Source organism: Tetrao urogallus, assembly GCF_951394365.1.
Source record: "Tetrao urogallus genome assembly, chromosome: 8".
NCBI lineage: Eukaryota > Metazoa > Chordata > Aves > Galliformes > Phasianidae > Tetrao > Tetrao urogallus.
Genome location: NC_136821.1, coordinates 21283089 through 21355177, shown reverse-complemented (window position 1 = coordinate 21355177; position 72089 = coordinate 21283089).

Below are 72089 nucleotides of genomic sequence, written 5' to 3'. Positions count from 1 at the left end.
TTTCCTTAACTATCACCCAGAGGATACTGGTGGTAAATAATAGTGCGTAAAAATAGAATCAGAGAAGTAGCTCAAAAACAAATGAGGGTCTGTATTTGCAGTACTTTCACAGGAGATCTGCATCCCGCTTAGCTTTCATCTGCGTGCAGATTAGATGTGTCAAATCACATTCGTGTCTAAACAAATTGTTGTTAAAGTCACAAGCATGGGTCATTAGGATATCCCACATAATAGCCAGCCTAATCTGGAGCATAAATGAGAGATTTTTGCTGCTCATGTACTCCAATGGTTGCATCGATGTCAGTGTTGTAGAACAAGGTTTTTGAACCTTTTGGAAGTGTTTATCACTGCCCATCTTTTGATATTGAATCAACTCTGATTCAGCAAAGAGACTCCAACTACAAGAGTTTTTATGTATGAATAATTTTAGATGTCCTATTGAACTGTAGAGAATTGCAACCTCAACAGCGAAAGCTGAGCTAACGATGACTTGGCCTCAGAGAGCTCCAGTGAAATTTAATTAAAATGAATGCTTCATCTGGATGGCAGTGTAGAGTTGCAAGGATTTCTTATCAGTGGTGAGAATTCGGAATTTATACTTGAGCATGAAACCCATTTGATAGGGCATCATCATTTTAATAAATAAGATTATCTAAATGTCTATGATCAATATGGAATTTTCAGTCGTCAGTATATCCTATTTGCTGTTAATAGACTTTCTGCTGGGGTTGTGATTGTGACTCTGGTACTTCTGAAGAAAAGACCAATCTTTCATTTTAGAAATAATGTGTAAATAATGAGATATTCATACATCTTGTAATATTTTAATAAGTGACAGTTAGATTGCAAGAAATACAGCAGGTTTAATGAATTAGATTTCCAGTTAAGGGAAGTTAACAGTATTTAATGGAATTGATCCAGTAAGTTACCATTGACAACTGCTAGTGTGTAGCATTTCAATACATGCTGTTATCAAGAGAGAATAAAAATGTTATATCTGCTTTTAGTGTTTTGCCTTCTCATACTTTGAGGATATACCTTTTTTTACTCATTTTATTCATCATAAAAGATCATATATTTCCAATACTAGATCTTCTAAAAAAAGCCTTTTCTTAAAAAGTTCATAATTTTAATAGTAGGAGCCCTCAAAATTCTTGTGGTTGAGGAATATTTGATAAAGCAGTAAAAAGCTTACAAAAGGAAGAGAACAATCATACATGCAATAAATACCAAGAAGGAATGCTGTTGGTTAGAAGCTCTCAAGCAGTGAAGGAAAAGTTTTACAGTGATGATCACAGGCTGTCATTTTGCTATTTCTGTCATTGTTGGAGATAATTAGATTTAAATCAATGTCTTAAATGCAATAGGCAATTGACAATGATTATTTTAAAGAATATTTAAATCATCAGAATATTTTAGAAAATCTTATTTGAGTTTTAAATAGAAGTCTAAATCTCTTCTGCAGAATTTAACATTTTGAAAAAAAAAAAACAAAAAAACAAAAACTTGTGTCCTTCTGAAACCAACAGACTTACCAGTGTGTGTCTCATTTGACCACAGGCATCCATTACTTATGATTCTGTGCAGCACACTTAGTCCAGTGTCACTCTCCTGTTCATCATCATCACTTTGTAAGGCAGTTTTTTTCTTATACGACTGGGTTTCTAACCTTGAGGGGAAAATTACATTTTAGAAGAAAACATTTCTAGCATTTAAAAAAAAAAATCTGACCATATTTCAGCTATTTCTGTTTAGTTTTTTGTTTAATTGTTGAAAACTGCCTCCAGTGCTGTGTTCTTACGCTAGATGCTATTATGCTAAAGTTTGCACTGAGACAGAGGTCTTTGCCTTGAAGAATTTGGGGATAGACTTTCAAAATCACTAGTTGCATGTTGCACGTCAACAAGTGCAGCCATCATGCTCTATGGCTTCACTCACACATCGTGCTGAGTAACCAGCTTATGTCAATGGGAAAACATAACTGAAGGTTATTCAGAAGTCCCACTGACACAATGATGGTCCAAGTCCAGTCATTCTCGTATGCTTACTCTTGTTTGTGACATGATAATTTCTAGTAGTCTTTTCCCCAGCAGTTGAGTTGTGTAGTGCGGTACTTCAGGTGCAGGTAGTGTTTTTTAGTGTATGCTCTTCTGTTATTTGGTGTCTGTTTCCATTTTGGGTTTTGAGTCGCATACTAAGGAGTTTCAGCAGCTGAGATTTATTCATTGAAAACTAAGTTTTGTCTTATGTCTGTTGCTGTTAAGGAAGTGTGAGAGACTGAGAAATGTGAGGGAAACAATGCAGGAATATTCAGTAGTCAGGTGTTTTTTCTTCTGCTGTCCTTACCAAGTTTTCTTAATAGAAAACTGAAGAGTTTAATCTGCATTATGTGTATTTTCAGTTTAGTTAGTGTGTGTCAGTTACCCAAACGTGCTACCTCTCCCTGCCCCCTTAAATGCTACGTGAGTTCTTTAAGTGGAGAGGAAACCCTAAGAATTCAAGGCTGCTAGTAGTTTGCAATGTACAACTTTTCACACTTTTCAAAGGTCTTCTGGTAAGCTATCTTGCTGTGTCTTATCCCAGCAGTCATGTAGACAGCAACACATTTTGTATTTATGCTGTTTGTTTTACTATGCTAGCACTGTTACTGCAATACAGGAATTTGCTGATTCATGCAGTGATGTTTTGCAACATCCATTTTCACACTGTACTTGGTTAAGAAAACCATGTGGCTTTGCAACCCTGGGAAGCTCTACTCGTAGCCCCAAAATCAACAGCTATGAAATGGCTAGGATTGTCTACAGACTGTTTAGTCACTGGAGGCAAGATTTAATGAAACTGTTGACTGTTGTGTTTGTAGAAGCCGTTGTAAGCGATGCTACACATTATTTCCTGTACTAATGTCTAGGCTTTAGAAGTAGTTTTAAGTGTTTTTTGAGTTATGTTTGCCCACATGCATGTATAATGTGTAGATAAAAATATGTATAAATTACAATACAAACATCTCTATATAAATGTGTTTCACTCTGAAAGTAATGCCTCCTATTTCCGTTGAAACTAAAACAAATACAAGGAGCACAATAACACTCTGATAGAGCAAATTCTAGCTACAAAGCGCTATTTCTCAACAGAGACAACTTCATTAGCTATGCCTTTTTCCAACAATGAAAGAAAAGTCACCAGTGAATGTCAGTGGGCGCAGTACTTTCTACATGGAAGAGCTCAGTGACACACCTTTGCTCCATATGCACTTCCATGTCCGACACCATTCTGTCAGACTGCCCCTCTGCTGCCATCTGTCACAGCACCAACATGGAATGGGATACTGGTGGGAAGGTTCAGCCTCTCCTGTCATACCACCCACATCTGCCTTAGACATCGTGGGCCAACATAATAAAATAGGAGGCATTACTTTCAGAGCAGCCCTCGTATAAACAATTTAAATAGTTTCTGGAAGATGTATAGGCTAATGAAAGTTGGATGCAGTCTCAATACAAAATAGAATGATTTCTAGAAATTCAAACGCATGACAAAAGCAACCCAGAGTTGTGATGTCTTGAAGAGAACAATTTTAGATGAAATGAATGATAGGACCAATGTTGATGTTGAAGAACTTTTGTGCCTGCTTTCCCACTGGGTCCTCTGCTACACGTGAGCAGGAAATGCATTGTCCTAAAGTTGTGGAAGGATTTTTATCTGATTGTTACTAAAGATTCTAACGCTTTCTTTCTGTGCAAAGCCATTACCCGTTCTGAGAAACAGGACATTTTGCCATGGACCTTCCTGGAAGGAGGAAAAAAAATCAAACAAACACAACAAGCCAACAAAACCAACTGCTCTTCTGTGATGTTTTTTTCTGTGGAGGCTTAGTTTTGAAGCTTTTGTTTTCATATATCTGAATTATCATAGCAGCTAACAATTAACATCAGCAGTTATATTTGTATACCCATATTATCACACTTCACCTGTGCTGCCGAAACAGTAAAGAGTGATCACACACCAAACAGCCTGGGGAGGCTGCTAATGCCAGGGAAACAAAGTGAGATGGCACAGGACTTAACATACCAGTTCACCACCATCAAAATGGCGATGTTGTACTCCTACACCCCTTACCAGCTGCTGCTTTCCCTGCTTTTTTTTACTGCTTGCTTTGTGGCAGCCGCAATGCTCAATCCTTGTCTGTTTGAGATTAAGGATTGTTTTTGGACAGGAACAGAGCGTTGCTGACAGTGAGTTCAAATAGTCTTGTTGAGGCACCAAGTAAGCAGCAGAGCTGTTAGGTTAGACGGTGGTGCATTCAGATGAAAGAGCTGGGGGAAGACATGGTTTCCCTTTCTGGTACTAAATGTAGTACAAGATTCTAGTTTCTCTCATAAAACCTTAAATTCACTGTCACATAAGTTATAGAAGTTAATTATTTTAGCAAGTTGATGCAAAGGGTGCTTAAATCCACGGGAGTTAGGAAGCTAAAGATTTTCTTATGTATAACATCTAATCTGAGAGACTCTATTCAGTTCTGAAGTAAATTTTCCCCCATCTTCAGTTTTTCTGGCTAGTTTTCAAGGAAAGGTAGAAATCTTATCCAAGTGTCAGATTTGGTCGGTAGCCAGTGCTTTATGGAAATATGCATGTAGAAAATGGGAAAGAGTCTACCTTGAAGAAAGCTCAGGCAATAGTTACATCTCTAAAAAGTCACCTTTTAGTAGAGAGGGTCTTGTATGCTGTTTGCTTGTTTGGAAAATCTGCTTGTGTATGCTTCTACTTCTAGCGTCTCATTTAGTTTTCACTCAGGTTTTTTATTGTCTGACTTTGAAAAGAAAAGCAGAATGATTGCGATCTGTGATCCTTACATTCCTGAGGTGTGTCCTTTTATCTTCTCAGGGGTGGTTTTGTGTTATCATGCCAGCTCCTTTCTTGGCCTTTTAACAGCCTACTCTAAGTTACAGCTCGTTTACCGAGATTTCTGTTTCTCAGCTAGTAAGCAATTTTAACTTGTTTGCAGGCGACTTCTTTACAGCACAATCATAGAGTTTGTGGTATGAAACGTGATTCCCTCTTGAGCTTTACAGAAGCAGTCTTTGCTTATCGCACCAGCGTTCTTCAAAACAATTAATTTGTTTTAACCAAACTTTTTGGAGACAAACTGCCATTGCCTCAGTTTTAGAAGTGCAAAAATTGAGGCATGTGAAAATACGAATTAAAAGAATGACTATTTCTGTGGACACTTTGTCACTGCTGTGCCTTGTTTCTTCAGTGTGTAGTGTTATCAAAACCGCTGCGTTATACAATAGCATATTCAAAAAGCAGTTTCCGTTGATTTCAATTACTCCTGTCATGCATAGAGAACACTCATTTAGTGATCACTAACAAAAATTGCTTTGAGTGGCTTGCTGTTGTATAAGAACTTTGTAGGTCAGAGATAGCATCTAATTCCTTAGGGCACGTTTCAACTGCTGTAGACAAGGCATCATCATCCATTCTGTTTCTACTAACTTTCAGTTCTTTTAACAACCTAGCTTAGCCCGTGTAATGTAACAAGTATATGTGGGTGAGGCAAAGAAGGTTAAAAAAAATAATAATAATCTGAAGTAGGAGATGCAAAACGTTACAAGAAAGATGAAAAAAGAAGCCAGTAATTATTAAAGCAAGTGCTTCATGCGTGCACATCAGGTAGGGAATCTGAAGAAGGCTTAAAAGGCCTTAAAGTTATTTCTGGAAATAGCTGGCTGAATTCTGTCACACATAGCAAAGTTGCTAAAATGAAGTATAGTGACAATCATGGCAGCTGCACTCCTAAGTGCCAACTCTGCACTGCACTTGAATTTTCACTGTCACTCGGCAGTGGGAATGCACCTGCACCCTTTTGTCTTCTGTAACAAATGAAGCCATGGAATCTAGAATGTCTTCTGTAATGATGCTAGCAAAGAGCAACTCCAAACTGTGCAGCCAGACAGGGGCTCTAAGTGATCCAACATTCTTTTTCTTTCAATCCTTATCATCCGCTCTCATTCCCACCTGCTGTTCTGATTCTCTCTGCTCATAAGGATGCTTCTATACCATGGGTTGTCTTTTGCTTTAGTTATGTTTATGGACATGTTAGAAGTTCAAAGTCTTGTTTCAGTGTTGTGGGATGAAAGTTTTCAGTGAATGAGTCAGCTATGCCTTGTGTACAAACTTTTATCACCCTAGGCTTTTATGAGAGCTGTTCATGGTTGACAAAATTGATGTTAGTGGTGGTTTAGAACAGCCTGTAGATTTTGCAGAAGCTGAACAGAAGTTTGGCTTCTGTTTAATTAGTTCTTAGCCTGCATACAAAATCTATAAAAATCAATTTATTTCAAGCAGTCACAAACAGAATGGAAGGAAATGTTTCTATCCATAACTCAATTCACAGAGGACGCTTGGATCAAACAGTTATTTTTATCTGGCTATTTATAGTGACTAACTGTTCTATTAATGTGTCTTGCAGGAGTGGTTTATAGACTAATGGCTGAATCCGGTCCTAATGGAAATGTATGGAACTCTGCTGGCCACATTCAGTTATAGCAGGTCTGGAACAGGGCCATTCAACTCAGTAGATTAGTGCAGGATGTAAATTGGTGTTGAATTTGATTCACTGTGGTTATTAGCGGTGTGAATATGAAGAAAACAGAGTCTTGTGAGGGAAAAAAAATAATCAAAAACTAAAATTCAAAAGCAGTAGTTCCATTGGGCATTTCTTCAGTAGGTGTTCTATGAAGTGTTAATAATAACCAATTAAATTCTCTGAATGCAGCACATGCGCTTTTTTTTTTTTTTTTTAAACAAGGTTCTGAGTGCTTGTGGAAATAGGCTCCTTTAAGCTCTTTACAAGACACTGAATGTTCCGTGTGGTTTCTAATGCTTGGTTGTTTTTCTTTGTTTCCCTTCCTGGGAGTGTGACGCAGGATGGACTTCTGAGTTTTCTGTGTAGTGATGATTAGGACCAGCCCTGCTGCTGATACGCATTGGGGATCTACATCATACTACTTCAACACCATATTGTAACATATAAGAGAACACTTTTGTAAGGCACAAAGTGTAGGTGTAGCAAATGTAATTCTATGTACACACATTTCTGAGGACGTGAAGCCTCACTTCTTCATTCTATCTACATCACTGAATCGCAGAATCATAGCTGTTGGAAGAAACCTCTGGAGATCATCTAGTCCAACCTCCCTGCTAAAGCAGGTTCCCCACAGAAGGTTACACAGGAAAGTGTCATATTTATAAGAAACGGTGAAATCCTTTCTCAGTCTTCTCTTCTATTGTTGCTTTTGTTTGAGCAAGGAGAGAAGATATTACTCTTATGTAACGTTTAAATGTGTGCCTATGCAGTCAGTACTCAGTATTTGGGATCGCAATCTGTCCAATGGCATTCCGGATTTTAAAAAAATGATTACTGCACCATTTTTAATGAAAGAACATAGAACATCTTTGCAGACAAGTAATAATAGTTTTTATTTTGCTGTATTTTTAAAGAAAATTGTCAACAGCTGTGATGTAAAATTGGTTATTTCCTGGCAGTTAACACTCAAATTTCCCATAGTGAGATTTGTTTTCCTAGCAAATTGATGCCTTGGTACCCTAGGATTAAACTTCTAAATCATTTTAATGAAATGCTTATGTTTCCATTTTTAATTGTTGAAGGAGAAAGAGAACAAAACTATATAACTGCAAATGAGATTGGATTTCAATTTAAAGAGAAAGCTGTTGTCTTAAATAAGTCCAATAGCTCCTGGGAGCCAAAATAATTTTCTAAAGATAATAACTTTGAACAACAAAAAAAAAAAGCCAGCAACCTCAAGTGATGTATATTTATGAACAGGAAAATCATTTCAATTGAAGAGTTGTCTTTAGAGATCATTATACTTCCATGGTAAAACAAACTTCAGCTTGAATCCAACAGTTTCATAGCTTTTGACTGTCGTAGCATTGTACCCTTATCAGTTGTGATGCTAATTGTTTTCCCTTCGACCCTATCATCTGATTCTGATGATATCAAAGCAAACTTGAGAGATTAACCATATAATTATTGAACAACTGACATCATCCCATGGCAAGGTTCACCTTTTTCCTTCTGTTCAATTCTACTGTTACTGTACAGTAAAAGTCCTTTTGTACTGTGACTTTAAATGGTATCTTTTCTGTAAATGCTGTGTATGCTTATTTCTTTCGTGAAGCAAAGAAGAAAAAACACTTCATATTATGAATGTGGCTTTTTACACTCCAACTTAACCTTTAGCAAATGAAAAATACAAGGTCAGAGGCAGTTATGCTAGAAAATATTCACCTGGATTGTTGTATTGTTTTTTTTGTTTTTAAGTGAAAGCCCGTAGCACATGCTTACAAAACGCATTCATAAGCCCTAATGGCATGCTTTAAACATGAGTGCCCTCGCAATCTTTCCCCCTCTTGCTCTCTTTTTTTACATTTACTAAAAAATAAACTGTTCCTTTTTTGTTGTCTTTTGGGAACATAAATGATAAATTTGGTCATACGTGAAGAGGTAACATTCATCTTACACTTCTGTTGCTTTTCTGAGAAAGAAACAACAACCCAGAGAATCAGAAAAAAAATGAAACAATCAGAAGCTTTTATTAACTGCTCTTATAGTGTCAGTAGATTCAGGCGTTTGAGAAACAAGCAGGACCTTTGGGAGAGAACATGGATTCACATTTCGTGTTTGTAGCCATTTAAATAATTCTGGATAGTATAAATAAATCTTAAGTAGAAAACAGTTTGCATTTGTATTCATCTTTTTAAATCTTTAGGTGATAGGGTAGAGAAGTCTGTAGATAAACCTAGTGACCATGAGTAAGTGGCTATGGGCACATAGCAGAAGTAAAATCAGAAATATGGAGAAAAATAAGTTATTTCTGATGCAACGTGGACAATAAGATGTTACATCAGTTGGAACTATTTTTGAACCTGATGTGAAGCCCTTAAAATCACTGGTGTCTTTTCTTTGATCATAGAGGTCTTTAGGTCAGTAAAAACTTCATCTCTTGTCTCATTCAAATTGCAGATTGCTGTCAGCCAAACACTTTCCTAGCATTGCTGAAACATTGCTTCAACACTGATTTGTAGGAGAAAGAAACCACTTGCTGAATCATGAGACCACTTCCTGCACATTTTAATTTTACGGGAAAAGAGAACAGTCATAGGATATTGAAAACAATAGGCTCGACAGCTTTTTGCTGGGGGAAATCTGACAATAATGGCTTTTGATTTAGAAACTGAAGTAAAAATAATGTGTCTTTCTATAGGAAATCTAAGAAGGAAAATGTTACTGAAGTTTCTTCTGCTGTTTTTTTTCTATAAAGTCAAATTTATGATGCGAGTATTCGTATCAGATACATAACTGTGAATCTGAAATGTGCAATTCCCAAATATTGCCCTAAAATATTGAATATTTTTCTTTTTCTGAGAAAAATAGTAAGTACCTGAAACAAGTTAATAGCAGGATTTCTTTCTTGCCTCATTTAGGTTATATTCTCTAGAAAATGTAAAATAAATTAATGAAGAAATGTGGAATTTATGTCTGTATCCATTTATAAAAAATGCTTGGCTAGTCTCAGATGAGACATGGATTGAGTAGCAGATTCTCAAAGACTGATTAAATGTTTTGATAATTTGTTTAGAAATCAGCTATAAATATTAAAAATTGTAGACTTTACCACTGAATGTTTTATGCATCTGTGAGAAAAAGGGAACATGGAAATGCTGTTTCTGTTGATATAAACCAATTAGGTTATGCGAAGGCATGAATTATAATATGCTGATCAGCTAAAGCAGTCAGTGACTAAAGCAGTTTCCATGGCTATTAGTGAACTGTAAAGAAGGGCTTATCCTGAGAAGTGTGATCGAGTGTTGTTTTGCTTGTTTTAAGGCTAATCTGAGGTTCCTGAATTGGTGCACTCAGAGCTTGATACCTATATCTAAGTTAGACTTAATTCATTTTCATATGCCTGATGATCTCTAAGAACATGTAAATTCTTCATGTAATGCCCCTGCATATCTATAAGTAATAGTTTATATAAGTAATAGTTATAAGTTATATAAATAATAGTTTGTTATTCTTGTTACTAAAAATGAAGGCTCTGTGCAAAAAATAACATGGTATTGAAAGAGTAGGCTATAAGTTAAGCCCTGATGAAAGTAAAGCAATGGACATGAGAAGCAAACATTTCCAGCTTCATGAATGCAGGGATGGTTTTTGAGATGATTGTCTTGATTCAGGAGAGGGAGAACTGCATCATGCATGATAGCAAGTTCTGAGAGGACGTCTGTTGAATGCTAGATAATAACCAAATGAAATGAAATGTTAGAAACTATTAGGAAAGGAAGAGAATCAACCTTTTAGAGCCATCGTGCAGTTACACCTTCAATACTATTTGCATTTCTGATCTGTTCATTTAAGATCAATACAGTAGAAGTAGAGTTGTAGAACGAAACTGGAATGATAATAAAAGGAATAACTGAATTAGGATTGTTCAGCTATGCAAATAGCTAATGGAGAGAAATACAGTAGGTGCCTTTGAAATCTTGAGAGGCACAGAGAAAATTCATAGGACTTGAGGTATAGGATGACAGAACTAAGACTGTAGCTTTTCGTGCAGTTTAACTTGGCTTTGAAAATTTTCGTCCTTGGACGTTGTGGTTGCTCAAATTCTATCCTGGTTTAAACAGCAATTAGGTAAATATGTTGAACAGAAATCCATCAGGGACTATTAAACACAGATATTACTCACAGTTCAGGAGTGTCTCTTGCAATGCTGGGAGCTGGAAGAGTGTACAGTAAAGAGAAAAAAAAATTCCATGAGGTTGTTACTGGATGAAACTGAGCTTTATACTTAAAGCTGTCTTCAAAGAATCATAGAATCCTTAGAGTAGGGAGTGACCTCTGAAGGCCATCTAGCCCAGCTCCCCTGCACTGAACAGGGACACCACAGCTACATCAGGTTGCCCAGGCCTTGATCCAACCTCACCTTGAAAATCTTCAGGGATGGGGCATCCCCCACATCACTGGGCAACCTGTGCCAGTGCCTCAGCACCCTCTCTGTAAAAGATTTTTTCCTTATATCTAACTTAAATCCACCCTCCCTGAGCTTGAAGCCATTTCCACATGTTCTATTGCCACAGACCCTGCTAAAGAGTCTGTCCCCTTTTTTCCTGTAGCTCCCCTTTAGATACTGAAAAGCTGCTCTCAGGTCACCTCACAGCCTTCTCTTCTCCAGGCTGAACATCCCTAGCTCTCTCAGTCTGTCCTTGTAGGGGACATGCTCTATTCCATGGACTCATGGAGCAATTAATTTTAAGGTAGTTGCCTTTATGTTTCCTTTAACAAATAAAGAAAACAAACAAAAGCAGTGTAACATAACTGGTTACAGTATCAGAAAATCAGATAATAATGTGATTCATGATTGCATGTGTATGCAGCTGTGTCTTTTCTGATAGCGATGTCACTGGATGGCATGCTCTGGTCCAGTGGCGAATCAAAGCTGGTGGGCACAATAGAATGACACTCAGATGAAATCCCCAGACCTGGAAGTCCTCGTTCACATGCCTACTCTAGCTCTGTTACAAGACAAGGACATGCTGTCATACTTATTCATTCTTCCTGTTACTGAAATCCATAAGTACAGTATCACAATATCAAGCCCATAATATCTCTTTAATGGATAAGCCATGCAATAGACAAAAATATTTCAATGTTTATACAGAAAGAAACGAAGGTACTGAACCTTTTTTGGAGTGGTGGTACAGATGTTATCTGTATCCAACACTAGAATCTCCAGGGGAAAAGAAGTAATCTCCTCTCAAGTAAAACGTGTATCTGCCTGCTTTTTCTGCAGCTATAATGGATAGCTAAAGGAAATAAACTGACTCAGCAATGGTACTTTGAGTTTCCTTTCTCTTCTCCTGCTGCTTCTGCCGATTGAGAATTAGTAGATAAATAGTCCGTTTAAAATCTTCTGTCTAGATACAAACTATAGCACTGATTAAATGGATCATTTTGCCAAGGGAGATGTAGCTGAATTGTCCATTTTTCATTCAAATGCTCAAACTTAGGGGAGTAGCTTCCAGCTCTAAATGTATTGAATAACCTGTTGAAGAGAGTATGAACACAGATGCATGTTTCTTATTAGATGAATGGAGTTGCTTGACTAAACAAACAACAGCAAAAAAAAAAAAAACAAGGGGCTGTTTATTTAGATTCTTCTAAGATGAGTTTGATATAATTCCACGTGACAAGGTGTTGGTTAAACGCAATAAAAATTCAAGGTACCCACATAAAAAAAAAAAAAACCAAAAAAACACATTTGTACAGCTCTCTTAAGGTTCCAATACACAAAAGCAGTGAATAAATACTTGGATAGGAAAAAAAGGCAGAGAAAGTAATCAGAAAAGAATTATCATTCAATCATAGTTGAATACAAGTCATGCCCCATAGGAATCAGTAGTTGAACCTTATTCATTCCGCTCTCTAAAAAGATTAGGACATGAAAGTAAAGCAGAAAGCTTTAACAACAGAAGAAATCATGCATGCACAGTTTAAAAGCACTGTTTTGCTTGTTGGAATACATTTTACATAGGAAATAGTTCCTTTGAAAATATAATGAAATATTTACATTTTGTACTTGTTGCTCTGTTTATTTCAGTTAGTATTTGTTCTGATTTTCTTAAATATATGGCAATGTATAATGCATTATAAGTGAATTAAATAGATGTATTTGTGTTTATTAGTCATGAGGTTTTAAGTGGTTCTCCAGATTTATAACAGCTTTAAAATGGATTCATGGAATTTTAATGCCGAAAGAGATGGTTATGATTATCTAGTTTGGCCATAGACCATTTCCACTGGGGATTCCTCTTTGACTCTGACTTGTGGCTGAACTACAGTAAATTTTATAGAAAGTAGTAGCAACAGAATGTGAATGATTTGCCCATTTAGCACTAACAATTACAATCTTAAAGCACCTTACGTGTTTTTTACATGCCTGATTATTTCCATTATTTCTTCTACTGAATATTGGAAGACATATGAAGGCTCAGGGTTTACTTCATAATTAATTGTTTTATTCATTTATGGGTATTGCAGTTTTTAGCACAGAAAAGTAAGTTATTCACTCAGGCAAAATTAGTAACAAAATCCCTTATGTACGTTGATTCTGGCCTCACTCAGCGTCTCTCCTCAAAATATCATTGTGATTAAAGTTATATAGTTAGCATTCAAATAGTTTTTATGGGTTTGAACAAGTGGATGAACTACCTGAAGGGAAAATCTATCTTGAAATAGCATAAAATGGGGAAAAAAGAAACCAACTTGCCTTGTATTAAGGAGGATGTAACATAGACACTTTTGGGCATTTAGAGTTAGCAAAGAAAGCAAAGAATGTCAGCTGAATGTGAACTGTACTTGCTTGTTAATAACTGTGTGGCAGCAATTTATCCAGCAGTGTTTGAAACCACGCAGTATATTACACTTCTGGTGGTTTTTGCCAAGAATATCAAGGAAGTCTTAGAGATTAGTGCAAGTCTGATCCATCAGAGATGCAGGAAATGGGATTTGTCTAGCAGGTATTTGGTAAGAAAGTGCTCAGATTTTTGAAATGCTTGTTGTAGTAAGGAGAAGATACAACAGCTATCCTAAATAGTATCTCTTCAAGGATTAAGTTTAAGGAGGAGTCAAAATCATGAAAAGCTGTTATTGCTCAGTTACTCTGAGAAGTAACGTTTTGTTTTGCCATGATACCAGGAAGGGGCAGGGAAAGCTTGCGTTTAATTTTACACTTCAGTCACTGCTCACTGCAGTGGGCCTTTCCCCACGTTGTTTCGTGTGTATCAACCAGAGGAGAGAGGGGTAGGGGGGAGAGGGAAGGAGGAGGGGAAGGAAAGGCAGCCTGACATCAGTACTACTGGCAATATCTAGTGCCATAAGTTTCTTATGTAACTTCTCATTAATATGGGACGTGAATGAATGGTGTTCCTTGAACTGCGGAGATACTTGGAAGCAGCTATGGTGGCAAATGGCTTTGGGCTTGTTTTTTAGTTTCATTTTTAGTGCTGGTTTTGGCCTCTTAAAAGATCAGCAGCTTATCCTTACACTTCTGTTCAAGTCAGGAGAGGAACATCAGCATGTGTTAGAGTCATGTTGTCCTGTAATGACTTTCCTTAAAGATGAAGGACCTACTGCTACACGTGTGTACTGACTTTCTTCTTTCTGAGGCTTAAGGCCTGTGTGATAGACTGGGATTGTGGCTTCAAATCTTTTTTTACATTTCAAATATTTCCAAGTGTTTGTGTGTAAAGGGTTCACAGAATGATACATCTGCACAAAACAGTTACAGTAATTCAGTAGAAGTCCTTTACAAAATGGCCATTACTGGTTAAACTGTAACCCGGAATATGAAGAGACAGCATTACTTCCGTCTTCAAAAGTGAATTAGCAGTTCCTGCTTCACTAAGAGATCAATAAATGTTGTGATGCAATAGAATTAATTTATTTTCCCTCCACTGCAGCCAGTGAAAAGAGAAACTTCCCTCAGTAATGCTTCTTGTATTGCCTACTGATCTTAACCCTGTAGTTACGTACTGAGCTGGAAACTTCTTTTATTTATTATTTGAAGAATTGCAAAACTGTGTTTTCCTCTGTGGTAATTTCAAGTATGTAAACACAGGGGTCCTGGCACAATTTCCACTCGTATGAAAAGGAAGGAGAGATATACATAGCTTAATTTTTATTTTTTACATCCAGTCTTTTGGCTGCTCAAAATGACTGTCATTTGATTTCTTCTGACAAGGCAACCAATTAACCTCACGTCCCGTAAATATTTATTGGCATCTGAGTTATATGTGAAATTCGACTCAATCCAAAGGTAAATCTCCAAACTGTGAAGGTTTCAGGTTTTAGCTGTAAACTGAGAAATAGGGCTTAGCACGCAGTGTGTTAATCCCACTCTGATTGGAAGTTGTAAATTTTCATTTCAGCACCACTGGGTCAGTTTGAGTTCAGTTATGCTGCAAAGTGAAGCACTTTACATGTTACATTACCACTGCATGTTAACTCATTCTTTCAGTACTGAAGACCTGATTGCCAGCTGTTGTTTGTGCAGTAAACTCTCACTGAGCATGAGAGTCCAGAGAAGCTAGAGGTAGCATTTGGGGAAGGACCTGAGAAACTAAACGGAGATGACTTCAATTTTAATTATAAACATATTTAGTAATTCCAATATTTTCCATTTGAAATAACACATAAAAATAATTAAAATTAATTTTAATAGGCTGTTTATGTGTGGCTGTTTCTTGCTAATAATTGGCATGCATCGCATTTGAAATCCTGATGGTATCTCTGCTTTTAAAAATGAGAGGTGAAGAATTTGTAGGCAGCCCCCTGTGATACTGTACAGTACTTGAACATACACAGCAACCACCTCTAAGGTACTGGAATTACAGTTTGTCTGGTTTGTTGCAGAGTTCTACTTCTCTTGAAATACTAGGGTGGTTTGGTCTTGGTTTGTTTTCTCCAGAAAAGCACTACAGTATTTCTCTTTGTTGCCTTGAGGAGGAGTTGGTGTTTTACTCTTGCTTAAGAACCACCTTACAGTTCTAACTCCCCAGATTCTGTGGCCATCCAAAGAGGCAGAAGTTGGAAGGAAGCATGACAGGTGCTGACATTCATAGCAATCTGATTCTGATTTGGGAAGAAAGCTTACAACATCATCCCTTCCCTGGGGCTGACCAAGGAAGGAACAGGGTCTGGCTGTAAAAGGACTCTCTGAAGTCTTGACCAAGTAACAAACAATAGGTGAACTATTGGTTTTGCTCTCCATTAAGTTTATATTTTTACTTCGCCTCTCTGCTATTTGATTTTAAGATGGTTTTTAAGTGTTTGAATTTCAAAAGCTTACCAGTTCCCTTACATGTGGCTGAAACTAGATTTCAACTGACGTCTACTGCTTCAAACGATGTCTACTAGATTTGTTCCCAAAACGCTATTTGTGTTTTAGTGAAATGATCTGTAGCAAATTTAAAAATTCATGCAAGAAAGACAAATCACTTTCTCAGACTAAAATTCATCTATGGTGATGCATTATTTTCTATGCCTTCATCATCATATCTCACACCAACAATTTGCAGATTTGCGCACTACTCAGAGGGTAATCAAAAAGTGATTGCCTTGAGGAGGAGTTGGTGTTTTACTCTTGCTTTACTGTTGCTCTCTGTTTGCGTGATCCTGCAGAAGAAAGACCTGCCTTTCTCCAATACTATTTACATTGTGTCTTGTAACAGGATCTATTTCATGTATAAGTAGAAACTTAAGGCTGAGCTCAGAGAATGGTCATTGGTCCACTTGGAGGCCAGTAACTAGCAGTGTACACCGGGGGTCCATAGTGGCCCATGTTGGACATGTTTAATAACGATCCCACTTCTCTACTCAGAACTGGTGTATCCACATCTGAGTGCCGTGTCCAGTTCTGGGGTCCTCAGTATAAGAGCTATTAAACTAACCTGGTGATGGGCCTCTGGAATGATTAAAGGGCTGCAGAACTGTCATATGAGTAAAGGCTGAGGGAACTGGGACTATTTAGTATAGAGAAGAAGGGTGTTTCAGTAATGTATGTGAACATCTTCCTGTCAGATATTCAGTCACTGTCGAACACCTGCTTTGCAAGAGGTGTGGGCTCGGGCAGAGGCCCAAGGTGCAGGAGATTTTGTCCAAATGTGTGATTGGCCAAGCATTAGCATAGACTGCCCAGAAAGGCTGTGGAGTCTCCGTCCCTGGAGACACTCAAAAGCCATCTGGGCAACCTGTTCCAGGCAACACTGTTTGAGGGGGGTGCTGAAGGGACAAGATGACCTCCAGAGGTTCCTTCTGACCTCTATCATTCTGTGCTTCTGTGAAGTACCCATTCAAGTTAAAATTATTCGGTTAAAATGACTAAATAAACAAAACCAAAACCGATGCTCTCTCTGAGAGCCAAAAAAAAAAAAAAAAAAAAAGTTTGCAGCTTCTATGAATGTTTGTTGTGTTGCTTCACCACATATTTTGACAGAGTAGTGGGAAGAGTAAGGATGTGTACAAAATACTCATTACCCTTAATTCATCTTCTTTTTTTTTTTTTTTTTTTTTTAACTGGCTTGACACTGCCTAGTAGCAGTAGAAAAGACAACAGACCTAGACACTGTACCTCAGCTGTCAGAATTTCAGCCGTGTTACAGCAGTCTCCCTCAGTTGAGGGTTTGGCACTGAGAGCATCAGGAAGTGATTTTAGCAAGATAAATATTTACTTAGCAATATCTCCATTACTACAAGCTATAAATAATGTCAGCCTAAAACCGTGTTTACCCTTGGTCTGGTTCATGATGCTGGTCAAACTTCTGTCTGCCGCTGTGTGAACTGTTTGAAAACAGCCAGCCACACCCGCTCTGGTTAGAAAAGAAATACAGTGAAAAATTTTTCCAGCTTTTTTGTGTTCTTTTTCTTTCTGTAATCTTTGGAAGCTGGTGGAGGAAATCTTTTGTATGTACGGTAGAAGCTAGACTTGCAGAGGTCTTTATAAATAGCCTTCTTAGTTTAATTCTGCCTGGCTGTTTCTTGGTTTAGAGAACCTGGAGGCCAGATGCTGCAGGGAGAACCGAGTTCCTGGAAATAACCCAACTTTGTTTAAAAAAAAAAAAAAAAAAAAAAAAAAATACTTTGCAGAGAATTATGAAGATCTGGCTTTCCGAAATTCGGAATAATGTCATCAATTTACAAACAAAGCACAACCACTGATAATTACCATATTAATCTATTATAGCAAATGAAATAGATTATAGTAGGCAGATAAAATATTCTTCTAAGCAGTGAATAACCAAAAGAATAACAAGTCTGCAGTTTGAAGAAGGAATATGTAGACAGGTAGGTGCTTCCTATTATTAGCTGTCTCACTGATATTAAGGCAGCTAACAGATCCCTTTTAATAAATTGTCTTGCTTAATAGTGAAGTTCTATCATTTCATTAGAGGAAGTCATACTTCTGAGGACAAGATGCCTCTGTAGAAGTGGTACCACACTGCTGAGTGGTGGCAGAAGCAAAAATGTATGAGCTGTAGTAGTTAGATGTTACTAATTTTCTCCTTTTTCTTTTTTTTTTTTTTGTGTGTGTGTGACTACTACCTTTGGCATTTAGGATAAAAAAGCTGGCTTAGCTATGCTCCAAGAAATCATGTGAGTAACTTTCGAATTGAATTAACGTATAGAAAGATGGCATCAACTTACGGAAACAAAAATAGATGGGGTGATTCCATGATTTTAAGTCAAGAATCTGCCATTTATATTAGGAAAAAGTTACAAATTTATAACTACTGCAAGTCCTTCTCATATACCTTTTTATTTCGCATTTATGGGTCTAGATGAAAATCTCAGATATTAATATAGTTCAATACACTTTTAAATGTATATTATTAAAATAATAGTGTAAGCAAGTAAACATTATAATGAATAATTCAGTAATTAAACTGAACTCGAGGGCTATGAATGAATCTGTTACCCTTCAAAGCTGCACAAGAAAGGCATAAAGACAAATGATGAAGTTGATGCAAGGGCTTTTTTCTTTTTTGTCTGCATCAGAACTTTGAGCAACTTACTATGTTTAAAATAAGATCTCAACAAGCCTCCCTAGTTAGTGTTTTTACAGTGGTCTTTCTATAGCTGGTGAAGGACACAACTATCTGTTCTGCTCTGAGACAGATGACTTAATGTGTGTGGTAAAATTGATTTATTTATGTTTCTGGGAAGTGCAGTCTATATAGGTTTCTTTACGTCTCACAGCTGAAGTTTCTCCATGTGTAGCAGCTGCTGCATTAGCTAGTGATATTCCTCTTGCTCTCTTAACACAGCCTTGCACAGAACTCACAAAGGCTTAGCTTGAGCAGGACTTCAGATTGTGTAACTTGAAGTAGACTCTTTTAAGCGTGTCAGGAGAGACAGATTTGGGAGTAATGATATATCATGCCAAGCCCATGTGTGCATAAACAGACCACCTGCATATTCACATGATGATAAGGGAAGAAAAAAAACCCAAACAATTGTTTTTAGGATATGTTGCCATTTCTTGTGCGTTGTTTTCTTCAGGAACATTGCTTGCTCATTTTTGCTGTTCCTAAAATTCAACCAAAGAATAGATTTGTCAGGTATTGATGGCAGTAGGAGCTGTGCAGGTACCAGTGATTGGCTGGCCTATCCAGTGACTAATGTTTTTCCACTTTTTACTCCTGTAGAGGGCCATCAGAGGGAGAGGCACTTGTTTCGGAGTATTGTGGATAAGCTGAAAGACCACAATCTTCTTTTATCTGTTCATGACTTCCTGGGCTGGCGAGGGAAGTAGTTGTCTTTTCTGTGCAGACCATAAACGGGCTTAAGAAAGTTGTATAGCTCACTCCTACCTGCAGCTTCCTCCCAGTCCTGAGAATTCTACTGATGTATCTACCTATCTGGTGCTTTCAAAAATGCATGACATCAGCATGGCCCTCACTGAGAGATCTGCTCCCTTTTTGTTATTTATCGTGGGGACTAATGCTTTAAAAAAAAAAAAAAAAAAAAAAAAAAAAAAAAAAAGCCACTAACACCAGCAATATCTAAATCTTATTTACACCAACTTTTAAATCCATGACAGTTACTCCCTGACAAGAAATGAAGGAAGTTACTTGCAGCCCAATTCAGAACAGAATTTATTAACTATGTTGGTGGCTTTTAACCTAGAGATATAGAACTATTCTGTCCGAATTAATTTGATTGAAACTAGTCAGCTTTTTCTTATTCTTTTATGTTCTTTTTATTTCCTTATTCTAGTAGTGTTTGACTGATATCTTAGTTTTTCTATCATTTGAAAAATGATAGAAAAATTCATTCCAATCGTTTCAAATGATAGAAAAAATAGGATATTAGGAAATTCTTTAGTATCTTCTGTCACTGAATGTTGGCAGATTTCAGATACCTTGTGCATACAAGTTTCAAGAATAGCAACAAATTTAAGGAGGGATTTGGCCTTCCTGTCACCTGGTTCTAGGTGAAAATCTAGTGTATGTGTTGACTGGTCAAGTTCTTTGTGTCTCCGAGGAATTTATATGAGAAAACTTTGAGAGCTTGTAAAATAATATATGTTACATACCTTGAGTAAGACCATTAGGCCAAAAAGTATTTCTGTAAGCGTTTACTAGAAGTATTGGATAGAGTGCCATATCGAGCTTGGAAGAAGATCAACAATTGAAAATATCAAGTACTTTTTAATAATCATCTTGGGGCTCTTCTACTACGTGTTATATTTGGTGATCTAAGTAGTTATTCTTCTTACTCTAAAGCTCAGAATGGAATATAATCAATTAAAAATCTTAATTCCAAACTCATTTTCCTGCAGTATCAGTAAGCAGCTCAGTTGTAATTCATTTCCATACCCATCTCATGTGCTTTACCTCTGAAAGTTTGGCAAAGTTGGGCTCTCCTCTTACAAGGCCCAGTGACTACTGGGGATTCAGAGCAGGTAATAAATTTGCAAGTTTTCAAACATTCCCATTTTGATGCCTTTGGAAAAAAAAAAAAATAAAATTACACTGTGCTCTCAAAGAAGGAATCCTTTCTTTTTACGTGTAAGGTATGCATACAAACTCCTACTAAATTCTGTGATCATGGAGACTGCCTTTAGAAAAACTGTAGATGTAGATATTAAAATAATAATAAAAACCAAGCTGTTGCAATAAATAGTTTCCGTTTGCATATCGAAGGCACAGAACTGCTTTCTGCTTGGTTTGTGTGAATTGTTTCTATCATCTTCCTTAGTTCTCGTATGTAACAATTGCCTCATAGAGATTAATTCTTTTTCACAAAAGAAAGGGATATTTTGGGGTGGAATTATTTTCAGAAGTGAAAATTATCACTGTTGAATTTTGCAATCTTGAAATTAAAACTTTTAGATTTTATTCCTACTCTGTTTAGGTACTTCTTTGAGCTCCAACATGTTTGAACTAGATCGTACGTTTAAGTGGAATAGGCAAGAGATTGCGTTTCTGACTGAAGAATCTTGGCCGTATCACTGATAATTTCGATCTAACACACTCCATTAAGTTAAAATAATGATTTTTTTCTTTTGTTAAAGCGTCATAAAGAATGGTAGGGTAATATAATGTAGGCAAACTTGTACAAGACTCAGTACGCTACAGACTTATAAAATGGCTGCAGTGCAGTAAGGAAGTGTTAGGGTTAATCTGTTGCCATCCATCTTTATTTTCTATTCCACTCCATTGCAACCACAAATATGAAATAGACAGATGTTTGTAAAAGACTGGAAGTAATCCAGGCTACAATGGTTGCTCTGGATAGAAAGCTTAAAACTTTTGGCTCGAGTCTGCAAGACACTGAGGAAAAAAAAGTAGAATTTGGGCTCAGTGACTGATGGACAAAACACAAACTAAACTGATGAACTGTAAAATAAATTCAGATTGAGAAATATAAGGTTGATACAATTTTATGAAAATATGGAACTAGAGATCTTGAGATCTGTTATTTGTTGCTAAGGCTTATAATGGTGTTGAGAGATCAGTAATTTATCACTCATTTAACATTGTGTGGTGGGATTTTCTATGCTGGGATTGGTCAGTTGAGCAATATAAATACAGTATTGGAGGAATGGGCAAGCCTTAGCATTAAGGGATAGAATGTCATAATTCTTATGTAAATATGAGTCGAGAGTTCAAGATTCAAAAATCATATTTTAAAAATCTGTGCTATGGTCCAATATTTCAGCTTAAGTAAGTGTTTGTGATCGTCAGAATGAGAATAAAAAATACGAGCTTGGAACATTGCTCACCCTCTCTTGCCAGTGTAAGGATAAGCATAATTCTTTCTTTCACCTCCCCTACACCACTGATTTTTTTTGGCCAAAGAAGTGGAAAATTTATCTACCTTAAGAACACAGGAGTGTCTTTGTAACAGTTGATCTATTCAGCAATCTTTATTAACCAGAACCATTTCTCAGCTATCACATGTTGTGATGTTGAGTTCCACAAGAACTTCAGCTATGGGCTTCTATGGTGTTAGAAGTGTTACTGCCTAACTGAGCTACTGTCTGAGACCTTAAAAGCCATCTTCAACAACATAATAGCAGCTTTCTCACCCTTGCTAGTACTGTATACTTGTTTGGGTCAGGAAAGTATGAAAACTTTGGGCAGAAAATGTTCCAGCTGTTTTTGCTGAAGTGTTGGTGGAAAAATGCTTTTTATTTTAACTGGATCTCTGTTGCTCTGTAGCAAAATGTAATCTAGGCTTTTTACAGATGATATTCTATAAATGAGAAAATACAAGCAGTAGGAACCATATATTTGTAGGGAACTTTTACATCTTGGCTCCTTACTACTTGTTCTTAACTGTTTTTCTAGCAGTAATGCATCATTTTATTATCTGCTCTCGTGTATCTGTAAAGTTTGAGGTTAATAGAGCTGGAATCCAGAATTGTTTGTTTTTGTTTTGTGAGAATGCCTTAATTTTGTTTGAGGCATTTCTTCCATTATAGGGAATAAAGTGGCTGAAGTTGGTTAGTTATCCTGGAGGGTAACATCTCTTATGATTAGTAGATATTTTTAGAAGAGACAGAATGTTCCTTCAATAGAGTTTGCAGATTTTTTTCCAGAAGAATGGTGCCTTTCTGATGGAACAAAAATGTTCCACAGGAATGTTCATTATGTCACAGCTATCAACAGAAAATGGGTAGGGAGGTGAGCTTTTATTTTCTTGCCAGGTTTTGTACCCATCAAACAGCTTGTCAACAGCTGTGTGGCTTCTCTTCTAGACTCTCTAGGCTTTTTCTCAAGCCTGGCAAGTTTTCAAACTGCTCAGTATCCCAGATCATCACTTGATGAGTAGTTAGCTTTTTCTCTGGCTGCTTGTATGGATCCCAGATTAGCCAAGATTTGCCTGAGTTTCTAAGTGTCTTGCTAACAGGCTTTCTTCTCTTCTTCTGTTCAGCTCCTCACATTCCATTTCCTCAGACTGCCTTGTTCCTCATCTCCTTGACTGTTGAGATGTGGTTAATGTGACTGCCATGTTGTCTATCTAGCTGGCTCCCTGGTGGCTAACCAACAAGAACCCAGCTGGCTTGCTTTCCAGGAATTGCTCCTAGCTGGTTCTTAGTTGAGCTGTTGTATTGGTCTGTAAGGTTACCATTCCTGGTTTTCTGTTCAGTTATCTTCTCTGGATTTTTCCTGGGTTTTCTTACAAGATAGTGTTGGGTTTTTGTTTTTTTTTTTTTTGGTGGTGTTTTGGTGTTAGTTTATATAACATTTAAATATGATCATTATTTAAATCAGTGAACAGCTTTCACAAACAAATCTGAAGACTGGCTACTGGTCTTTAATGAGCAGGAGATTTTTCTAAGGGAATACTGAAATTCAAACTTAAAAACCTAAAAATAAACAAAAAAGGATTCAGAGCATCTTTTTTTTTTTTTTTTTTTTTTTTGCTAGCTGCCATGTTTTATCTTGTTATTAAAGCCTCTTTCTCCCAGGAATTTCTGGAGTGACTCACGTAAGCAAGGTGATGCCTCTTCAGAGGTAACGTGGCATTATGCCCACTGAACAAAGATTATCTCAAGAAAAAGACTCTTTTGTTAATCAGAAATTTTATCAATATTTGTGCTGAAAAGAAATGCCAAGTGGAATAGTGCAGAAGAGGTATTTAAGATAATGGAATTTATTTTAAAATGTCTTAGAATGTAATCTAGCAACATTTAAAAAAAAAAAAAAAAATTCCTTGCCACGTTTGGAAGGGAGAGGCAGAGTTCTAATTTAAGAGTGTGATGAAGCCCACATGATAGCACTGTTTAGAAAATTCTATTCTTGAGCTTTCTCTACTGTTTTTTTTCCACTGATCTCCTTTCTGATAGAGATGCTATTCTTTACCTTATACCTGTTGTTTTCTCCTATTTTGGTCACTCTTCTCATAGCCACAGAGCTTGCTTTTGCCTTCTACTAGTTCTCTATCAGATTGAATTTTTAATGAAACATATCTCTAAAATGTAGACATACACTGATATCCTGAATATTTTAAAAAGTATTCTAGAAGTGTAGCTATTTGGAAATGAACTCTTTTAAATGTAGCTTTTTAGGAAAGGTGGGGATTATCAATAAGAAGTGTCTTCAGAGGCTCTGGCCTTGCATACTACAATAGAACTAATGGAGCAAATTTTCACTTACTGCCTGCTTGGTGTATAGTTTGTCAATTCAAAGGGACAGCTTAAAAAATTTCAAAAATATTCCAAAGCCAGATGAAAACCTGTGTGTCTGTAGAGCCACAAACAAATACTACTTAGAGATATGACTTAGTTTCTAAACTGAAATTAGGTGCTGTTTCAGAATGTTTTTGAATCATGCAGTAGGCATTTTGCCCAAGCTTCTGTTTGCTTTTGAGGTACCTGTCCTTGATAGTCATTTTTCTGTCAATGTACATGCCCCTGGTGCAGGGCTGTGCCTGGATGCTTGTGTACACAAGTAAGTTTTTTTTGACTTCGTAGAGAGCTATTTGAGTCCTCAGAACTAGTCTGTCGGTTGTGCAGTTGTTTGGAATCTTTATTTAAACAAGTTATCCTTCGGAAGTGACTGTTTTTCTGTTATTATGTCCATGGCGGGGGGTTGAAACTAGATGATCTTTGAGGTCCCTTCCAACCTAGGCTATTCTGTGATTCATGGCAATACTCACCCATAGCGTCAGGACCAAAAGCAGATACTAATACCCATTCTCCCTCCTTTTTCAACACTTCAACCTCTTCAATATGTTCCTCTTTGGCACGTGTTAGAAGATGATAAAATTTGTTAAGAATTTCATATCCGTATTTGAAGCTTGGAGAACTACAGTGCACTCCTGGTATTTAAGAGCTATTTCCTGTACGCAGTCAGGCCAAAAGAAGGTATCCAGAGAGCATTGCAGATACTTAAAATGTCTCTTTGGCTAGGAGAAAATAAACAAGTCAAGCCAAAACAACACTTATGTACCTCATAATTAATGTGGAAGTTTGTGTGGTGTAACTCAAAACTCTGCACCTGGTATTTGGCATCATTTAAGTTGGAAAGAGTTGACAACAAAGCTGTGAAAATGGTTAGAAGCAATTTATAAAACCAAAATTAGATCAGCTTTGCTGAAAGCTTTGGATCTGAAAAACAAGGAGTATTTCTTCTGAGTAACTCTGTGAACTGTGAGGATTACAGTAAGTTTTATATTCTAGGAAATATTTGCAAGTGATATGCTTTTGTATGTACAATATTGGGAGAGAGAAGAGGATATCATTTTCAGATGTTAGACAAAGAAATGGTTCCTGCTTCTAGAAATAGTCACCTCAGGAGAAGAAATGTTATGATTTTATCAAACAAAGATGGTTTTTGTCTCTGCGCTGAAAGTTTTCCCAGCTGACTGATCCTTCCTAATTTAGCTACTAATATTTATCTTTATGCAAATATCCATTATTCATGAGGTTTATTAGTCATTAGTAAGCCATCCGATTTTTATGGTATTGGGCAAATACTTTCACAGACTACACCTAGCAGAGAAGAGACAAATCCGGAAAAAAGCTTTGTCTGATTAAAATACTGCAGTTGCTCTGGCTAATAGCACTGCCTGCACTTTATCCAGTTATTCTACATTTTGTCTCCCTATAGTTTAGAGCTCAGTTTCCATATCCATGCTGTCTCTAGAACTGACCATAACAATGTGAAAAAGCTGTACCTTCATCACTACAGCCTTGTCCATGGCTATCTGTAAAACTCACTTAAGTGTCAGGCACTGCAGGAGGACTTATAGATATGTTAGTGTGAAAAAGAATTTCAGAAAATCTGGATGCGGATTTGGTGATGCGGATTTGGTGAACACCGTTCTAGTTGAGGGCAAACTGTCCTAGATTTATGACTTCAGAGTTAACTACGAAAGTCAAACCTGTCATTTAGTTTTTCTACCTCAAAATTTTTCCTCTGAGCCCTTTGGGACACATATTGCATACTACATGACATTTGCTAAGAGCATTTTAGAACTGGTTGCAGTAGGTTTATGTAACAGTCTGAATGTGTGCCAATGTTAGTGTTTCAGCAAAAGAGTTTCTTCCTTTCCACACCCTTTAAACATCCTTAAAGTATTTCCAAGAAAAGAAGCAAGTGTAAAGATTGTACAGTATGTTTGGCATTTCTGATAAAGAAGGTGTGATTTATGAACATTTTGCACAGCATTCATGCTATCAATTCGTAGAATTTAATCCCCTTTTTTACCTTGCACAGACAGTTTCCTTCTGTGTTGTATAGGAAGTTTATGAAGGCAGGTGATATTGGCTTATGCGACTAACATAGTTTGTTCTATTATGACAAACGTCAGCGCATTTATTTATCTTTACAGTTCCTAGTGCAATGACTATGGAAATAGCTGGCTTGTGTTCAGCCTGCAAATTCATAGGCACAGAAAAGGTACAATAACAACCTCTAGGGAAAGGCAGCATATTCCATTTGTCCAGAGAATACCAGGATATTTTTCTTATTAATAGATCCCAGAAGCAGCAAGAGACCAGACCTGAAGTTGCCCCATTTTGCAGTTAGAGAAATTAATTAGTGACAAGGCACGTATGGCGTTGCATTTTGCTAAGTTCCAGGTGAAAGGCTGTTTCCACCGATCAGCAGAGAGTAGAACTTATTCTCAAGGGCTATGAGTGAATTTCAGAGTCTAACTCTCAGATTTTGCTGTGTGTAAACTACTCCAGTAGGGTTTTACAACTACATTTCTCAGTATTAACTTCAGTGTTTAATTAATCCAGCTAAGTATATACGAAGCTCTCAGCCACTCCAAAGAAAGGTCAACTCCTATGTGTTTGTTAGCATTCATGCTTATTTAATTTTAGACCAAAAACTTCAACAATTTATTCACCTTTTGCATTATAAATGGTCTTCATGGATTCGCTCAGGTTCTGAGGCAGTTCCCAGAAGTGGACATTTTCTTTGTTGTTAGAAGACTGTATAGAGAATGAAGCCATTTGTGTGATGGATGCACTGCATGGACTAAAATCATCTCATTAAGCTTAACCACAGCACCATTAAACTGGTCAAAAACTGAGAATGCAACATTTCAGCACACAGTTTATTTACTAATATATTTTTTTAAATTAGAATCTGCATCTCTCTGAGCTGTTATCTTTTACTGAGGGTAGGGTATTTGTTGGCCAAGGAGACACTTACTGTTACATCTTATAACTTCTGGCTTACTTACATAATGTCTGAAAGAGTGACAGCTACATTATTCTTGCTGGGTACATGATATAGATGCAAGGGGGAAAACGTATAAAAATTTGTATGATAATACACACGTGGCTGCATTTAAAACATAAACCCATTAGATTGATTTTTAGCAATCTGATCTGCTGTGTAGTTGTCTGTCTCCCAAAGGTCTCTGTCATTCTTTCCTTTGCTGCATGCCAAGAATCCAGTCTTTCACCATGACTCGTTGCCAAATCTTTATTAGTTTTCACCTATATTACTGAAGCAACACTTGTTTTCACTTCTATTCTGGATTGCAAGTGCCTGCCAAATTATTTTGCCACTCACTTGTGCCATCAGTTGAATGCCTCTGAATTTAGGACGTCAAGTTAACTTTTAGCCTTGCTTGGGGCTTTGGTTAATTTTACTTGAGAGCATTACAGGATTTGGTGTCCTTCCGTGTCCTTTTATTCATTTGTATGAAGAGGTATAGGCTGATGTTCAGGTGTCTGTATATCATTTTAGACCATTCTATTCAAAGTGAGTGAAACTGAAGAAAATTAGAAAACTAATGTTTAGTTTGAACGCATAGCTCAGAAGTAGGAATAGTATGATGTCCAAATATATCACTTGGCCTTAACTATGATTTGCATTCATACTGGCTTTTTAAGTATACATTTTAAGTATTAATTAAATTTAATATTTAATATTAATTAAATTTAATACATTTTAAGTATTTGTTGGTTGGTTTGTTTTGGTACATCAATATTTTAATATTTTTCTTTTTTGATAAAGGACCTCTGGTCCAATTCTGGATTTTTAAGGGAGGTGGGGGTGGGGCAACAATTTCTGCAGTATTTTCTGGAATACAATAATCCCAATGTTTTTTGCAAAGTGAAATATACATACTGTGACTTAAAATGTTATTTAGGAAGTTTCTTTTGTTATATTTTGTAAGGAAAGAATGCTTTTAAATATTTTTCACGTATGATTCATACTTAGTAGCCATGGTCAGTTCAGTAGCAATAAGGAAATGCGGTGTCCAGACCGCTAGAACTGGGAAACTTTGAGGGGCATCCCTCCGCTCAGAGACTGTAGAACTCTACAGGAGTTTTAATGAATTTCAGTGTAAAGATTGTGGGAGGTAATGGGACAATAAGTAGGCCTTGACATAATCGAGCTTCATGATTTATTCTGTCATACTGAAGAGAAGTCATTAGTCCACAGGTTGAAGTGTCCTGCAGTGTTCCATGGCATATCCAACTCCACATTCTGTACTGCTACCACATACTGATGTACATTTTTCCTTCTGTTGTTCTTTTCGCTGGAAAAATATTTTGAAACACTGAGTTGCAGGAGTGTTGTCTTGAATCTTCCGTTTCACAGTAAAGCTTAATACTGCAGAATACCTTCTGCCCATGAATTTACATTAATTCAGAACAACATACGTTATTTTTAATACACTGTAAAATGGTTTCATAATTGAATTTAAGCAAAATAGATAAGGTATTTTATGAAATAACCACCTTTCTGTATAAGAACGATTGTAATGGTGGGTTAGAATACATTCACAGAGTGAAGACAGGATTTGGTTGGAAAATTTACCATTAACAGGTGTAAATATTTGACAGCCATTGCGTGGCATACAGTGCTATGCTGCGGTTACTCTTCACTGCTTTGGAAAAGTGGCATTCATTATTATCTTTGAATGCCCTAGTTCAGTGGGTCTGTCAAAAGCTTAAACTAATGGACAATTTATTAATTTAATTAAGATATACGTAAATTGAACGTGATCTTGTTTGGCAATTACTCCTTATCCCTTAAAGGTAACAATAAATGAGAAATACGTATTAGTAACGTTTGAACTCCCAAGTACAGGAATTCAAGAGACTGCAGATGAATGTGCAAACCATACTGGAAAAACAAGGCTGCAGTTTGTTTAATGTCTGCACTAGAAATGTTGTGAGTTTTGTGCTCCAAAAGTAAAAACCAAACCAAACAAACAATAACCAACCAAAAAAATCCAAACAAAAGCACCAGAAAAGCCCAGAAATGAATTTAAAAAGGGCACGAAAACCCCTTTATTTCTGTGATACTGCTTGCTCTTTAGCTTTCATGAAAACATTGTCTATTTATCACACTTTGCAGTCTTTCTGTGCCTCGCTCTTATTTTTTAATTGTGGCTTCATCAGTTTGTCAATAAAAGCATCATGGCAATGGGCGGAAAGTTAGCAGCCAGATGGTTTGTTTTCACTCTCAATGCCCTTCATTTTCACTGCAGTGCGTTGAGGATGTCTGAGCACTGAGCACAACATTGTAGTTCAATTTTTTTAATTTTTTTTTTGAATGGGGACAATATGATGAAGACAGTGTAGTGCTTTATATTTAAACTACAGACAAACCAGAGTGGTTCTGGGTACAGATGGTGGTAAAACCTTTGTGCTACAAGCCTTGTGTCATAGCAAAGATGATTCAAATAGAGGGACTACATTCTCCCGTGACCTGCTCTGGGCCCTTGGATCCTTGGATACGAGCATGTGGTTTTATTCTCAGTACAGGCGGCCTGTTTGCTTACCGTGCTGCACAGTGAAATCAGTCTGGTAGTATTCAGAAGATTTGTCCTCTTATTTTGATTACACAAAGAGACCCCTCACTTTCAAATGTCTCGATGGCAATACTATACATAATAATCACTTACTGTTTATTATACATATCAACATTACAAAAATAAACAACCACAAAAAAACCTCTAGCTATATTAGCTGTTCCTTTTGATTTTTTTTTTTTATTGTTTTATTGTTTCTTTTTGCTTTGTTACTTCTTTTGGTTGTTTGGACTTGTGCGTTTTGTTACATTTTCAGATAATGTCCTTAGAGTTTATAATTAGGTAAATGGAGCTTACAATTGTAACAAGTCTCATCTTTGCTTATGTTTTCTGAGCCATCTACAACTAAATACAGAAATCAGGGAACTTCCAGAGCCAGCTGTTTGTCCTAGCTCTGATCAAAACACCCAAAATTTGCCTGTCAACATACTCTGAAATCAAAACGACTTATTATCAGGCTTCCTTTGCTTTTGATCCTGTTGTAGGATGATGTGTTTTCCTAATGATGCAGAATCTCTCATTAAGTTCAGGAAACAGGATATAAGAATAAGTCAATTGACTCAATTTATGGGCATCATAAAGCAGACCCCATTACTTTCAGCAATCAAGGCAAGACAAGGTGAAATACAAAGCTGTAAAGTTGTTATGACAAATAGTTTAGTGCTTACCTGCAAACACAGAGTTAAAATGCTGTGTTTTTGAAGTGGAATTTGAGGAATTGTAATCTGAAAATGTTAGTCAAACTCTATTGTTTAATCTGTCGTCTAAGAATATTTCAGAGTTCGTTCAAAGCCAGAAATATCTACTCTTAAATCATGATGAACCAGATTTTTTGAACGTTTTCCTAATGTCTGCTCTACATCTCCTTTTGGCCTTTCTGAGTCGGTGTTAACAGCTGGGGCAATTTTTTTTTCTTACTAGTAATATAATTAAAAACAAATTTAGCAGCAGAATAGAAGTTTTGTCAGTTGGAGACCTGTTAGTCTTTAGGAAGGTGATGGGCGATGTACACAGCTGTTTCTGACAATTATAAAGTTAGAACAGGGAAACAGGGAAGAAACTGAATTTACCAAATACGGTTTCCTTAGTGTGTCAGTGGCAACAAATCATTGGAGCAGCTAAAGTTGTTCATGCAGCAAGCGTGAATCAAGCTCTTTGAGCCACACTGTGTGACAGATGAAATTTAGTACCATCTTCCCAGAAAAAGCAATGCAATAAATGCTTCCAAATTTCATGGAATACAGGAGCAGGTAAAGAAAACGTTGGCAATTGGGACTTAGGCTGTATTTTTTGGTCTTAACAAGAAGAGAAATACATTTATTTTCAGGTGCAATGTAGCCCAAAACTGACATAGAGAGATGTTGCTTAGTTATACAATTGAAAGTTGCTTTGAACTTTGTCTACTTATATCTAATGAAGTTCAAAATTATGAAAAGATGTCTTGAGCTTGTGTGTTAATTAGGCCTGTTATGGAACAAGTATTGCCGAAGGGGTAAAACAAAATGGGACAGTAATGAAGGAAAGGTGTGAAGCACGTTGTCAGCAATGAATACCATTCCTTAGGATTGAACTGTGGGGCTTGGGAACAAGGCTATAGTGAGGTACTTTATCTCATGTGTTGTTGTTTTGGGGATTATTTAACACGTGACTTTGACCATGTACAACAGAAAAGATACTTTCATCTAGATGTCTGTATCAAATTCACACAACAATATTTAAGTTATTTTTGAATGTATTTGAGATGTCTTCTGTAGTTCAATACAGGAAGCAGATATTCTAAGGAAAATGATGTGACCATTTTTATGTCTGTTTGTAAAGTGCTCTTGCATTTTAAGGAACTTTAAGTGCTAAGTGCAAAGGCATCATGAATATTACATAAATCTGTGTTCATTAACATTAAAAATTCAGAAACAAATTATTTCCATTGCCAGAATTTCTTCTTATCTTCACACACTCAACAGGCAAAATTAAAATACAAGTGGCACAGTTCCTGTGCCAACAAAGTCACTGCATTTCAAGGCAAGGGGCAAAGGAAGAGGAGTCAACATTGTAAATGTTTTCCCTATCCACTTCATAAAACTGCTGGAATAAAATAGTACTGTAGACCCATTAATGATGTCTCAGTTTGCTTTTCTCCCTTAATATCACTGCCTACAAGTTTAAGTATCTATGGTGAAATTTTCTAACCAAAGTGGCCAAAACAAAATATAACAGCAGGGATGGTGCAGCTGCTGTGTGAGGTAAATGCAATAATGATATTGATATCTTACTAATTTAGCAAACCAGAATTTACCTTGGGAATAGGGATTAGTTTGTTGTCTATCAACTTTATTTAATTTGTCAGCTAGATGTTGCTTTGGGAAACTGCTATGCTACTTGCCTTTACTAGTTTTAGCTTGTTTTTTGGCCAGAATGATTCACAATGATTTTTGTTTTCTTCATTGCTATGAACAGCAAGAAGAAGGAGACTATTGCTCTGTTAGGAATGTGAAACAACCCTTGCAACATCTCAAGAACCAGAAAGCCTTATGACTCAGTGTTCTTCGTGTCTGAGAAGAGCACAGCCTCTTGATTGGGCTGATATTTAATTTTTAACTTTACAGGTCAGAACTACTTCCAGTGGTTGTAGTTGCAGGACCTGATTTTGCAAGGGCATCTATGCTGTTACATTTAGTGCCTCATTATAAATCATTCTATTGATGCTGCTAGCTTGAAAGATTTTTTGAATGTTGCTTATGATCAAAGTTCAAGGGAAGGAAGAGAAGTGCCCTTTTTTTTTCCCCTTGTTCGTATGTTTCTAACAGTTGTGGGGTTTTTTTTGTTTTTTTGTTTTTTTTTTTTGCTATATTTAAGTATATCAAGTCTCATTCCTCTACTTCATGGGCTCTCCCTCTCATTTCAGACCTCACCTGAAACATATTTTCTCTCTCCTTTGTTACTGAACATACTTATTTACAAACACGTAGAATAATATTGAACGGCTTGTGAACATGCATGCTTTTAGTGCTTTGTCCTCTCGGCTACCTCTGAAAAAGAAACAAGAAAGGGTTTCTTTTCAGGGTTTCTTTATTTAATATTCTGGTGTGCCTGCAAATGTGTGAAATTTTATGGATCTTATTTAAAAAAAAAAAAAAAAATTCTAAGATTCAGTTGTTTTACCAGCATGTTTCATTTCAGCTTTTAGATTTTTGGGAACAGTGTAGGACCTCATTGGCTTTTCTCCAGCACAAAAAGCTTAAAATCAAAGCTAAAGTCTTAATTAAAACAACAAAACAACAACAAAAAAAAACAGCCTCCTAAACATTCTGGAGGAGTTTCAAACAATTTTAGTAAACTTAGGATTGCCTCTTCAGTTGGACTAATAATGTAGACAGAATTCAATCCTACTTTGGTACAGACTTTACAGGGAGGAACAGAATGAAGGCTGGGATTTGAGGAGATGATAGTGAAAGTGGAAGTTCACACGTGGATCTGAAAAGGGGTACTGGTCAGTAGGTCTGCCAGGGAGAATTCAAAATGGCTGCTCATGAGGATGGAGCCAGTAGAGCCCTGGAGAACTTGGGATCTGAGAAACCTTAGTGTACAGTTTATGAAACCCTAAGAAACTGCCTCCACAGTGTGAAGTTAAGCTTTAGGGGAGAGCTTGGTCAGGTAAGAGGAATGAGCTAGAAGAAGTTTAGGTAGGAGAAAGAGATCAGATATACTCAATAGGATTCTGGGTACCCAACTTTGTTGGTGAGTGAGCACCTCCATGGTTCTGTTTGCCTTGTGTTTCTGGGGAACTTTTTTCCTTCCAAGCAGAACTTCCAATTTGACCTTTTGAATCTTCTGGAGAGGGAAAGATGAGAAGGGAGTAAGGTCAGAATAGTGTCCTTTGTGTAGGAAGTGAAGACCAGAACCAGGCCTGGGGAAGAGCGGTGTGAGAACTGCGAAATGAACTGTTCTTGTTAGAGCTGGGCTTTCATCTGCTGGTACTGAGAAGAAGAGGCAGCAATAATCACTGTGTCACACACTTGCATGGGTGACAGTGGCAGGAGCAGACGTTTGTGATAGCACAGACTCGCCAGCCTAGGTCCCTGTCTCCTTAGATGCAAAGAAGGTAAGCAGTATGTCAGTGTAGATTGCTATCTGCTTTGTTACTTGAGTATTCTGGTCACATGGGAACAACATACAAAAGTTTGTAAGTGCTTCTTAAGGGAAGTGTAGTTGTCATTTAAGCTAATGGTTGGTCACTTGTATTTTGAGGATAAAAGAATCAGTGTAGAGCTGAAAACGTATGTAGTAAATGTAGTAAAATATGTAAGAAAAATCTCTATAGTCACTTTATGAATGTTCAGAGATGCAAGTAGTGGCAATGGGAGCTGAATGGCTGCTGAGTAGCCAGTATTTATATTTCAGAAACTCAGTGCACGTCTGAAAAAGTTCACTGCACATTTATGTGTCACTGCATGTTTTTTCTGGCCCTGCTGTGCATGCACAATTGTTTGTTTTCTTCAGATTTAAAACGGTGTGAACCCGAACAGCACTGCTTAACAGTGTGGACGCTTCTTCCAGCATCTGCATCCCTTCCTACTGTAAGAAACAGCTGAATGTTCTGTGGCTTAACTTCTTTTTCTTTTTGTAAATCTGAGGCATCCACATGCTTATCAGATCCTTATAGACTTGCTGTTTTTACTTAAGCAAAATCACGACAGACTTTGAAGCTCATATCAGCTTTGTCTAGCTAATGAGTATTGACATGAGAATTTGGCCCCAAATTCATTCTATAGATAAGTCATCTGGAGCTCTTGCATAGGCAAGTTGACTACTTCGCTTCCAGTATTTTGGGTGGCTGCTAGCATAAGAAGCATCACAGAAGTGAGTGACCTTTCTTACAATTGTTCAATTTCAAATTGGAATTGGGAATTGAGAATAGAAGTTCATACAAAAAGCAGTTTTTTTGGAGGTGAAGTTGAATAACTTTATACTCGGTGACACACAGAAATAGCAGCGGTATCAGCCTTCAGGGGAGCAGGAGTGGCAAAGAATACAAAGAAATGGGACTGTACGACTGGACCTAGGAGGACCTACATCTGCAAAACATTATACAATGTGTAGGCAGCTACACAGGTGTTGTAAAACTGCTGGTGTTGAGGGACTATTTGATTAGCTAATTACCCCTATAAGGGGACAACTTAATCTGTGTGAAACTCCCCCAGCTGAAAGCTCATTCTGTCATTCTGTTTTCAAATTTTCTTTCCACAAATTGCACTTAAAAATAATTGGAAATTTAGAAGAAAAGAAAGAAAGAAAAGGAGAAGCTAATTTGTCCATAAAAAAAAAATCAACTTTTAAAATTCCTCCCTGGTGGTCTGATATTATTAAATATTCTCCTTGATTTTTTTTTTTTTATCGTGGTTTATTGGAGAGAGAAAAACAATTATCTGTAAACGTAATTTTTAATGCATGGTAATAAAAATAAATGGTACAGCTCTGCTGCTGCTCACCTAAATCTTCTTCCCTGGTGGTCTAGTGGTATTAAATAATCTGTTCCACATGTATTCATCATTTGCTGACAGGAAAAGGAAAACTTTTTACATGTTACTGTCCACAAACAAACACAATGTTAGTTAGTCAGGTGGGAAAGGCTTCTCTGAGGGTCATTCAAGAAACAAAAGAAACCTTTTATTTTCCCAGCTGCTGTTTTTATATCTCTTAATTTACATGATAATTAGTATGAAACTAGAAGGGCAGGAATGATTTCCCGGAGAACCTTTGTGTGCACTACTATTTTGGCCAGAAAATGTTTGTTATGGTCTTTTTTTCTGTAACGAGTTGCTAATGTATTGTGTTTGCCACAGATTATCTCAGTCCCGATGAGTCATTCCTTTGCTCCAGGTCATTCAATGCCTTTTACATTTATACGTATCATTTTCTAATGTAAATCTCGTAGGGCTTTATGAAATTAGATTAGCAAACATTGTCCTTCCTATTTCCAAGACGGATAAACCAACTGGTGTTGATGCACAGCGTGGATTTCTCTGTAGCTGGGTGGCAATTCCATGGCAAGTGAGCAAAATGACCTCTGTCTCCTTTTCCTCCTCCCACGTGTCTTGCAGTCCACTGGTACCTCCTACTTTATAATCATGAAGATTTTATTTTCCAAATGGCCTTATAGAAAATAACCTTCTGGTGATGGAAGTGGAGTCCTCATTAATTCTTATTTCTTTTCTGACACTTGTGCAGCTTCCAAAAGCAGTTGAACATATTTTCTCTTGACTAGTTTTAAACTGTGATATCACAGCTTGTGAACTTTCCTCTCAGAAAAGACTGACCAAAAAACCATTGATTTATTGGACAGAGTATTGTATGTATTAAAATTGAATTTGTAAAATCCATGTCCACGCTTTTTGTTTTGGCTTAAAGTTCAGTAATATATTTTAGAGATTTATCTCTGTTAGCTGATGATTCTTTTAATTTTTATAAAACAATATATATGATTTACTTATTAAATACAAGCTGATATTATTAACATATAAATCTCGAGTATACTGGATGTAAACTTCATATGGTACATTGGGGATGTTGACAGAAACTGCTTCATTTCCTTTGGGTTGTTTTACTTTGATATGGTTTGGACATTGAAAACAGCAGTGGGTAGAAAACACATACTGGATCATTTTTACAAAGGCTGGTGCAGAGGCTTTTCTTTTTTTTTTTTCTTTAAAGCTTGTAAATAACAAGAGCATAATAAACTGCCACAAGATGTAATTTTAATCTCATTATGCTGTGAAGGCTTGATAACACAAGGGATGTATTCCACAGGAGAGGAATAGATTTCTTATCACAGTGATGTTAAAAGTAAAAAATCATTCTAAACAGTTCGCAGCCCATTCTTGAGAAGCACAAATATTTTTGCTTTAAAATAGGAAGATACGTATATTTGTTTTTAAACATGAATTGCTTTCATCTCAGAGGTATAAAATAATTAACTTAAGCTCTGATAAAATCTGTAGTTTGTAATTGAAAACATGTGCATTGTGGGACCGGTGGAATGTTTCCAGCCGAGCTGTGTGTGGTAGAAAGGAATCTCTACAGAGCTCAAAGCATTCCTGGTTTTATGGTAAATGTCTCTCTCTCCTCACTGAATTCTTATTAATCAGTTTTATTTACATGGCATTGTAGTGATCTATTGAAGAGGAAAATGCTTTAAAAACATTTTGAAGGAGATGTAAGAGTCCTCGAGGAAGCAGGCTTTAATTTTGCACCGAGCTCCATTATAAACCACGTTCAAGCAGTAAAGCTTTTTTAAAAAAAAATCCAAACATTTTCTGTATCTATGAAGGCATTTATTTTGTACTGATGCTGATGGAGTGACTTTCTGGAAACTTTCTTGTGGTAGAATCGCAATGAATTCCATCTAAACGATAAGGATGCTTTTTATTAGAACGTAATATTTGTCCACATTAACTACCGTGAAAATATTATAAAAACAAATGCTTTCAGGGACATGTAGCACAGAGAGATTCTAATGCAAACTAAAGTGCTGTCTTACAGGCAAATGTCACGCTATGAAGAGCAGTGATGGAAGTGGAAAGCAATCTGAACCCTTCAGTTGTATATCAAACAACTTTGTTTATTATTATTATTTTTTCCCAGAATATTATTGTTATTGAATATTTTATTTGAAAACAAACTGCTGGCTTCTAGAGATTGCTAAGTTATCAGTGAGGGTGTCTATTGTTAGTTTCCTGAAGAAATTTCATTTATATTCTAATCTGATTATCTTCAGTAGCACATAGTTGCTTCAGTTTCAGTCCCTGCAGCATTCCTACGAAGAATATCTTTGAGCAGTTACAAAGCAAAAAGTTCAGTCTGGGTTACAAAACCTAGCTAGGATGTATGTAAAGATGTGGCAGCTTACCTGTAAGTTGCTGTGGGTATGGTGCTATCAGTATTCTTATAAAATAGTTCTAAGCAAGCTCAGATGTCTTTATGTGAGTTGTAGTTCAACTTCTTGACTGTAATACAGATATACATTCTGATTTTTTTCTAAAACACCATGTATGAGGGCTGGTCCGAAAGTAATGCCTCCTATTTTATTATGTTGGCCCACGATGTCTAAGGCAGATGTGGGTGGTATGACAGGAGAGGCTGAACCTTCCCACCAGTATCCCATTCCATGTTGGTGCTGTGACAGATGGCAGCAGAGGGGCAGTCTGAAAGAATGGTGTCGGACATGGAAGTGCATATGGAGCAAAGGTGTGTCACTGAGCTCTTCCATGTAGAAAGTACTGCGCCCACTGACATTCACTGGTGCTTGCTGATAGCAAACAGTGGATGTGGGCACAGTGAGGCATTGGCTGGTGTGTTTCAGCAGTGGCAACGGAAACTGCCCATCACCTCCAGTGGTGCAGATTGTCCGAGCATGGCATGCATGCTCTATTTTTAGAAAGCACAGCTGATGGTGGTGATTGTGTTTAAAAAAAAAAAAAAAAAAAAAAAAAAAAATCTTGTATCTGAGAATTTGCTCTGTCAGACAGTGTTATTGTGCTTTCCTTAGTTGTTTTAGTTTCCATGGAAATAAATAGAAGGTACTGCTTTAGGAGCAACCTCTATAGCAAGTGTGTTAAGGTGTAGTTTATGAAAGACTGATTGTGTAAATGAATACTGGAAAAATGTTCAATTATACGATGATGTACAGGCTTTGCAGGTACTCGATTAACTGTGGTGTTTCTTAAAAGTGCTGTGATAGAAACAAAAATTTCATTGCACATATTTTCTCTAGAAGGATTTCTGGTGAGGTGGTGACTCTACTACAGATCTTTTTATCTTAAATGAATTAAGAAAATATAAGTGACTCTTAGAGGTTACTGTTTTCTCAGAGATCTGCCATAACTTGAGGAGAGAAAAACTTTTTTTGATAACGAACTGTGTATTACAGCAAAGGCACACAATGCTTTTTTCTCTTTTCTGAAGCTGTAAGATCCTTCTGCCCAACTTCTCATAATCCTTGCTTCTGAAGGAAAAACTATTTCCTGTTGCAGAATAACTGCAGTTAACACAGCAAGAACAGGCCTGGAAGGGTCGCCTCAGGGTGTTGAGCAAGAGGGCCTCAAGCGTTCGGATACTTAACGTATTTTGCTAGCCTCTGTCAAACCTCTTTTAGGCTTCTGCAGATGAGAATTAAAATCATTCAAGCCACAGCAGACTTCTCTAAAAGGCATTCTGATTTAAGACTACTCAGTTCTAAGAATTGAAGTCACTATTCCAGTGTAATACTTCTCAGTATTGAAAGAACAGTGTATGTAAACAACTTCATGCTTTGTAAGAACTTTAGATTATTTTTGTTTTGCTTTACTATTTTTTTTATCCTAAATCAAAATCAGCATGAGGTAAAGAATTAGCATAGTGTTCACTCTGAAACCACTAAGAAAAGCTGTAAGAGCTTAGAACTAAACTTCAGGTTTGACAGGAATCTCTGATCTCAGGTAAATTGACAGAGACTTTGTAGAATAACAATGCCAATTAATTCATGACTACAACTGTGAAATCGCCAGATCCTGAGTCCATTCAGCTCCATCCACCAAATCTATTTGAAATGTTATGTTTTTGTCAAAGTCAAAATAGATTTATTTTCTTTTACTACAAATAAATAAGCATCACAACACTCACCATGTTAATATTTTCTAAGGTACCGGGAACATACGCAGTTGAATGAAAGTAGTTTTATGTAGTAAGAATGGGAATCCAAAGGAATCTAGAGGCTGTTAAGATTGAAAAACACACAAGGGCTCCTCTTTCACACAGAACAAAGTGAGCAATGGAATTCCTTACCTCAGTATTTAGGTTTAGTATTTGAGATGTGAAACAATTATTTCGATTCCAAAAATCATAAATTGCTGTGAGAAAAAAAAAAAAAATGCTAACTACAAATATACAGCTTTGGCTCAGAAATCTCTAAATTACAGATTGCCGAAGCTGGAAGACTATTCTGGGAAATATCAGTGTATGATATACGCTTATAATCCTTCCAAGCCAGCCTTATTGGCTGTAACAGAAGATAGGATAGGAGATTAGATAGATGTTAGTATGGCTATTCTTCTGTTGATATACTGCTGTAATATCGTCACTTTGACAGGACTAGTCCTTTGTCATAGAGCAATTCTTCTTACAGTTGTTAGTCTTTTTGATATTTGTACTAATATCAAGGACATAAGTCTTTGTAGTTAAAGCTAAGAATCACGATAGTCAGTGTTCATGGGCATTCCTCTTCTCTCTTTTGTTTTCTCCTTTAGTGATTTAAAGATATTCATCAACTATTGCTCCTGCTTATGTATGTATCTTAAGAAGCTATGTTTGAGTTTTTGTTAGTTAAGTACTAAGATTCTTGGAAGTTAAAGTAAGAGGTATGAAAAGTCTCTTCTTACTTATTAACATTATACTCCTTAATTTTCATATTCATATCTGTGTATATTTCCTCAAATGTAAGCGTTGTGCCAAAACAGTGATGATTTGAATGTACCAGCAATACATCTGAAGGAAGAAAAAAAAAAAAAACACAGAAACATTTGGATGGGAATCTTCAGTTATGATCTGAGAAAAGTGTAAATAGCATCTAAAAAGCCTTTCAAACAGAAACAGTTGTATAATACTAACTTATCATTTTTCACGCTGAGCTTCACATTGGTGACTGTGAAATTATACCAGCTTGTAGATGCATGGACAGGAAAGTTTAAAGTGTCAGCATTACACTCTGTCCCACTGCAGATCTGAAGTCAGGATACGCACCGATGTATTAGCCCTGTGTGACTTGTCAGTCCTCCCATACAGGCTTCCAGTTCTTGTGCTGACAGAGCTCTTCATGTAAGAGCTCAGTGGCTTCCAAGTATGCAAAGCAACCCTTTTACCCACTGTTAGTGAAGTCATATTCAGGTGTTCTAAAGCATAACACCGGCAAGCTAAATCCAAGGCTTGCATTATGTCTGTTGGTGCTGTCTGCACCAGCTGCTGGAAGAAAGGGCTGTGTTTGGAAGGTTCGTTCAGGAGAAGAAAAGGAAACTTCTTTGCCTTATAAGTTCAGCAGTTGTAACTGATGAAACCAGTTAGATGATGTAATCAACACAACTCAACATGATTTTTTCCACAGATTCAAAACCAAACGTAACAAAGTTATTTTTGCTTTACCATATACAAATCAAAACAGTCGCTATGCAAGTGCTTTTAATACTCAGTGCACAAAAACAGGTACCTTGCTCTTTCTGTTACTGCTTGCTTTGATCTGTTCCACCACAGTGGAATTGTTGTCTTATCCCTAATCTTGCTCTGCCACAAGAAATAAATAAACGTAGTACCTGGTCCTTCTAAGTGTTCTTGAAAATTCCAAATTGAGGAATACCTCTAAAATGGTTTTGTCTCTAGAACTAGAGTGAAATCCATCTTGAGAGTAGTCCTGAGTGACACTTTTGATACTGTTTTTTTGGAGGAGCTTCTAAGATTCTATTTCTTGCCTTAGAGATGAAAAACTACAGCAACCTCAGAAGTGCAGTCGTGCAGTGAGAACGTGACAAGTTCTTTACCTCTTAGAAAAGCAGAAGGCTTTTCATGCAGAGTATACAGAGTGTACTTCAATTGACTATTGCTTTCTGTTACTGTATGTTAGTAAAACAATATTATAAGACGTTGTTCAATTTCATATATTTCTTGTTATGTGAGAGTCAAGTGACTACAAATACAAGGGGAGCTACTGAGAGTGAAAGGTGAGGACTGGATGGCGGGGTTAGTTTTGAATGTATACAATAGCTTTGCGTGGGCAAATGGAAAGTAATTTTGTGTGATTACAAGGTCATAAGATACTCATTTTGCACTATCAGAAAAGAAGGGTTTAACTGGTAGGTTAGAAGATGAGAAAGTAGTACAGCTAAGTGCAGAGGAGTCTTTTCTAGAGAGGGCTGGATTTCTCTTCATTACCTGCTGCCCAGCAGCTTCTTCCTATGTAGTGAATGGTAGCCACGTTGGTGGAGCCAGCTACACAGCTGCTTTGGGGTGCATGTTTGTCCTCAGAGCTGCAGGCCATGTTTAGCTCCCACAGCTACCTAGGAGGGGTACTTTTAAGTTGTCCTTACAGTGAGCTGTGACACTGAACATAAGGACCCATTCTTAAAGCTGTACTTCCCCTGAGGTAAACAAGCTTTATCTGAAAGGAAGAGGTAGTGATGGGTTTGTTTTCAAATGTATCAGATAAACTGAGCAAAATCAAATGCAGGATTGCTAAGGTGTGTGGCAGCAGCAGAATTGATGGTTTTTTTTCTGGTTAGCTTGGTTTCACTTTCTCCACCTTTTTTTTTTTTTTTGCCTCTTTTTTTTTTTTCTTTCCACTTTTATCTCATTAAAGTGCATCTAAATGCTAGCTGCTCATTAAAGAATGGCTATGCGTGTGGCAGTCTATAAGCTGAGGCCAGAAGTTCAGAAGCACTGAGATCCTAGCAGCTGATGTCACCAGGAATTTGCAAGTGCTTTGTACATCTGAAAAGTCGAAGCTCAGTTGTTTTTTTTTTTTTTTTTTTTTTTTGCCAGAGATCCACTGTAAGTGTGGCTGTACGTGTGTTCCAGGATAGACGTACAAAATGCAGAAGCAAATACCATCATGTTTTCAATATGAATTCACATATATGCTTGAGATAAACTTTTTTGTATATCAAAGTGAAAATAAAATTCCTTTATTTTCTTAAAATAAGTTTAAGATACTTGCAATATACTGAGCGTATAGCAGGATGGAGGAGGAGAGAAGGCCGTCCATATAAAATTGCAGCTGATGTCCTGGGGACAGATGCTTGTAATGGGGAGAACTCTATTATGTAACTGGACAGTGATCTGCAGAGCTCTCCTTGAAAGTTATGTTTGCGGACACAGATGTATCTGAGATTTCAGAAAGACAGAGGACAGAGCGCTTTAAATGCAAAAAGCTACAAAGTGCTATGGATAGTGACCTGAGAGTCAGTCAGGTCATAGCAACTTTTTATGGGCATCAGATGTTACTGGTGATATTTTTGGTAGCTGGGAGCTAATTCCTGCTTTTTTCCCTACAGAAAATTGAAAGAATAGTACGGTGTGAAGTAACGGTGCCTTATTTCATAGATACCGGCCTTATCTTGCTTCTTAAGAAAAATGCATTCATATTCTGCCAAACACTTGAGAGAGGCCTACATACAACTGAAAAAAATCTGTTTGGGGTGCATGTTCTGTGGGGGATATAAAGAAAAAACTTGCATAAGTATTCATTTGCGGAACGAGGCAGAAATCTGTGGAAAAGTACAGCATGCACTCATCTCGTTAAAAGCTGCGTCACAGATGATGCGGAGCTTTGAGTGGCTGGTTGGATCACTTAGCATTAGCTTTATGTAGTTGCGTATGACTGTATTAAACAACATAGGATCATCACGGTGTTAGTGAGACTGCCCTTGCAGGAAGACTGCAGAAGCACAAATATTACAGGGTTGGGGTATTTTAAAGATGCTAAATATAACAGCAGGCCTTTTTTTGCCTTCTAAATTGTGTGGGAAGTATTTTCTTAAGTGCTAGACTGAGTCAAAATATAAAAACTAAAAATTCACCCAGACTGAATAAAATTTACACTGATTTTGTTTCAGTCAGTGCATTTAATAAATAAAGTCTGTTACTAAAGAAAGCCCCTGGCTGTGTTTACAAATAGCAAACAACATAATTAATCATTTTTGGTATATTACTTTGCTAGCTATTGGCTGTGTAAAGGATGTGGTGTGCATTTTTCAAGGATTATGAGAGAAGTTAATACTGAATCTCCAAGAAACCCCAAGCCCTTCTGATAGAAATAAATAAAATTCATTTTCATGTAACACATTAACTTAAATGAACTTTCTGGAAAAATAAACTTGACCTGATAGATCCCATTATAGAGATCTGAACCTGTGATTCTGGCCAATGCTGGAGTCAAGATAGAGGCTCACGGGACTAGCAAGTGCTCCTCCAAGAGTCTCTGCTTGCTCGCTGTGTGTCTGCATGCTTCAGAGGCACGACAATTCATGTAATAATTTCAAAAAATGATTGATAAAATAGGATTTTGTTCAGTGGTTCCTAGTTACTGAAATGGAATCTGCATTCCCTATTGCCTCTGCTTCAGTGTCCAACAGGATCTTCAGTTTCTGTAGTATTTCTAAAGCTCTGTGATTAGATGTCAGTAGGTTGCAACTTCTCTTGAAGATAAACTAAAACAGTAGGTTAGAAATTTCTAAAAATAAAGAAAAACAGAGAAGCCTGAAAGGTAAAAGGAAAAGGAATAGTGAATGCATAATAAAATATTTAGTGCTTTTCAATTAACTGTTCAAATAATTAGTATACTAGTATATTATATCATAAAAATAATGTCTATTAATTTTTTGCTGCTATTATCTCGACGGTGATTTACTCCTCTCAAATCATTAACAGTGCTATTAAAAAGGTGGATATAGATGAACATTCTGGATAGTGTGCAGGAAAATAATAAAATTATGGCTGAGGGTCAAGAATGAAGCTGAAAAGCATCCAATTTTAGGGGACGGGGACAGAGGCAGGGGACTGTAAATGGACAGGTATCTGAGAGGAGATGAAATGAGGAGGAAGAAATACAGCAAAAAGCATGATGTGATTTGGTCTGGTTCCTTACGGTAGCTGGAGTGGTTTTGTGGTAAGATTCCTTCCTTTTTTCCCCAAATGCTGCAGTTTAATCTCAGTTCTGAACAGACATTCATTTCCTGAAAGGCACAATCGTCTAGAATCACACAGCTTTTCTTCACAGTGAAAATCTGTGTGTACATCATGAAGAAGATAAATGTGTGTACGAATTAGAGTCCCCAGGGTCTTTTCTGAAGCAATGAAGCATCCTTGTTTCAGGTTACAATGGCAGCTTGAGGGCAGCATTTCCATCCAGAAGAAAATGGCTGTGACTCTTCATAAATAGAGGCCTTCTTGGAAAATGAGATACAGAGAGTAACTAGGAAAGTGTTAACCAAAGAGAGAAGAGAAACATCAGCAAATTGAAAATGAACAGCTGACACACAGTTTAAAAAGGGTTGCCAGCGATTTCTTTGTTTGAATGGATTTTTTTTTTTTGTACGGATATACATGTTTTTGTTCTGATTGTAAATTTCTGGAATTAATTAAAATTGTAGTAAATTTCAGGTGTGTTTTTCATAGCTGAAAATGACAATCCTTAACACAGCTGTAAGGATTTGCTGATTCAGTGTTTTTTTTTGTTAATGTTAACATCTCATTTTCAGCTACTAGCTACTGTGCTTTGGAAGGGAGATAATTCTTTCTAATTTTTTGTTTATGATTTTCAGTAGGAACATAGGGCTCCTACACAGAAGTAGCAGCGATGCCTTGTAAGCGAGAAAGCGAGTTGTATTACAGAGCCCACAGTATGTTTGGCATAAACACAGACTGAGCAAAAATTCAGCTGGTGGGGAGAAAGGGAAGCTGACCAGCCTAGCAGAGGGATTGTAACAGCCATATCTCTGTAAAACATGATGGCTGAAGGCTGTGGTCTGCAGCACAGCAATGTGATGAATACTGCAGTTTGCCTCTGCCTTCCCATACTGATTGATAGCAATGGCAGCAGAGGAAATGTGCATTCTTAACATCTATTTTCTTACACCTTTTTTGTGCAGGCCTAACCACTGGGCATGCTAAGGGACTGCATTGTCTGCTACTTACTCTGTATCTTATTCTTAGATACCTAGGGAAGCTCACAGGTTTTCAACTCTAGCAATTATTGTATGCCTTTGCAAGGAGGGAAGCAAATAGTATTTTTCACAGTAATTAAAAACCAAGAGTAAATTGCAAAAATGAAGTACAGCTGTTGGTTGCAAGAGCTCTAGAGGCCATTCTGTTCTTTCACATCACAAATACTTGCTGATTTCTCAGTGGAAGTCCAGCTGGACTTAACCCCAAGCCAGCAAAATGTCCTTAGAGGAATAACGAGCTCTGGAGTACGCAGTAAGGGGGAGGGAAAGTTGCAGAGTGCAGAACGATTAGTAGCAGCGAGTGGATGAGTGGATATGTTTTCTCTTGTTGGTCGGTTTGTTTTGGAATATATGCTTTCAGTAGTTTCTTGGAGAGATGTTCAGCCACCTGTTCCTCTGCGTCATGAGTTTGGTACATGCCTACTCTTTCAGAAAAAAAAAAAAAGTGACTGTCATTTGTCTTAACAACAAACAATATCGTGATGATTGTTTTTATATTTCCATTTAAATTATTGTATTTAGATAGTTTAAACTGGCATAGTAAGAGGGGGCTTTTACAAGATGTAAAATAACCTACATATAGGCTAATTCATAATTTGAACACCAGTACCATGATACCATATCATCAATCAGCTGCTTCCCAGTATGCTGCAAGACAGCCAGTCACTTCTTTAGAAATTGTAGAATGGGGGAGTAATCTAAATCTGAACGTGTCAGCTGAGTTACATGAAGAAGTAAAGCACTGCTTGACTGGATTAAAAGTCTTCAGAGAATCACTTTATTTTTAGAATGGATGATAGGCATGATAATAAATGCTTTATAATTTAGATTTTTCTGTGTTTTGATTGTGATCCTTCATATGTGAAAGGCACATTAATTGTTCAATTAATTGAACAATTGTTCCTCTTTCTTAATTTTTCCTTAATAAACAAACTGGATAAAATGCTGAGTGCAAATGTGAAATAAGGGGGCAGTAAAATTTACAAATGCCGTACGAAAGCCGTTCTGACTTGCATTTAGCTTGATGTTCAAAATCTGTTCTCTAAGTGCCTTACTTTCTGTATTCATTGTTCTGTTCTCCAACAAGTATCTTTATATGAGTGATTCAGCAAAGGGGCAGCTTTTACAAAATTCTGTATTTTTTGTGTATATGTGCCAAAGTTTTTACACAACTTGTACTACAACGTTTCTGCTCTTAGCTCATTTCCAAGCCAGTTGAATTCTGTTTCCATATCCTAGCATCTTCCTTATCCATCTTCTGGCCTTCTGCTGAGTCCTGATTTTTGTTTGCTCTGTTCCTCCTTAGTGTTGCTGATACAAAGTCGAAACTAATAAACCCAAAACCTTTAAAAAAAAAAAAAAAAAAAAAACAGAACTGCTCACTAGCCAGCAATGTGACTGTCCAACTTCAATTTATCTAATTAACATAGAGCTCAAAAATATATATGAATTCAACAGATTAATTACGCACTCTATGGAAAAGTACTTCGTTTTTCTTTCTTTGCTACTTGTCTGTTCCTTGAGAATTTCAGAATTCTTTTGAAATTTGTTCTATATCGAAGGCACATTCTATTCAGCATTGGAAGTGGTTTGACACAAGGCAGTTATGAGTTCCTCCATTACTGCACTTGTTTCTCTGTCAAGATTGTGAAAATTGTAGTCTTTCTTTCATTAGCTGAGACAGTGGTAAAACACAGCATTCTTAGAAAGGAAAATGATCCCTTTTGGAAAAGACTAACCTTTAAAAACATTGTCTGTTTCTCATCAACCCTATTTTTATTTACTCTGAAGTCAACATTAGCTTTCTGTATGCGCTTTGTCTTTGTTTTATTCTATTAAAAGCAACGCAGTAAGTATGTTGAAACAGCCAAAGGGGAGAAGTCTAAAATCTTCCCATTATGGTCAGAAGATGTGATTTGATTTATTTTATTTTTAGACAAATACTTTTTGGGTATTTCAGTGGTAGGTTAACGTGAATAATAAGGAATAGAGTTTGCACGAAATTCATTATTTATTTTCTTTTTAACATGTAATAGCACTATTTTGTCTGAGAGGGAGCTCTGGGCTTATCTTAGAGCTCTAATGTTACTGTGGCTGGCATTGTCTCATTACATAATTACATCCAGCTGATTTCTTTGCAGTAATCTGGACATTTGTTAAATAACTAAAAACACAAAATGACAAAATGATAGAACTCCTCTTTTCCTCCCTTCCCCCTACCATATATTAAGGCAGCCTCTGGCTGGCTCTTGTGTTTATCTTTCCCAAATGCTTGTGATTCTTTCTCAGCCTAGAAATACCCCTCAAGAAAGTTAGTTTCAACTTTGCCTATTTTTTTTCTTTTTTCCAGCAAAACTGAGGAATATTTTTGAAGAACCCTTTTTCATTTGTGAAATGGTTGGTTACTTTAGTATAATCATATCCTTACTATTATTGTTGACATCTGTTCATTTGTTGCTTGTCTTAATTTGTATTTAAATATGTTGCATGGTAGCAAGCCACGCATTTCTTGTCCTCCCCAGTATGTGGAGTTACATTCAGTTACGGATTTCCTTCGTGTTTTGGCTTGGTCAGAAGAGAGTCTTATCCACAGAACTAGATTTGGGCTTCACTGATGTTTCAAAGCTCAGTGACATTTGGAACTACAAGTTTAATTCTGGTCCAACGCTGTTTTTAATTCTACTTTGTTTGTTATTGCTAGTCTAATAAATATGTTTCTGATGCCATGAATGTGAATGTCTCTGATGCCATCAACCTTATTCTTAACTTCTTGTTAAGAAACTTCTTGGCAAGAATGGCTTCAGGCAAATTTCACTTAATTTCAATTGCAAGGTTCATTTTAATGGCCGAAGGCTGAAACTTTACCCAGATAAAGAATTCTTTTCTTTTTTTTTTTTTTAAAGGAGTCATGCCCACTGCTTAGGTGCCATACAATTGCCATTTGAGGTGATATTTCTGTTTTATATATTTGTGTTTTAAAAAGAAAAATTCCTATAGTAAGTTTTCATACATATCTATCCTGTGGTGAAGGTTATCATAAGCATATTTCTTGTCTGGTACGCCTACCACAAGCTGCAGCTTGTCTTTGTAGGGAGACTACTCTAAGATATAGATGATTAAAAGGAGAACATTGAATATACATGTAAGAACATGAAAATAAAAGGGACAAAGTGTTCTCTGGCAGCTAGAAGCATGTCAGCTAATGAAAGCCGTACTTGAATTCTTCAATACATTTATTTTAAATACAATAATGAATTTTATTTGGTTGTAGCGTAAATCCAGTGACAGCAATTTCTAGATGTAAGAGACCTCAATATGTCAGTCTTTTTTATGCAAACAGAGGTAGCATGGGTAGTCATCCCTGATCAAACAAATGGCTCTGGAGAAATGGTGTTATGGTTTTATGATTTCTGTTATCAGTATTCCACAACATTACATCATTGGGAGTTAAGGAGTTAATGGTCCAGTTCCATGGATTTTCAGTAGTTCCGGGTGTACCTTTCTCAGAAAAGAAGAATAACTACACCCAGAATAGACTTTATTATTCTGTTTCTGTTTTTCCAGTCAGAGGGAAAGATAAAACTGTTGGGAGTCACAAGACTGCCCCTTTTTTTTTCTGCTGGTCTCTGTGGTGTGGTCCCTAGCTGTCTTGCCTTCAGCAAATTACTAAATTAGTTTTCTTCCTCAGCCGATTGCCACTGTTTTGTTTTCAGGCCCATGTCGGGAATGTGGGTTCCTGGGTCTCTCTGCCCTATTAGTCATGGAACCAGGCCAGAACTGTGATATTCATTAGTGCATTGGCCAGGAAAGGTGTACCTCTCTATTTTATCAGAGAACTTTGTTAGAAAGCTTATGAGTTTTATTACCATGTTGGAAGCAATGGGTGGTGGAACTCAGCCACCTGGTTGATCAATTCTTGAGGGTCTATCAATCATGACAGTCCTGCCAATCCAGCACTCTACGTACTGTGGAGGGAGATAAGGTCCCTGAGTACATGTAAAGAGCATGTTGGGAAAAGCACTTTGGGTTTTTCCAGCTTCTGGAAAAGGCAGACCTCTCCATGGAACTGTTTCTGTTCAGGGACCTGGGTTTACTTGGTGGGTGATGCAGAAAAATGGTCTTATTCGGTGTGTACCACAAGGGAATCTGATACTGGGGGAGTGCATTCAGTAATTCTGTGTGTGAGAGAGTCTAATACATGTTAAATATTGCTTGTTTGTATATGTATTAGGCATGATGTAGTAATGGGGAATAAGAGATGGAATGCCATGGTTTTCATATTACGACTCTGTGTTACTGAAGTGTCCTGGGTTTCTCAGGAGATATTTAATTTCAAGGTTCTTTTATGTTTAGGTTTTTAAATGATGTTTGTCATCATAGTTCTGGGCTTAGCAGCTCATGAAGAAATGTGACTAATATCTGTTGTGTATTGGTTATTGTCTCATCCTTTCTCCAGCTCAGAAGCATATGCAGTGGAACGTCTTGTTTTGCTTGAGTCCTTATTTTAAAATCTGTGAGTTGCTGTGTACTTATTTTAGGTGTATCAGCATTAGAGAAATGTATGTTGCATTAGGAATGGAGTAGGACAGACTCTGTGGTTGTCCTTATTCTTTGTGAAAGTTTACTGCTTTCGTTCGGGTAAGTTTCTGAGAAGGATCTATGTTGTGCAGGCATGGTCATGTATGATTGAGTTCCATTCGTTTAGGGAAGTGTAACTGTTGGTAACAGCCTTCTTAGAGTCTGTGCTGTTTTTCTTATGTATTCTAGGTCTAGGGTATTGGGGAAATGAGTACATGATAGAAGTAGCATGTGAATATGCTTGAGATAGGTCTGTGTGAGCTACTTCAGAGCCTTTGAAACAGAAGTAACTTCTGAATACAACTTTGAAAAACAGAATCGCTTTGAAAAACAGAAAACAGTTTTGGTGTGCTTGTAGTTAGCAAGCTGAGAGAGTTCTTCTGAAGACTTTCTTTGGGACCCTGAAAGAATCAAACTTGGAATGCAGTTTTTCATTCCCAGGCAGCTGCTGACCTAATATTCACACAGAAGGGTCAGAAGAGGAGAAAATTTTATAGATAAACAAATGGCTTATACTGGTTTATATTCTTAGGTATGTAGAATTTTCAGTTGGTTCTGATCTTACTTATCTGCTCGGTTGTAGTGTGATCTTAAGGAAAGAAAAGTTCTGCAGTGTGATGGGAAATAACACAGAAGAGTGCTTTACTGTACTCGTTGTGGTAATTACATCTATAAAATTGCAATCCAACCTTGTAAATTATTGTATGATGACTCATAAGTGGTGGTAAATTGTTATAACAGGTCTTTGGTGAGTTGATATTTGCAGAGCAGGCTGATGATTAGTGCAAGACCCAGAAAACGTACTCACACAGACATAGTTTCTGTAAGTCAAAAGGAAAGAATTTCTGGCATTTGCGTGATTACAAGATCAGGTCCGTAGTGTCTATAGTAAGAAGGTACTGCAATTTTACTTTATTTCAACTATGTGGAAAATATTTTTAGTAAACTTACATTTTACAAATCTTTTCTTTCTGGATACGATGAGTGGAATGTTCTCTCTTTGCACTTAAGATTCTCCAAACTATACAGTGCTTCCATCAGCTAAATAAAAGTGCTCGTGTGCTGCTTCTTGTCAGATGGGAGAAACTGCTGCACTAAAATAGTCCATCTGGGAGCAGAGAGTGATTCTTGGTGTGTTAGATAACCACTTAAATGCCATCTATAAGAAAGACTGAAAATATGTCTGATCTGCATGTATCTCCAATCTTAGATCATAATACGAATGGGATTTTAACCAAAAAACATCACTTGCAAGATGGAAGTGGAGTACTAAAATATTAGTACAGTTCACCTACTGTGTAAATTAAAACTTGCTGATGTTCTCAGAAATAAAATTTTCAAGGAATTTCTAGTAAAAAGAGCACCTAAAAATGTGTGCCAGTATTACAAATAAAGGTGCCTGATTCTGCACGCACTAGTGAAAAGTAAAGAACTGTGAGTATACTGACAGCTCCCTGCTTCGTTATATAACTAATTTCACTCAGAAATTTCTGAGGATGCTTGAACTTTTGATCTTGGAAACATCCACAATTTGTGTCTTACTCATAGGATTTACAGATGTTAATAAAGCTGCTTACATGAGTAAGAACAGAATTTGAATAACTTTTGAGATATCGGTGGCTAGATATTACTGTGAAATATGAACCATTAACTAATTAGTGTTCACTGATGATGGTGAAATGCTGCTGTATATGCTTATGGACATCTATATATATATATATATGCATATGCTTATGAATTTGCTGTGACTAATCATGCAGTAATGCTACTAATACACTTAGCTTGTCTTCAAGTTTGGATCCCGATCTTCAGTATGGTGTTAATTTAATGCAATTTTATTTTAGGCTTGTGACAGTTTAATGTTCAAACCGCTCTGTGTTTAAAAAGTGTTCTTATAAGTGTCCGTTTCATTTTGCTCTCTGGGAGAAAGAAAGCACAATGAAAGGAAAACACATCTATAGAAACAACCTAGTAAGACCTTTCATAAATATTTGCGTGCAATTTTCAGCTACTGGCTTGATTGCTAAAGAGCTAAGGTGAAATTTATGAAGCATTCATTGGTGATAACATTAAAGAGCCAGTGATGTCCTTCAGATCCTTTTCATATCTTCTATAGATTCACTTGATAGACAGTATGTGCTAACTTGCATGTATGAACGTGACTCTTGATTTGAAATTCATGCTCAGCACTGCTGTGTGCCCTGTGTCATTTTGCCTTTCTGACTTTCATTTCTCTGAAATAAAAAAATGAATAGTAAGATTGGGGCACATCCAGAAAAATTCCATTACTAGACCTGCATAAGGAGGACCTGAGTGAAAGACACATAGGAGATGCTGGATTTGAAGATGGCATTGTTGGAAGCATGTTGACTCACTGAGGAGATTCATACCTTCTTCCATATAGGGCAATGTACTGATGCAATTTTATATGTATTACTTGTTTTACTGACCTTCCTATCCTGTGGTGGCAGGTGTGGGAGGTTCTGGCAAATATCCGAAGAAGTCTTGTGCGTTTCTTTCTTCTTTCTGGTCCCAAATTGACTTCTGGTTTCTTCTCTTATGCTCATTTAATTAGGCTCTGGGATCTGTTGTTGTTCTGCAACCTGTTTCAGTGGGAATATAGCCCCCATGTTCCTCCTCTACTGCTTGGCAGAGTGGCTCCGATGAAATGCGTTTTACCATCTCTGCAGTTCCAACTTTCCTCACAATATTAGTGATATGAAGGAGGTTCTGAAAAATCACTATCTTGCATGAGGCTGTTTAGAACTTCAGAAAAATACTATAGATACAAAGAGGACTACTTTTAATTTCCATCATTCATTTCTAGTACTCACTTCACAATAAAAATTCCTTGGCCCACTGGAACCAAGGGGAGAAGTCAGTATACTTTAGGGTTCCCAAAGTTATCTATACTTTTGCCTTATGTGTGTGAAGGCTATGATATGCAAGATGGTAGGTGACCTCGTGCAGAATTCAGGGGCAGTCACTCTGATGAAGAAAGATTGTCTCATGACTGGGATTAATATAATCCCACATTATATATATATATAATTCACTACCAGTATTTAAATGTTAGATTTCAGATGTGTTAGAGTGTGCTAAATGTGTGCTAAGTCCATATATGAAAGTGTAAGATAACTATTTAAGAAATACTTGAGTCTGCAATGGCTCACTGTCTCTGAAAAATTGTCGTAGGCACCTGCATAGCATTCCTGTCCAATTTGCAATCCTGCAACTTTAGAAGGAACTGAACAAGCAAACTTAAGAAACTATCTTGGAGTTGGTAATTTTCTATAGAATCATTCGCAACTGGACTTTCAACAGTAATTTCTTTAGGAATTACTTGTATAAAATAATAAGTACAGTGTTATGAAATGGGCCACATTATATAATGCCACATATTTCTAATTATCACAACCATATTACATGCTATTGCCATCTTAATGGATTTCTTACACAGCTAGAACGTAACTGAAGTTAATGGCAGTATGTTATAAGTGCAGACAGAAATGACAAAGTTTGGTTTGATTTACTCAAGCATAAATGCAAAATGACCCCACTATCATTAAAGGAATTGTGCTAGATTTACAGTAGTGGAAAGGAGAAAAGAAAGTGGCTCTGAATAAGCACTTTAGTAGTAAAATGCATCCATTTATAAGGTGAGAATGTAGAGTAATATGAGATAGAAGAAAACTGTGAGGATTCGATCTGGCAGGGCCATGAGTTCCCCTGTGTAGGCTGGCTTTTACAACACCTGTTTCTGGTTGGAATTTTAAAAGGTAGAACACAAGAGTTAGTTCAAAATGTGCCAAGTGAAGGAAGAAACAAAACCTATAGTGGTGCAAGCTATCCACTGCATCGCTTAAACTGTGGGTATCTATGGCATAATCTATAGAACTACACTACATAGTAGTGTATACAAGTGACAAAAAAGTTCGTTTTTCTTTTAATTTGTTTTAAGTGAAATAAATGGTAGTCCTTCTTGGGTATTCACTTCTGGGAGAGACTGCACTCTTCACCTTGTTTGAAATTATTTGGAGGCAAAAAAGTTCTGCCATAGGATGATACAAAGAGTCTTAAATAGTAACCTCTTTGATTACTGTTTGACGTCCCTTCAGGTCTTTGCCTGGGTTTGGTATCTTGGTATTTGATGCATGTGGGAGAATTGTATGCTTGTGAAAGAAGGAAAACGTTTTTTTCATGGAGATGAGAGTCAGATCCTGAGAGAAAGATCTTGAAAAATACACACCTCTATCTTTCTACTATGGATTTAATTTTAAATGATTGTCTTCAAACAGAGATTAATGAAAGTACTGGTAAAAACAGTGTTATGATAGTCTGGCTGGCACTCCACCACTGTTCCGGTAGGTACAACCATCCGGAGCAGACGCTTCCAGGATTGATAGTAAACTTCAGTCGTTCAATACGGCTGGCAATACCAGTCAGTCTTTAGTGAAGGGCCCTATTAATAGCCAGGTAAAAGCATTTATGTATTAGAAGATTCCAGTTATGGTCATACTGTGTCAGGAAGATGTCAGTGTTCTATCTCATCTTTAATGTTAATGATTGCTAATATAGTATTACAGGATAACAGATGAGGAGGTATGGATTACAAAGTTATGAATCAATCAAACTTTTTGTGATACATTTATGAGCTTTCGTGGCTTGTTAAAACATCAAAAGCCACAGATTGATTTTTGTTTTAACAATCAATTCTTTCTCTGTTTCTTAGCATGCAGTCAAGAGTTAAATTTTTGTAACTATAAATATTGAAAAAAGTGTTATGACACAAGCAGGAAGATTTATTGCATTCTGATGGCAGAGCTGAAAGGATGTATATGCTATACCACTGAAATGTCAAGATGCAAAGGTTGATTAGTAAGAAAGAATTTGTTTTACAAAGAGGAAACTCATCTCTACGTTCATCACTTGATAGGCAGCAGGAATTCATCTGCACAAATGTTTATACTCACAAAGATGGTCTGATATCGGCCCTCATGGGATAATGTTTGAGTCTGCATTGGGAATACTTACAGTATCTGTGATGAAGCTACAGCAGTACACAGGTACCTGTCACAGTGAACAGTGACGGCCGTGCAACTTCTCAACTATTCATCATGGCTTCTAAGAAGCAGTAAATGATTCTCATGGCTTTCTATTCACATGTTTACCCCAAAGATGAAATTTCAAATTGGGAATTCTTTTAAGGGAAAGAGAGCAATAGTCTCTGGTTGTAATCTGCTACCAGCCTTCAGGCTTACAAGTAACTTCTGTATTTGAATGTTGTCTAGTTAAGTTTGTAAGTTTGGCACATCAGCTTTTGGCAGAACTTTTGCAATTCAGATGTCTGGAAAGTAGGAACAAGAATAAACCTTACAATATGTCATGGGTTGTTAGTGTAGCCTCCCAAAAAGTCAAGTTTTATTAAGCATATATCAGTTTACTGTGAAAACTGATCGATGTAACATACAAAAAATACAGCATTGGAAATTTGACTCAGGATTCTGCAAAGTTGGAAGATGAAGATCTCTAGTTGGGAGCTTCACGATAACATGGCAGCTTGCTCAGGTGTCCCATTTAGCTCTGCACGTTTCCATCATTGGTTTGAGCAATGCAAATGTAAGGAAACAGTTACGTTGTGGCCTGAAGTGATGACTGAGCACCTGGTGAATGGGGTGGCTGGCTCAGGAAGCACAGGGGCAGGCAATTCACCTATGCTTCCCACATGACTGGAAGTGGTGGACTCCTTGGGTTTATCTAAGGGCTAGCCTCCAAAAGGAGAATATCTCCTGGATGAAGGTCACGTTCTGAGAAGGAGAGCTCTATAAGTAGAGACCCTATGACCCTGTCACCACTCAGGTGAGTCAAGTTTTTGCTATCCGTGATTATTGATATTCCTATTGATGCTTTGCCTGGTATTGCAGAGAACTTGTCAGAAGCAATTTCATTGCTTCCAAGGGCTGACAGTGGAACGGGGGAAAAATTCAGAGTAATATACAGAGTGTTGCTTCATGAAGAGTCACAGAATTGTAAGGGTTGGAAGATGACATGCAGAATAAGCTGCTCTATCATCTTCCCATGGCTGGAGTGAGGTAGAATGGCTGGCAGTTTTCTCGCTTTTTCTCCTTGCCCTTTCTGAAGAGTGGAGTGACGTTGGCTTTCCCCCAGTCCTCAGTTCCCTCTCCTGCTCTCTGTGACCTTTCAAAGGTGATATAAGGTGGCTTGGCAATTACTTCTGCTTCGTGGGTGCATACCAACAGGGCCTGTGCACTGTGTGTGTTGAGTTAGCCCAGAGGATCTCTGACCAGATCTCTTTGACCGAAGGGAAGTCTTCCTTTCCCCAGACTCTTATTTTCAGTGTCTGGGATTCCTGAGGGACAGTGTTAGAAGTAAAGGCTAAAGCAAAGGAGTTCAGTAACTCTGCCTTCTTAGTGTCCTCCATTACAAGGGCACTCGCCTCACTCAGCAGCAGACGGCCATTTTCCCTAGTTTTCCTTTTGCAGTGTACATACTTAAAGAAGCCTGTTTTGTCATCCTTGACCTCCCTCACCAGATTTAATTCCAAGTGGGCCTTAATCTATAAGAAATATGTATTCAGTGCAACAGCATGCAGTTGGTGAAATACAGCAGCAAGTTGGGTTGTGAAATGTAGCTGGTGTGTCATGTTAAGTGACTGCACAGATTGCAATTGAGTGTGTGAATGTCCTGTTCCTTTAACTTCTCCTGAAGTGGAACAGGAGAGTAGTGTGTATTTGTCCAGTTTATAAATGCACAGTTGACTCTACAAATGGCAGATGTGTTCTCATATCTTTTGTCTCAAAATATTTTGATTAGGAAAAAAACCTCTTGTTTTATTCAGATAGTCCACATCAATTCCCAGCTTTTCAAGTTAAAATATTTGGGGTTTTAAATAATGACTTGCTGAGGCAGAAAGCAGAGGAGAGCAAAACTTCAACACCGGCAGGGAAAGGATGAGATGATATGCCCAACAAATGAAATTCAGCAAACAGTACTGAGGGACTGCCCTGTCTGGGTCCCAGGTGTATTCTCTCCTATCTAGCAATTAGTCTGAGAATGTGAGCAGGACAAACCAACCACATTTAAGTAGTTTATCTTTTTCACGTTGGCACATTATCTGTGCCCACATCTAGTTATGACCAGGCTCTCCTTCTCTACAGAAAGCTGCGAACAAACAAAATCCTTGGGTCTGTACACTTAGCTGGTTGTCTGGGGAAATTCCTTTTTACCTGGCTGAGGACCTGAAGAATTGAAAACTCTTCATAATCACTGCCTCAATACAGAGCTGTGTCACAGGATCACAGAGAGAAATGAAAGCAAGCCAGTGTCTGCTATTAACCCACTAAAGAAGGGAGAAACTCAGGTTTACAAACCTGAAGGATGGAATAATGGAAAACCTCCAGCAGTGCAATACAATCCCTATATTTTCTCTGTTTGTAAACACAGAAGTATTGCAATTTCTCACTTTTTTTTTCTGATTAATGTATGGTCAACTGGAAGCATAAAATTTTAAGATTTATCATTTAATGGCTGTTATTTAGGGCTGTCTCCTTAAGAGTGTTAGAGCTGTGCTCCCATTTTATTTTTAGGTTCTCACTCAGGAGCTCTTACATCTCTAGTGGTTGTTGTTAGCTGACTAAATGGCTCTCTGAAAGTCCTCAGTTCTTCTCGTGGAAACTGTCAGCTCTGTTTACGTGGTGAGAGGTGTTTCTAAACACAGATGACTGCTTGTCAGATTGAATTGCTGACTGCATCTGAACAAACGTGGAGGAAGGGGTGCTGCTGCACACGCATTAAGGCAACACAGCGTGTCAAGGGAAAATGACTTTGGTCGCTGTACATCATCAGTATGTGAAGTGGAGTGGTCCAGAGTAGCTTCATCACATCCTCCACTTTTATTGTGAAGGAATACGAAATATATTGGTTTGCAGCCTGAAGACTGAATGAAGAGTGTAGTGCTTAATGAGAGGTTCATGTAGCACTGATTCTTAAAGTGAGATACGTTCTAGTATGCTCCTTTTACTTTGTAAGAGGTTTACAGCTTAATTGGTGTTAGCGATGAGCCTATGTAGTCGCATTCAGCTTTGTTCAGAAAACCAAAGGTTTGTTTTAGAGCAGGCGAAAGAGTAATTCAGGTAACTGTCTAGTTGTTCTGTCTGTTGAAGCGTAGGGCCCAGCAATAGTAAACAATGAATGACTTATGTAGTTTCTTTACCCTCTGTTTCCTTTCAGCCTTGCATTACGAACAAGATGTCATGTAAGGCAATAGTAATCCCCTGTGGCAGATCTTGAAAAAAATGTTGGTTTTTTTTAACATTGAAGTGAAGGGAAAGAGTGAATGTTGTGTGCAGTGTAGTGTCTCTTTTTATTAGGAAGGTAAGGACAGGTAAAAACAGTGAAAGGCACACTAAGAAATCTATAATTCTTCTCTAAATTGTTGCCTTAAGATGTGAAATTGGCCAGTAGTTATAAACCGGTCCCCTGTTTCTCTGTAACGAATTGGGCTGTTTTAATATTAAAAACGCCATTTATTTTGCCCAAACTTCTGAAACTTATTTTCTGATGCTTTTCTTTAATATCTACTGTGATGTATTCTGCTAACACTACAGGGTAAAAGCTGAATATCATTTTATCTGGCTGTATTCACGTGAACAATGCTGTTTGTGCAGGGCAGAGTTATGTTATTTTTTCAGGATTGTTATTTGCACCATTATGCTTTTTGCCCCTCAGAAAACAATGCTCCTTATTTATTAAACAAAAACATGATTGCATTTACTAGAAATATGACAAGAATAGAAAGTAGTGCAGTAAATTTTTTGACATAATGAACAGTTAGTGAATTAGTGAAAGTGAAAATCAGTTTTGTGATGGATTTGCAAAGAGGAGGAGAACTGCATTCTCGTGTTTCCCATTTCCCAACATGATAGAGGCTAGTGCTAATATGCTTGTCAAGAAAACCACTTGTCCTACTTAGTTGTAGCTGTCGAATCTGAGCTCCATGGTTATACAAAAATACTTGATGGCTAGTTTTGTAGTGAGCAAACTCTTAGTAAATAGTGGAAAATGAAAATGCTACTTTGGATGGTCTCTCTTATAAGTCTAGCCATTAAATTAACTCTTCAAATGCATTTCTGGTTTTAGTTTTTGTTCTGTTAACATTGTCTACATTTTTCCTGGTGTTAAAAATGAAACCCCAAAAGAGTAACAGGCTGCTAAGGGTAAGGTACCTTTTCACTGACATTCTCTAAGGTTAGGACAGGCTTTTCAAACAAAAAAATGACTGTGAACTGAAAAAAAAATGATGTTTGGATTATTTATGTTGCTTCTCTGCCTCTGTACCATTGCAGTAAACTTCAGCTATAATGCAGATGTTTCATTCTGTTCAAATGCTTTATAGAAAAACAGCAAAACAGCTTTCCTGAAATGCTTCTTATTTTACACTGTTTCCTTGTGTTTTATTGATAAAAATATTTTAATTCCTTGGCATTGTAATGAAGTTGATTTTTTTGTTTGTTTGTTTGAAATTCAATATAGAGAGGAAAAGAATAAATCACATAAAAACAGAACAACTGAAAAGAAGAAATCTGAAATAGTTGAATGATATTTGGGGTAACCTTGCACTTCTATTTTTTTTTCTTTTCTTTTTTTTTTTTTTTTTTTTTTTTTTTTGTTTGTTTGTTTTCACATATTGGGGAGAAAAAATAAAGTTTTACCTGAACTTTCTCTCCTTTCTCTCTTTACTTTTTTGGCTCTAGAGTGTGTGGTTTTCACAGCTCTTGCCCTTTTGTTTAGGCCAGGAGCTTCAGCTGGATCTTTCCACAAGCTGCCCCGGGCATTTGTCCCACTTTCCTTTGACAGAAGAACATAAAACTGTGTTTCTAGTATTCCTAAGTTAATTATATTCTTTTTCAGGCTTAAAATACTGTGACAGATCAAAAAATGGTAGCTGAAAACTAGTTCCATCAACAAATATGAGAGAAGGAAGTTGAGTAAGATGGTGTAATTAATCTTGCAATAAAAATAATTGTTTACAGTTAAAATTAATGTAACATGCATTCCTCAGCAGATAATAAATTATGGGTTTTCTCATTAGCATTTGAATTGATTTCCTCTAATTTGCGAGGAACACATGAGCATGTGACTAGATTAAGTTTAATTGGACTACAGCTGGTGCTGATTGTGTGTGGATAGTGGGGGGGGTCTGACTGATTTGGCATCTTCCTGCATTGTGTGCCATTGTCTGTTTCTTCCCTTTCTGCTTTGTGTGTACAGATTGTAAGGCACTGTGAGAAGCACGAGTGAATAGAAATGGAAAAGAATGCTGTGACTTGTGCACAGAGAAAAATGTGAGGAAGTACTTACAGAAGGTCTGTGGTGTCAGCTAGTGAGCGCGCTTTGAGCCAAAACGCTTTGTGCAATGACTTGCAGATGATGCAGACATTATCGGAAGAGCATTTGCAAATCTTATTATAGCAGTGTAAGGCTTTGTCAAGGAGCTATCTGTTGTGTCCTCACCACTAAATGTTAGTGCTGTCAAAGAAGAAAGTTGTTTTACATCATATTATGTTCCAAAGCTCAGTTTGTTGTGAGCTGGAGCAGGAAAGCCAGGAATACACAGCCTTTCTTACTAACTTTTGTTGCACTGATGCTAAGCTGTGTGAGATGATAAAATTGTAAACACTTCCAACTAGCATTACCAGAGTTCCTTTGTCAGACTAGCAAGTCCAGGCTCCTTCCTCCATTGATGGCTATTGACAGGTGCCTACAGAAGGACATGAGATTGAGCCAAACGTGCAGTGATATTCTCCACTCTGTTCCTATACCCTTCATCAATATATGTCTCCAGGATTTCTGGAGCGGAAGATGCTGTCTTTGTGTTTAGTAGCCCTGGATGGATTTGCCTTTCACGAATATATTAAACATCTTTTAAAATCTGGTTGCATTTTTAGCATTGGCAGTATCCTGGTTTCATTTTCTTAAATGCACATTGGTTTTCCTTTGCTGCTTTTTTCTTTCCTTTTAAAAATTGTGCTACAGTCTTTTAGCTAGGGAATCCAAGACTGTATTCATACTTGAGTGACTCTTCCCACATTCATATAATGATGTTTTCTGTGTATGTGAGTTTTTTCATTTTTCCCATTTATTCCCTTCTGAAGGCTGTAGATTCATAGGGAGTCTCATACTTGTTGGTGTGACTTAGGTGGGATAAAAGCAGGGCTACAGAACGCAGGAGGATATAGAGAACTACCTGTTGAGAAGAACATCATGAAGGTAGTGGATAACTTAGAGACGGTGCTTTTCATCTTGTCTTCTAAGACATTTCGTGTATTAAGGAAACTGTTTAAAGAATTTATATATGACAAATTCAGTGAAGGAAGTACTGAACTTGGAGCATATGGTAAGGTTATTAATGGAAAGAAAAGGCTACAAGGTATAATGAAAAGGCAGATGCTAACAGTAAGCAATTTAATAACAAATGCAGATAGAGAGCCAGACTCAGTGTAATTCAATTTAGGTCAGCAGTTGAGGAAACATATGAAGGATTAATTTGTTTCATGCTGTATAATCTTGGTTTTGATTCCACCCATCATCTTTTGTCTTCCAGGTGCTTTCCATCACAGCTAGAGATGGAAAACCATGCTTATTGTTGGTTCATTCTGTATTCAAAACATGCGACACATACAAGAGGAATAAAAAACAAGTTTCTGCAAGTCACATTTAAATGAAAATATTGTAATTCAGTGAGTTTCTTGGTTTAATGGAATTGTTTTTCAGATATGTACTGAGAAGGCAGTCAAAGTTACCTGAAAAGTGGCTAGTAGACGAAGAGAAGTTACATTCTTGGCATTTCTTAGACCTTCTTTCTTAAGCAAGGAGATCCACAGATAAATCAAACCCAATTAGAGTGGAGAAAAGCAGAAAAAGATGATATAGGAAAGTAACTTCTCTAAATCAGGAAATTATGAGGATCATAATTGTTAATGTGGCACCAGCAACTTAAGAGATACTTGGTGCTGTCCACAAGACAAGAAACAAGAATCTGAAGAAGACGGTGTATTTTGTGTATATATTTTTTGTGTACTTTGTCCCTCATCCCTCCACCCTCTCCTCTCTTTTTTTCTTCTAGAAGTTTGATATCAACTTCTGAAACTATCTTAAAATTATTCCTGAGATGTTTTTCTGATACGTTTATGAAATAATTCTCCTATATTGGAACAAACGAACTCCCCATAATTAATTTCCCCATGTGAGAGTTTGGACAGAAATAATGCAGTTCCTTTGAGAAACATCTAATGACATCTATTGCATCTATGAACACTGAGGACTGTAATCCTACATTTCATCTGGAAAATTACAGGTCCAGCAACATATTGTACATTTGCACCACAATGAGATGTGGCCTTACAACTAATGTGGGGGAGAAAAAAAAAAGACCTCCTTTGCAGCGACTGGCAGTGGCTGTTTTTTATGAGCTATCTTCTGCCAAATACTCATCAGACACTTGCTAGGTGTTAGAGGCTGTGAGACCTGGGGAGGTTACAACACTAGATCTCTGGCTGCACACCAGCTTCTGACTATCTGTTTCTTGGGACCAGAGCTGTTAAAGGAGCATCTTGTAAAGGCTGATGAAATGTTTTCCCTGTTACATTTCTTACACCTGTGCATTTAGCTGTATGTAGCAGTGTACTTATTTAAATCATTTTAGTATTTGTCTGAAAGTAGTGCTTAGAAGGTAGCACTTTGAAATCATCATGCTTATTGTATTCAAATCTCACAGACAAAAAGGCTCCTATTTATGTGAGGTGTTTTAAAACTATTTTTCAGTATTGTGGGTGTGGTGTTTCCTGTGTATGCCAGGCTCTACAGTATTACCAGGCTCTACAGTTTTACCAGGCTAGGGATCAGCTGGCAGGGGGACTTTAGAAGAAAGGCAAGATTCAAAATAGGGGAGTAAACAGCAATATTTGTGCATACTTTCCAGAAAAAGCCAACTGCTGGTACCATGCCTGCAATAAAAACATGTTCCTTGCTGTTTCACTTAAGAATGAAAAATAACGATGCCAAGCTTAAAAACAAAAGAGCACTAGAAGAAATAGTTGGGGGGGCAAAGGAATGAGAGCACTTTCTGCACTGTGTTTTTTGTATTCCTTTTGTCCCTTTTCCAGCTTTGAGGAAAAAGCATTTTCCTTGCTGTAAAATGCACTCATCTCATATTTAAGCATTAATTTGGAGAAATGCTATGAAGTGCCCAGCTTACCAACCCTATTAAAAATGCTTTGCAGATTTCTAAGGAACCTTCTGAAATCAAGGGCTCGTACAGTTTCCAACCCTCACCATTTTTTTTCTGTCCTCAATTTATATGCCTACATTCATGGAAATTTGAAGATTTTAACTAGTTTCAACTAGTCTCTTGTTTCAGTGACACCCTCTGATCAAAGTGTATAGTACAATTCAAATGCAGCGTAATGTGCTGTGCACCATTTCTAATTGGTGGGGCTGTCAGTACAGGATTTTAGCCTGCCCAGAACTTTCAATCTTCTGTGCTTTATGTGCATTAAATCTTTCACCATCTACAAAATGCCTTCCTCCCCCCCACCCCTTACTTTGTGTTGTAAGAGAGCTACAGTCCATAACCTTTGTTTTCAGTTTTATCATGAATTGAAATATATGCACACTTAAATTTTCCTAATAAATAAAGTGCTATGTTGTTCTAAAGCTGCCTTTTCACCTCATTACAGCTCAGCGGAGTGGAGAGTGATGTCATGGTTGACCCAGCACCAGCATGCCCATAAATGATACAGTATGTTCCCCCCTTTACTTCCTGGCTAAAGCACTGGGAAGGAGCTTAATATGAAATTCATGCTGTGATGACAGATTTAAAAGTTGCTACAGACTGTAACAGACAGCAACTGCATTTTGCAGACATACATGACACATACCACTCTCTTGTATTTTTAAGTGATGACATTTTCAGTTTAAAGAGTTATGTTTCTATTGCGTATTATGGCTGTCTGTCTACAAAATTAGGCGGGAGGAGGAAAGGAAAGGACAGGACAGAGAAAACACTGAACTTGATATAGAGCTCTGCTTGGAGAATATGTCAAATATTAATCAGTGGTTGGAGGAGCGGCACACACTTTTCAAGCGCCCTGCATTTCTGCTCTGTGCCTTTTGGGGGATTTCAGCTGCTCGGAGGCAGACAAAGCGGTTGTACTTCATATGGTGAAACGGGCCCCTCACACTTTTAACAAGGAGACTCTGAGAACTCAAATGGTGCTAAATTGTAAATCTGTAAGCAGGAAACTAACATGCCAAACTTGAGACACCCTTCTTTGGCTGGGCTTTCCGAGCAATTAAATAAATAGCCATCATGTGGTGTCTCCAGGGCAATAAAACATGCCACTGAGGAGGATTTACAGGAATGGGCTGGCAAGGCTTTTGCTTGGTAGGGAGCTCTGATGATCTCTACTTAGCTCTATGTCTGTGGTGGAGAAGCTTCTCGTGAAAGTAAAGCTTGATTGTAAATACAAGCGCTGGTTTTTAACCTTGGCATCTTTCTTAACCCTCCTTAACCGGCTGTCCTTTTCTGCACCTACTTAGTTAGCACTGCACTGTATGTGACAGCAAATAGTCACTCAGATTGAAATAAAGCTCATACTTATGCAGATAAGTAAGAATGGATTACTAGCGTTAGCCTGGATCAGCAAACAAAATGACACTGGCCTTTTGTTTCAAGGCACTCCATACTCTCACTAAGCAACCTCCTGCACTGGAAACAATATCCGTTAATTTCCTTCAGAGTTTTTAGATGGTTCTGAAATCAAAGTTTCAGAAAACCTGCAGAATACCCTCGAGAATCCCTCTGAGTTTTCTTCTGAGATACAAACGTATAGAAACATGATTTTGTGATTTATTTATTTATTGTATTTTTTTTTAGTTGCTAAGCACTCTGCTCTTAAGCCAGAGTTCAAGGAAATCAACTCCTTGCAGAATTATGTCTCTAGCTTGGTAGGAACGCCCAGTCACAAGAGACGTGATCAATAAAGCTTATGGTTTATGTACCTCAATATTGAGTTTCCACATTTTGATTTAAGGAGTTCCCAGTAACATAGCTCACGGGGGCTAAATTTTCCTGCTCTGTATGAATGAAATGCTACCATTCTGTTCAATATGCAGGTTATTTATCATTTGGAGTCCACCATATTACTAATGCCAAATTCCTTCATAGAAAGAAGCCATTCTTACAAAGGAGCATAACAATTGTGTTCCAGCAAGATATCAGATAGCGAAGAACAAAGCAGAATCAAACCTTCTTTTCTTCCTTTTTTTTTTTTTTTTTTTTTTTTTTTTTTGTTTGTTTGTTTGTTTGTTTCCCAAGCAAGGCTGTAGGTCTTTGTCTTTCAAAGGAACTGTGGAATTTTTGGCCTTATTAAAATCATTTAGTGCTGGGTATCTCATCAAAAGATGGACTATATGAGATTTTCATCTTTGTTCTTCAGCTGAATTTGAGCACAGAAAGGCTGCACAAACATATCTACGTGTAAAGATCCATTTCTTTGAAAGGGAACCTGAAGTAATATTTCAGTTAAATGACCTACCTTTCAATATGTCCTACAAACTGGAGCTTGTATGTCTGATGGCAGGGTGAAACCTTTGAAAAGACCTAAATGCTTGATTATGGTTTTCAAGAGATGTCATACTTCTTTACTCATAGATAGTAGAGTGAGTTGTTTCCAGTCCTCTATATAGGTGCCAAACCAGTTCAAGTGACTTTTTAATTCTCTGTTCAGTCCAGATTCTCACATCTACATCAATTTATCTTTGTCTCTTTCAGAACCTTGCTTAGCAGAGTGGCTCTCATTTGTCCCCTGACCTTTGACTGCTACTGGTTATGTTTGATATAGGATAAGGAGGGGATACTGCCATGAGAAAGTTGTTGTCCTTCTCCCTCAATCTTTTGAGAAATTGAGCCTGGTTACTGCAGAAAATGTGAGGATATTTTGTAATTTTCTAGGTTTATTTTCATTCCAAATGGTGTTTTTAAAAATTACTGTTGCTTCAAAGAATATTAAAAAAATGTTATTTAGGGAAAATGTATTATCTTTGTATTTTTTTCAGCTAGAGATATATTACAGAGTTCATGCAGATTGTCTTCACAACAGAAAAAAAGATATTTGGAAACTGAGTTGCCGTATTTTGAAAGCTACTATGTTAAAGTGATAATTATTACATTAGCATCATTTTACTGGTTTTGTCATCTTGCAGCACACAGAGAGCAATTACTGATTTCTCAACACTGGGATATTTTAAAATGAAACAAAGTTCATTCTAAGAAATGTAGAAACTGCTTAAAACTAGTGACCTGTTTTCCAAGCCTGGAGCATAGATTAGCAGCATGTGAAAGGGAGTCACCAGGGATGAAGTATTGACCAAGCTGCTAGGTCCTTGTCAAATGAAAGTGTAACAAATTAGAATGTTATTAATCACTACTTTTTATGTGTTCTTTGATTTTTTTTTTGTTTTTCTAAGCAATATCATTAATTGCACAATGTAATATAGTAACTATAGTTCTGCAAAAAAAAAAAAAAAAAAAAAAAAAGATTGCTAATTCTTTCCCAATTTAGTTATATTTATTTTGATTATTGCTAAAAAATAATAACAAAAATCATTGATTTTTGCTATTTCCAAGATCTTCTCCAGATATCTGACACCAAAACTGTCATGAGGATTGTTTGGAAAATCTTTGTGTGAATTATCCCAGTAGATCTCGCTGACAAAATGGACGTGCCTAAATAAGCACAACTTCACATTTTCTATTTGAAATGAACCCCCTATGCAGGTGGTAGCAGTAAATTAGTAAAACTTAATGCTGGAAAAAAAATAATATTCTTAAATGTAATTTGTAACTGTCAACTCTACAGCACCAGGACCGAGCCCCTGCCCAATTATATGCAATTTCATGAACTGAGTATGATTGTACAAAATGTGATTAGCAACTCCTGTGTTTATCTGGAATATAAGATTAACTCCATATGGAAAAACCTTTCTCTGGGAAGTGAACATCACCCTGCTTTGCAGAAATGGGCATCTGTCTTTCAAAGAATTAAGTTTGTTTGGACTTCTGCAAATATTGGAGTGATATTAGCTCACTTTGATTACTGTCTGAGTAGGTTAGGAGTTGTTCTGGAGGTGCCAGGTAAAAGGTGGAGGAAAGAGACAATGACTTGGCAGCAGGAAAACTTAAACTTCTTTTTCTTTAAGGACAAAGAAATCTATGAGAATGGGTTGAGTTTAATAAATTTTCCAATGGAGATTTGAGTGATGAAAGAAAATGTAGTTTCCTAGTCTAGATTTTTCTTCTGTGAATACAGATTTAGGAAGAGATGTCTTGAGAGCCTACTTGTATTTGATGGTTAACAGCTGGAACGCATAGGATGAGAACTTTGTTACCAATCAGTAAGTGGGTACACCCACTGCTTTCTCCTCTGTTCCTCTTGGTATTCTCCTTCTAAACCATCTGCCATCTTCTTTAGATAAATACATTATATTATATTTTAGGCAAAGTCAAATTACAACAATAGAGATCAACGGAGATTGAGGTCAAACCTGATAAGCATAAAACTAAAGATATACATAAATGATCCTGTTTTCTTTGCGTAAGAGTTAACTGGAAGCAAGTCTGTAATTAGTCAAACCAGTAGACTTGGAATCAGGAGAGCAAATAAGTCCAGAATTCGTGTGCATAAAATATTACGTGTTCCCTTATGCTAAATGAGTCTCCATAAGAAAATATATTTAACTTCAGTAATAATAGTTTAAATGTTACGATTCTTAAAAAAATAAAAATGCTGTGCAATAGCATTAAGCAGAATAAATGCAATTGCATATGCTGCATTTGGCTGTTTTGCTGCTTGTGCATCAGCTGCAGAGCAGTAGTCCAGCACTTGGCTGCTCAGAAAGAAGTGGTATGAGGAGAAAACAGCGCACATAGTGCCATCTGTAACAGCTTAGGGACAGGGATACTGCAGCCTGTGATAAGCAATGAGCAGATGACAGAATAAGGGCTGGCCAGCAGTGCCTCTGCCAGTAGTCAAAAGACAGAAGGAACCAAAATTGTCTATTGTAATGTCCCAGTCCAGCAACACAGGAAACTTACAGTATGAGAATATTTTATTACTTGTGACATTAAGCTGTAAAATAGTCCTTTGGACTCTCCCATTGTGCACAAGTAATTGTTTCTAATCTGATCGTGAATTTGGATGCCAGTTCTCCAAATCTCGCTCATGCAACTTGCCCTTAGAAACATAACTTATCTTCTTGGAGTCATTGGTTACTCGTGTAAGCAAGTAACCAATGACATCCTACACTGATAAAAATATTGTAAAGTTATCTTAAACCGATATATCATTCAACAGCAATTAAGGTAAAAGGAATTTCTCCCTTTGCTTGTGTTTAGTGAATGATTTGTAGTTCATATATGACAATATATCTTGCGTCAGCAGTGCAACATTTCTACATAACTGTAAGCCTGTTACACCTAAGGGTATATTATGTCTTTTTTTTTTTCCCCTCTGTGCTTCTCATAAGACACTGAAATATTCTCTCTGATCATCTTTAATGAATTGATATAGCTCTGAAAGTTTGGCAAGTTGACAGGAAAAATGCTGAAGTTAGACATGCCAATCTCCTCCATTTTAGTGTAGAAGAGATACAGCAGATTGACATAGTGTGAGGATAAAAGCATATTAACTGTATTGTGTTTGTTCCAGAGGTATCTTGCATTACGAGTTTGCTTCCAGTCTGTACAGCAGTCCAGGTTGCAGTGCAAAGCCAATGATGATTGGGAGTTATGCTTTCATCTTCAGCTAGTATAACCTAACCAGTAAGCATGGTATCAGTTGCAATGAAGCATCGCAGCCTGTGTCTAGCTTCAGGATCTTTTTCGTGGGAATGCAACTGAAAACTAACTGGTTGTTGTGATGTTTATGTTCTTTGTTTGTTGACTGCACTGTTTTTGAAGACTGAATGATGATACGATTCTCACATGGACAGCAGGAGATAATTAGATAAAGATTTGGGAGACAGAGCAATAGTCAAATTACACAGGAGGAATACATTACAGAATCACAGAATGTTTTGAGTTAGAAGTTACCTTAATGATCATCTGGTTACAACCTTCTGCCATGGGTGCGATTGCCATCCACCAGATCAGGCAGCCCGAGGCCCATCCAGCCTGGCCTTGAATACCTACAGGGATGGGGCAACCACAGCTTCTCTGAGCAACTTGTGCTGGTGCCTTACCACTCTCTAACTAAAATATTTCTTAGTTATTTCCAATCTCAGTCTAATCTCTTTCAGTTTGAAATTGTTGCACCTTGTCCTATCACTACAAACCTTGGAAGAAGCCTTTCTCAATCTTTTTTAAGCTCTCCTGCAGTAATATCTTTCTGAACCTTCTCCAACCTAAACGACCCCAACTCTCTCAATCTTTATTTGTAGGAAATATCACAGAAGAGACATTGGTACAAGAAGCATCTCTTACTATTTTCAATCTGTGTACAACAAAGGAAAGACAAACATGCTTATCTTTCCACTTGGAATTAATTCTTTATATCATTCTCGTAAAAAGTTTCTTTTTTTTTTTTTTTTTTTTGTATCTATAAAGGCTGCAAAAACTTCTTAATGACCCAGCCTAGCTTTTTGACAAATTCAGCCTTACTGCTTGCTTGTATTTCCCTGCTGGTCTGTCAGTGTCAATCATCTCATCTTTGAAAGTGAACTGAATGAAATGGCGATGTTTTATCGCTCCTAGTACAGTGGTCCAAATTCACAGTCAAGTTAATGTGAATATATAATAGCTAACATTCCTGTAAGTTAAAGAGAGAGTGCAGACTCCAGTCAATGAATAGTAGTCATACCACAAAGATCACAGAAAGCGCAGAAGCGATTAGGCTGAAGGCCTTATTGTACTTCTGACATAGCTGCTGTAATACTTCCACGTCAAAGGTGAGCACGCTGTATGCCTAATGCAAGTCTATAGTGCAATATTGTAGAAAACCACATTACTGAAAATTTGGATGGCAGATGCTTTCAATCTATGTGGTGCTAGGAATTACTGTCAAAGGATAAAAGGCCAAAATCTACTGATGTCATGTAGTAACATATTTCACTGATTATGTAATTGGAATGAACAGTGAAATAAATCAGATTAAAGGATGGTGGAAGATGACTATCAATGACAATGCAAAATGTTTTGTGGTGTTTTCTTTTTTTTTTTTTTTTTTTTTTTTAATGGAAAACACTGTTAACCTAACAGCGATGGGACAATAATTTTTAGAAAGAAAAAAGACTGAGCGACTGAAAACTGGCACTGTATCTCTTTAACATTTCATAGATTTCTTTACCTAATATATTTCATACAGAGCCACTGACGTTTGATAAATAAATCCCAGTTAAATTTTCCAAAGATTATCTAGAAATGGGATATGGCTTAATTCTGCTATTTACAGCTAATAATCAAATTATTATGGGTGTTTTTCAAAGCTAGGCTGTGAATCTCAGTTTTGACTAGCAGCAATGTCACTTCATGTAGCTGCTCTCCAACAGTTTAAAACAAGTCATGTTACCATATTTATGTAAAAATATTTCTGCAAGTAGATTTTCTGCTCTATTCCCCTTCTCTTTTCTTCCTAACATACAGTATTTTCCTTCTCCCTGTGCTAATGTGAAGTTTTGAGCAAAAGTCAGCATTAGCCAAAATTAAGAGACTGAAAACTGAAATCTCTTACAGGCAAAATAGTTTGTGTGAGTCAGATTGACGCTTTCTTTCTGGCTATTGAGTTAATCAAATAGAATATTCAAGTTCCCATAAATGAGAGGGCTGGATTTGAACTGGGCATTAACTCTGTGACTTGAGATAATACTAGTGCTGTTGTACTATTGTGTGCTTTAACATCTGTTGTATTCTGGTTGACGGGTAGATAAAATGTTCACAAATGTAACAAGATTCATTTGTGAGCTGGTAGGAATAAACTGAACAAAAGCTGTTGGTTGTTTTGGGGGAAATGGAATACAATAATTCTCCTCTTCCCCAGTCCAAAGCTTGATCCCTTTCAAGCTACTTTGAAGATGAATGGCTTTTTTTTTGGCATTCCCAAGATCAGATGCAGTAAAGCTAATTCTCTCTCAAAGTTCATACTGCGCTGATCTTGAATTTGATACAGCATTTATGCATTTACTTAGAAAATTTATTTGGAGCTAGTTTTAAATGTATCAAAATTAGTATCATTCATTCTGATCATGTTTCTGTTAGATTTTTTTTTTTTTTTTTGAAGTCTTGGAAACTAAATCTGTGATTAATCTCCTATCAGCTGAATACACTGACTGGTAGCCACACTCGCAGAAAATTGAATTTGTATTTTGGATAGGGGATATATTTCTGAAAACATTTGAGATAATCTTACAGTCAGGTGTGACCAGTGCTTCAATCCTCTTTCTTTGTGTTGCTTGTTGTGCGTGCTTCTTTTTGGACTTCATTTGCTCTCTCGACATGGATATCTGAAACAAGACTAGTTAAGTATATTCAGACTTCTCTCACCTTATTTTGTAGGCTTTTGACAATATATTTGACTGTTCTCTTGAATCTCCAGAGGAGATGTGTGTGATTTGCAGAAAATCTTGGTACCTTTGAGTTATCACTTGTGCCCTGAGGGAGAAAGGGAAAGGTTTTGGATTTAGCTGAAAGTCTTGTAATGAGATACTTTCAATGCTTTCACTCAAGACATGTTTTAAAAATGTTGAAATAGGTGACTTCATGCTTCATTTTATGGCATTCCTGGAATACTGTTACAAATACAATAAATGTTCATTTAATC